A 72,089-nucleotide genomic window follows, 5' to 3' on the forward strand; every position below is an offset into this window, starting at 1 on the left:
AAGTTTCTAAGGACAAGTTTTAGGAATTTGAGTAAGGAAAGCTTTTAAAGAAAAGAATAATAATCACCACATAGGTTATGCAGAGGAATGGTGGTTGAACAGGTTAATAATTTTAATTTTACAATGTACCAAAAATAAAAATCTGTTTCCATATTCACGTATTTGAAACTTCACAAGGAATTACTTAGTTCATTTATATAACAAAGACACAGTTTATGAGGAAATCATAGTTAAAAGTTTGAAGAACCAATAGTGCTTAGCAGAAGGGGTCCAGCTCTTTCCTTGTGTTCCATAATATTATGTTGCTGAGTGTCTGGAGTCAATTACAAATCATCTCTGTGGAACTGCCCTGAGTTCAGAAAGACTCAGAACTAAGTGTGGGAGAAACTAGTCTTGTTTTTTGAGAGTATCGCATATTGACTTTATTCACCTGGGTTAAACATAAAACTTAAAAATGAATATGCATTCTGATGCTGACTTAAAAGGAAAGACATTAAGTCTTCATGTGAGACTTGTTCCCACTGCAGTCAGAGACAGACGCTTCCCCCAGAGTTGATTACCTGGAGTTAATTTAGATTCACAGACATTGGTTGATTCCAATTGTAGAAAATGAGTTTTTGAAACTAAGAAGTATATTTACCGACCTACTATTTTTTTTACCTTATATCTTTGGTAATAATGTATTCATAGCTATGTGAGTATTCAGTGAGAGTTAATTTTTAGCATTTGGACCTCCTGTTATAATTCAGAGTATTATAATGATATAATTAACTTCTTTAAGGTATTAGAGTTAATTGCAAAAATTAAATATAAAATATAATCAAAAACACTAAGGCTGGTCTCAAACTTCTAGCCTCATGTGGGCCTCTTACCTTGACCTCCCAAAGTGTTAAAATTACAGGCATCAGCCACTATGCCTGACTAGGTTTCTAAAGTTTTTAGATGGAAACTCTGTCTCCTCTACTTGGAAGACTCCTTCCTCTAGCAGAAATCTGGTATATAAACAAACACTGAAAACATGGGGAAATCGTTCTCTGCTTTCCAACTGTGTCAAAGCTACATGGGAAATAACTGTCAATGAAGGAGAAATATTTCTGCTTTTGAAACAGAATGATTTCATGGTTTTTTTTTTTTTTTTTTTTTTTTGGGTGAGCGTTTTACCATTAACATATTTCAAAATGCAGAAGATAAAAATAATTTTTAATTTTTCTAATTTCTGATGGCACATTACATCCTTGAGAAATTGAGAAAAGATGAACCCAGCTGTGTAGGTGGGGTGAAAAGCAGGGCCAAGGAGAGGTGTCATGTAAGTTTTGTGTAACTCGCAGGAGGTAGAGAAAAAAGAGCATGCAAAATTAAGTAAATATTTCAAAATTAGGTTGACTTTTCCATTATGTACTTGATGGATTGTTCATATTTACCTCATTTTTGGCCCCTTATCCTCTTCCATTCTTGTAGTTCTTATTTCTCAAGTTTGAAGAATAGTCTTTCCTACCCTCAGTCAGGTGTTCAGATGGATAATAAAGCCGGGTTTCAATGGGAAATTATGAAATAGAGTAACAGGGAGCCATTAGAGTCACAGTAACAGCTGCTGCTGAAAAATTAGTGGAGAAACCTGGTAGGGCCCCCAATTGAATAAACTATTCAGTGATAACATTTCCAAAAATAGTCTTAGGAAAATGAAAATTAAACAGTTGGAGAAAGCTCCACAAAAGAATGGACAAATGCTAGGTTTTACTCAATTTTTTAACACTATGGCATTATACTGAATTTAGTATGTACTAAGCATCCAATAAATAATTGCTTAAGAAATCCATACTTTTTCTGTGATTGTGTAACTCTACATATTGAAAATTTCATATTCAATATAAGATAAACACTTCATAAATATTTCTGAATTAATTCTGTGACTTGAACAGGAATACCCAGTTTCCTCTTTTTTTGTCTAAAGTTAATGATCACAGGAGCTTTTAATTTTGTTCATGATCTATGTTAAAGAGATTAGCCTTGAGATTGACTAAATGTTACCTCACAGGTTTTATTTTGTTTGTTTTTTAACCTCGTCTCAGTAATCTTTGCAAGATAGCCATTGTGAAATTTGATTTCATGGTTCATCTGAGAATCCTAATAAAGTATATTTTGCTGTGATGATGATGGTGTCACAGGGTTAGAAAATACCTTCTCCCAATATTTTTAGTTGTTTGCTACTAATGCATGTTTGATAGGATACATTGTAAATTCAGTTTCAGAAGTAGTGTATAATTGTTGAACTAGTTACTATTATCAGTGTTAATCTTGGAACTGAATATTAAATTGTTGCTAAAATTATTACGAGTTTACCTTCTGCCTTTGACCTAGTCTTTTACACTTGATATATATGGGGTGACATTAAATCATTACTATATAGAGATTAGGAAAAGATTATCATGGGGTGCAGAACTCTGTGCTTTGGACTATCATGTATTCTCTTTGCTTATTATATTTATGTCCCCATCCCAGAAAACATTGAAGAAACCTGGAAAATAGGGTTCATGAATACTCTGCTAAAAATGACTTCACTTACGGTAATTTTTTTCTTTAGGGAATGGGTATGTCTTTTTACAAATATTTGTAAATTTTCTTTCAGTTAGTATTTTGAGAAAGACTTTGGTTTTTATTTTAGCATAAGTCAGCCAAATAATATTAATATGTTTAATTTAATTAATCATTAACATGTTTACTTAAATCTGTACAAAGCAGGAGAGAAAATTCTTGCTAAGATTATATCTCTAAACATAAAAATTATATATTGTGATAAGAATGAAAGAAATGGTATTGTCTGAAGGAAATATGGGGATTATTAAATCACTTTATTATACTTGGCATATCTGAAGAAACCCAGTTTCATACATTTTGTTTAAAGTTATAGGTATATAATTATTATGTTTTACATTTTGATATATATTTAGTATCTCTACTGTTTTAATGTTTTTCTCTTTCAAGTGGTTTTTTTAAACATTTTGATCTCAAGAACTCTTTACACTCTGAGTTATTGAGAATCCCAATAAGCTTTATTATATAAGTAATATTTATCAATATTAACTAATGATAATTCCATTACAAATTAACATAAATGATATATTTTTATCAAAAGAAAATATATTTTTAAAATAAAAAAAAAATAGTTGTGATAGTGGCATTGTTTTCCATTATTACACTTTTTAATGCAGGCATCCCCAAACGTTTTACACAGGGGGCCAGTTCACTGTCCCTCAGACCATTGGAGGGCCGCCACATACTGTGCTCCTCTCACTGACCACCAACCAAAGAGGTGCCCCTTCCTGAAGTGCAGCGGGGGGCCGAATGAATGGCCTCAAGGGGCCGCATGCGGCCCGCGAGCCGTAGTTTGGGGACGCCTGGTTTAATGTGTCTTTTTGAAGATAGATGGATTCTCATATTTAGTCTATTGTGATATCATGTATCATGTAGCTTCTGGAAACTCAATTGTATACTCATGGGTGAATTAGATTTTTGTAGAAAGTCAGAAAGAGTCATAATATTATGCACACTCCCTGAATCTGTCTCGGAGACCCATAAGCATTGCAAGATCACACTTTGAGATATGCTGCTTTTATCTACCTCAATCTTAAATTGCTAGATTTTATACTATTTTTATGACCACATCAGAATTTGAACTCAAATCCACCATGCTGAAAATGCCATGCTCCTTCACTCAAAACGTGCTGGTATCTGGAAGCCTCATTGATAATAGTGATAACAGGAAGCTTTAGGGAGAAAGCAGCAACAGACAGTAAATGATCAGAGAAAAGAGAGCAGCGCATGGGATGTGAGGAAGAGGCTGCCTACTCTGACACCCAGAAAAGATAACAGATTTCTCAAACTAGATACCCGAGGCAGTTCTGCTCAAAGTCTAAAGTTTGCTAAATGACCTCAGCCTCTCATTTTTTATATTAATTGCTACCGTCTTGTCTTATTCACTGGACAACAGAGGAAAAGGTTTATGAACAAGGGCCAGCCCTACAGTGACTGCTGTTATGTTCCCTGAATAGCTCATATATTTTTATATTTCAGAGGGACTAATGTTTATTTCCTCAATGTAAGCACATTCTGCAACTGTAAGAATTTGACTTTTGCTTTCTCAAATGCAAAATAGCATTATGACATTGTATATCTAAAATAGAATTGACTTCATGCATTGGTTTATATACACATGTATTATTTATATATATATATATATATATATATATATATATATATATATTCACAATTAGAAAGAAAATATTGAAAGAATTATTTTGATGATTATGCTAGTGATCGATCAACTTCCAGTTCCTCAAGTGATAACTGTTTTTATTATTGTCATGACTAAGACAAAATTACAATTACTCAAGTGATTCTTGGAGAGAGGCTAATTTTTAAATATATGTCAGGAAAGCCAATATTATGGTTCTTGATAAAAATGGTATAGAAAAAAACTAATACTCTGCAGTTACATGTTCAAATTATATAGCATTAAGTAGGAGACAAACGTGAGCGTTAAAGACAATAAGATCTTAGAGAGTTTATCTAATTCTTTAGTGGCTCCTTTTCTTCAACTGCAAAATGAGAAAGCTAATCAACAAACTACAGAGTTACTATGAGACTAGGAGGGCATATATCCCATAACACCACTTAATAATGTCTAGAATGTTGCAGATTATTATTTAATAGAGAGGTAGTCAGCATCTATTTCATGAGAGAAGCTGTGAGAGATGAGGAAACAAACATTAAATTAAACTTAATTTAATAAAATTAAATGAAAGTAAAATTAGCTGTAGAAGTTAATTTTAAAACGACACATTTGCTAAATTGAAAGGATCTTTCAACGCAATTATCATTAACTTGGAATGAATATTTTATTCAAGAATATTTTCTATCCAAGATTGTTTTCAATATGTATTGATAATAATATAGCTAAAATTTATTGAATACTTAATGATGTGCTTACTGTATTTTAATTTCCTTATAATTATTTAAGGTTTACAACTACACCTTTAAGGAGTCATTATAGTTATTTTACAGATGAGGAAAATGAGGTATAGGGAGTAAGTAAACAAACCAAAGTTATGCCTATAGTTGATAAAATGAAGAATTACGAATCAAACCCAGATAGTCTAGATTCAGGCTCTGTAATTTTAAATTATTGTGCCAATTTTAAAATTTAATTTTCAATTTTCAGTAAAATTAGCTCTTTTGCTTGTTTAGCTCTTTGAGTTTTAACAAATGTATAGATTCATATAACCACCACCACAATCAAGATATGGAAACACAATCCCTCAAAACCATGCTATTCCTTTGTGGCAAACATTTCTCCACTCTTAGTCTGTTGTGATCTTTGATCCTTATGATCCTTAGATAAAGATCCACTGATCCTTGTATTTCCTTATAGTTTGCCCTTATCAAATAAATAGAATCATGCTGCATATGGTCTTTTGAGTCTGGCTTCCTTCACTTAGTGTATGCTTTTGAAGGTAATCTATATTGTTGAGAGAGAAAAATTTAAAACTTTTTTTTTTTTTTTTTTTTTTTTTTTTTTGAGATTGGATCTCACTGTGTCACCCAAGCTGGAGTGCAGCAGTGTGATGTAAGCTCACTGCAACCTCTGCCTCTTAGGCTCAGGTGATTCTCCTGCCTCAGCCTCCTAAGTAGCTGGGACCACAGGCATGCATCACCATGCGTGGCTAATTCTTTTGTATTTTTGATAGAAACAGGGTTTCAACATGTTGCTCAAGCTGGTCTCAAATTTCTGAGCTCAATCTGTCCTCCTGTATTGGCCTTCCAAAGTGTTGGGATTACAGACGTGAGCCACTGGGCCCAGCCTTAAATAATTTTTAAAGCTATATAGTGTTCCATTATACAATGTATCACAGTTTGTCCATAATAGTCAGTTGAAGGATATTTGAGTTGTTTCCACTTTGGTATGGATATGAATAAATCTGCTCAAACATTCTTATATAGCAAGCTTGTTTACCCTGTAGCTCATGGCAGTCCAGGACTGCTTTGAATATGGCTCAACACAAATTTGTGTTATAGGCCTGATACAGGCTTTTGTGTGAACAAGTTTGTATTTCTGTTTATTAAATACCTAGAACTGGATTTGTTGGGTCATATTATAAGTGTATATTTAATTTTCTAGAGCCTGGCAGTTTCCCAAGAAGTCTGTATGATTTTGCATTTATAGCACCAGTAGACAAATGCTCCACTTTGTTCTGCATCCATACCAGTGCTTAGGATTTTCAGGCTTTTTAAAATTGATTTTCTTTGTAAAACGTGACTGGGATATATTTCTATTGTTTCATTTCTGGATTCTCTCCTCTTCTTTTAATCTATCAGTCTACTATTTCATCAATACTGTACTGTATTAATTACTGCAGCTTTTTGGTAAGTCTTGAAATCAGGTTTTATGAGTTCTCCAACTGTGTTCTCCACTTTCAAAATAAAGTCGTTGAAGTTTTTAAATACATTTGATGGTTTTCTGTGTTTTTCTTCACTCAATTAACAAGTGGACGTGTTCAAGGATAATCGTGAATCATCATTTCTCCTTTCAATTCCATCAGTTTCTGCCTCATGTATTTTGAGGGTCCTTTAATGGGTATTCATTTTTCATTATTGTCCTTTTGATAATTTATTTTAATCATTATGTAAATATGTCTTTATCCTTGTTTTTTTTTCTGTTAATTATTATTTGCATGTTATGTGTTTTATCCCTTTACTTTTCAGTAGTCTATATCGTTATATTTAAGATGGATTTCTTACAGATAGCATATACATCATGCATTTGAGTAGATAACAGATTCTTTTAGAAAATATTTCTCTTTCAACTGATGTGTTTATATTTGATATAATTTTTGATATGGTTGGATTTAGTTCTATAGTTGTATCATTGTATTCTGTTTAACCTCTTCTTATATCTCTATTTCTTGCCTGTGTTGGATTGTATGAATATTTTTTGGTATTTCATTTTTATTTTTCCATTACAGTTTTGGCTATTTTTTCACCTTATTTTAAAAATGACTTTTCTAGAGATTACAGTATGTATTTCTAACTTTTCACCACTTACATAGACTTAATAGTTGACCCCCTTATGTATTAAATAGATATTTTTCAACCACATAGATTCCTTTACCCTTAATGCTTTATACTATAATTGTCATGTGTATTTGTGTGTGTGTATGTGTATATATATATATATGTATATATATATATATGTGTGTGCATATATATATATATATATGTGTGTATTAACCTTTCCAGACATCTTAACACATTTTGCTTCAAAGTTATAAATATTTTAATAATTTTAGAGCAGATTATAGTACATTATATTTACTCAGTTGATCTTTCTTGATTTCTGAAGTTCCAGATTTCTCTGTGGTATCATTTCCTTTTGGCTTGAGGAAATTCCTTCAGAATTTCTTTTTAGAACATATCTGCTGGTGATGAATTGTTCTAATTTTCCTTCTTGTGATAATGTCTTTATTTTTTCCTCTATATTTTGCATTTCTAAAGTATATTTCCATTGTGTATCAAATTCTAGGCTGTCAAGTCTCGTGTGTGTGTGTGTGTGTGTGTGTGTGTGTGTGAGAGAGAGAGAGAGAGAGAGAGAGAGTGAGAGAGAGAGAGAGAGAGAGAGAGGGTTTTGCCATGTTTCCTGGGCTGGTCTCGAATTCCTGAGCTCAAGCAATTCATCCACCTCAGCCTCTCAAAGTTCTGGGATTACAGATATGAGCTACTATGACTGGCCTATTCTTTTTCTTTATCTTTGTTTTTCAGCAGTTTTATATTATTTGGCTGAATGTTTTATTTGAGTTTATCCTTTTTGAGTGTTGTCAAGCTTATTGGATTTGTAAATACATACCTATCAGCAAATTTAGGGAGTTTTCAGTCATTATTTCATCAAACACATTTCTATGCCAGTATTTCCCCTCTTTCTTTGGCTACAATGACACAAATGTTGTTTGATATTGTTCTATGGCTCCTTAGATATGCTCCTTTTAATTTAAATAATATTTTTTGTCTCTTATTTTATTTTTTATTTTTTATTTTTTTATTGCATTTTAGGTTTTGGGGTACATGTGAAGAACATGCAAGATTGTTTTATAGGTACACACATGGCAGTGTGGTTTTCTGCCTTCTGTCCCCTCGCCTGTATCTGTCATTTCTCCCCATGCTATCTCTTCCCACCTCCCCACCCCTCGTCCCTCCCCCATTTCACCCCAACGGACCCCAGTGTGTAGTGCTCCCCTCCCTGTGTCCATGTGTTCTCATTGATCAACACCCGCCTATCAGTGAGGACATGTGGTGTTTGATTTTCTGCTCTTGTGTCAGTTTGCTGAGAATGATTGCAACCACATACCTAACAGAGTTACTATCCAAAATTTATAAAGAACTCTTACAATGTAAAGCAGAAAGACAACCTGATAATAGACAAAGACCTGAACAAACATTTCTACAAGAAAGACATAAAAATGGCCAACAGTTATATTAAAAAGTGCCCAACATCACTAATCATATTTAGGCTAAGTCTAGAAATCTAATGTGCAGCATGAGGAATAGAGTGAAAAATTTGTATTGTGTTAGGAATTAAAAAAATAAGTAGATTTTAGCTGTCCTTGCACAAAAACTATGTGAGATAATGCATATGTTAATTTATTTTAGTAATAATTTTACTATCTATATGTATCTCATAACATTGTGTTGTAAACCTCTATTATACACAGGACATTTATTATTATTATTTTTTAGGCTGAATCTCACTCTCACCCAGGCTGGAGTGCAGTGGTATGATTTCAGCTCACTGTAACCTCTACCTCCCAGGTTCAAGCAATTCTCCTGCCTCAGCCTCCCAGGAAGCTGGGATTACAGCTGCACGGCACCACACCTGGCTAGTTTTTTGGTTTTTTGTTTTTTTAGTAGAAACGGAGTTTCACCATGTTGGCCAGGCTGGTCTTGAATTCCTAACCTCAAGTGATCTGCCCACCTCGGCCTCCCAAAGTGCTGGGATTATAGGCAGGAGCTCCTCACCCAGCTTCAGTAAATTTATTTTTTAAAAAGAAAGTAATGTGTAATACAAAGAAGTAAAAAAAATATACCAATTTAAAGAGAGTCTTGAAAAGTGGGGAGAAGATTTTAGATTCACAACCTTGACAAAGCGAAGCTCCTAAAGGTTTGTGGAAATATAAGTGACAGTCTGGTCTCAGAGAAAGTGCAGTAAGTCTATTATAAAGATCCCTGGATATTGCTTAGGTACTGCCTTAAGTTATATTTTGACGTTAGGCAAAATGTTTAATGATTTCCTTTTTTTTTTTGTTTTGACAGGCTATGTTATTTGAAAATATAGGTCTTATGAGGTATGAAGAATTACTTGTCATGTTAATGAATCTGGACATTACAAAACCAATTTCAGATGAAAACATTACAGTGACTGACACAACCTTTAGTGGCATTCCAGTGCGTTTGTATTTACCAAAAAGGAAGTCAGAAAGGCAGAGACCGGCTGTAATTTTTCTTCATGGTGGTGCCTTTGTCCTGGGAAGTTGCAGTAAGTGCACTTTTTGTGTGTATGTTGCAAATTACATGTTTATATTAAAATATATTGCATGTATACATGTAAAATTGGTAGAACATTTGCTGATATGATGTTAATTTTGTGAGTATGTATATGTATTTTAGCAAATAAATGATAGATTGTATCAATCATAGTTCATACATATTTCTTCATACACCACGTGGCAAATAACATAAAAACGATGAGATTTTTGCTTTAAAGATTTATCATTAAATGAATGATGCCTCCTTTGAAGCATGCAACACAGTGGACCTAGAAGGAGAGTTCTGATAGAAAACTAGTGGGTCAGCAGAGCATGCCAAGTTTCTTCTCCCATTGTCACCAATCAGATGTCTTCTCTTTATTTTTGGTGAGGAATGATTTAGTATGTGGAGGATTAGGATGGTTTTCTTACTCTGACAGGTCCTTCCAAATGGTGACAAAAATGGAGATCATAAGGATTCTACCAATTAAGTACAATCTATACTTCTACCATATTTCATGAGTATCGGTGGTTTTTCTTTGCTCTTTATTTACAGGGTACACGTTTATGTTTATTTCTTTCATTTCAGAGAATTCGCCTTATGATTTGCTGAACAGAGAGACGGCAAACAAACTTGATGCTGTTGTTGTGGGAGTGGAGTAAGATTTTTTAAAAAGTACTATGATTTTTGCACTCACGACATAGGACTGATTTCCAATACCAATCACCCAAGCCTCAAAAGTGGCTTGAATTGTAGGGGGTTTTGTTTATATTAATAACTTTTATTCATATTACAATATCCACGCCTACTCCAAAGGACCCGATTCTCCTTTAGTCTCTTCCTTTGTAGAGAACACTGAGAGGCACTGCAGGGTGAACATCCTGGGCAACACAGCTGTGAGAATCTCTGGGAACATAAAGGTCCTAGAAGGACCTAGCTTAATCCCAATATAATAAACATAGAAAGAGGGCACTAATTACCCTTACACATTTGGGATGCTGGGTTTTCTTTCAGCTGATAATAAAATGATGAACTTTAGAGATTATGTTGTGTTGGAAGAACATCAGGTGACAAATGTTGGGACCGTATGATAATTTCAAGTCATTCTCAAAATCAGAGATCTTAATAGTTCACAATTTTTTGCCAAAATTTCTAACAACATGTGAGAAAGACTAATGATTGTCCAAAATGTCTAACACTTTCTGATGTATTCAAGTGTACTCTGTACTTCCAAAACCATCATCCTCAGGATGAAGAACTTTTTCCATCTCTCCTGCCGATTTCAGAGGGCAAAAATGCACTTAGAGAATTTTAGCCTTCTTATGAAAAGAGAACATAGTGTAATTTCTTGTGAGAAATTAATAGGATCAAATAGAACATACAAGGTGAACCAATGCCATCCTATTTATTACTGCTGCTTTAGAGCAACCAGAAAAATCCCTTATGCTTTCAGAGATATTTCTAACTTATACTAAATAGGTTATTCTTCCCTTTACTCTATAGGTTTAACCTAGTATGTCACTTAATCATTTTAAGTATACTTTTAAAATGATGCTATATAGAGTATCTGGTTAAATAATTTTATCAATTACTTATGATATTTGTTGTTCTTTTCTCTGAAGCATGTTTAAAGTAACAATCACATTTTTGATATGTTATCTTGTTTAGATTATACTGTATTTTAGATACTTTAGATACAAATTATAGTATGACAAAACTGCTAGGACCATCTTGGTAAAATTTATTGTTTAGTGTTGACATATGCATAATTTACTAATTCTAATTATGGATATTAAGATTACTACTATAGATAGAAATAAAATTGTACCATTCAATAGCTCCTATATTAGAAGGAGGTATGTTCCTATATTAAAAGGTAAGGTATATAATTTGTATGTGACTTTATATATATATATTGCTCAAGACATATATATATATATATATATATATATACACACACACACACACACATATATATCTTGATGAGCCTACATATCTTTAACAAGCCTATATATATATGATTGCATATATCTTTATATCATATATATATATTTAATGAGCCTATATATAAATATTGAGCCTGCATATTATATAAATATATAGGCTTATTAAAAGATGCTGCAACAATTTGCCTTACAAATAAATTACAATGATTAAGGAAGATTCTTTGCTGTACTTAAATATTATTTACATTTAAAAGCTTTTATTTTTAATCAAGTTTTCAGGTAGTGCTCATGATGTGAAATGAGACATGCTACCTCGTAGGATTTTAACCTAAATAAGTTTCCAATGCAAGATATCTACAAATAATTTAGTTTCAGATTTTCTCTTGTTAATATTTTTTGTGCCTTCCCAACAATAGTTCTGAAAATTGTTGACCCAGAAGGCATAGGCAACAAAAACAAAAGTAGCCAAATGGTGATTACACTAAACTAAAAGCTTCTGGAAAGCAAAAATAGTTAACACTCCATAGAGACAATCTATAGATTGAGAGAAAACATTTGCAAACCATACATCTGATTAGGGTCTAACATAAAAAGTATTTATATTTTGAGCTCAAACAACTTAATAGCAAGAAAACAAAAAGCTCAGTTAAAAAATGGGCAAGAAATTTGATAGACATTTTTCGAAAGAAGACATACAAATGGGCAACATATATATGAATAAATACTCAACATTGCTAATCATGAGGGAAGCGTGAATTAAAACCACAGTGAGATATCATCTCACACCTGTCAAAATAAATAAATTGCTAATCATGAGTGAAGTGCAAATTAAAACCACAGTGAGATATCATCTCACATTTATTGTAAAAAAGATGAAAGGTAGCAAGTGTTGGCACTGAAGTTGAGAAAAGGAAACCCTTGTATAGTATTGGTGGAAATGAAAATTAGTACAGCCATTATGGAAAAGTCTATGGAGTTTCCTCAAAAAATTAAAATTAGAATTACTACATGATCCAGCAATCCTACTTCTGGGTATTTGCCCCAAAAATTTGAAATCAGTTTGTCTAAGGGATGTCCTCACTCCCATGTTCATTGCAGCACTATTCCCAATAGCCAAGATATGAAGTCAACCTAAGTGTCCATCACCAGATGAATGGATAAAGAAAAGGTGGTACATATACCCAATGGAATACTACACAGCCTCAATAAAGAGGAAATTCTGTCATTTGTGGCTACATGGATGGAGTTGGAGAATATTTTCCTAAATGAGATAAGCCAGGCACAGAAATACAAATACCACAGATTCTCACCGATATGTGGAAACTAAAATCATTGAATTCACAGAAGCAGAGAGTAGAATGGGGGTTACAGAGGCCAGTGGTTAGGACCAATGAGGAGATGATGGTAAAGAGTACAAAATATGTTTTTTTAAAAAAAGAGGAATTCTTTTTTAGTTCTATTGCACAATACAGTGAATATACTTAATAATACTGAAAAAAATTGCAAAGAGAATAAATATCAAATGTTCTTATCATAAAACATATTAAGTATTTGAGGTAATGGATATATTACCTAGATCAATTTAATTATTTCATATTATGTTCATAAATCCTAACATCACTTTGTACCCCATAAATTTATAAAATTATAATTTATTAAAATGTATATAATACTTTATAAATAAAAATTTTTACAAATTCTAATTGTCAGTTTAAAGTAAAAATTTGTTCTTGAATCACCAACTACATTGAGATTCTAATAAATACTACAGGATACCTCCCTCTGATTGCTCTTCTGTTGAAAATTTTATGAGACTGAAGACACATCCTTCTCCCTCTTATCTCCCTATAAAGCCAACATTTTGTAACTTTTATACCAGCATCTACTTTTTATTTGAAAACAAAAGTTAGTAGTAAGTCAGGTTTAATTGGTGAAATTAAAGTCAAAGTAGGGCCAATATGTTAAATAGATCTGTTGCTTAAATTGATAGATATTTGGATAATTATAACCTAAGTTTAATCATAAATGCTTTGTTTTTGTTTTGTTTTTTTGTTTGTTTGTTTGTTTTGTTTTTGTTTTTTGTTTTTTTTCCTGAAGCTTTAGACTATCTCCTCAATATCATTTCCCTGTTGCCTTTGAAGACTCTCTTTCTGTGGTCAAGTTCTTTCTACAGGACGAAGTTCTTGAACGATATAGGGTGGATTCCACCCGAATCTGTATATCAGGTGATAGTAGCGGGGGTGCATTGGCAGCATCAGTGACTCAACAGGTATGTTCTATGTGTTATGCATGTTTACAACATGCATACATACTGTAATTTGGATACAAGAGAATCATTTTATTTCAGTTACAATATATGTATTGGTCTTATATTTTCAACTTTGAAACAGCAAAAATGAACAAACCTACAAATAACCTCCTCGTCCCTTTTTGTGTAATTATACCTTAGATAGATATGGCTTTAAAGGCATTGAGGGGACATTGCACATAATGTTAAATAAGCTCTTATTTGCCCCATTAATTTTAAGAAAACTACAACAATGTCCAGGAACTACCATTTAATATGACAGAGGCTTATGATTCTCCTTAGGTAAACTGTAAAGTCTACTGAGCATTTGGGGTCATTGTAATCCATGTTTTAAACTCTGTAGAGTGTCATCAGATAACATATCAGCCCTGTGTTATGCTTGTGCAGAAGAAGTACTACTGTGACAGAGAAAATTTACCTTATGTTAAAACCCTTGTCATATGCAACTAAATAACTGCCCAAATAAATATTGAAAAATGATTTTAGTCTAATATATAATTCCCACTGCCAAAAAATTTATTTAACGGAACAAAATTTACCTAAGCACAGGAATATCCTTTTCAATTATAGAACAGCCTCTGCTTATAAAATGGATGTAGTCTCAAAAGTTAGTTTGTAAGTTCTTATTGTGCCTTTAAGTAAAAATAAAATAAAATAAAACCACCATGAATAAAGGAGACTTCTCAGCACATCCCATGTAGCATGAAAAAGAGGAAATCAACTTAAATCCAGTTCCTCTCTTCATGATCTCAGAGCCCCTCTGGGTCCTTAGCTTTGAGGATCCATCTATCTTCAGGCAAATGAAGGAAGCAGAGTTGTGGTCATGGATTAAAACCTTCCCTGTCTGCAGCAGCAAACTGATGAGCAAAGAGAGAGAGAGTCTGGGGCAGTGCTCTCAACACAGGGGAGAGGGCAGATAATGTCTAGGAGAGCTTCGAAACAAGCGGAGCAGTGTGGAGGGTGGAGCAAGGGATTAAATGCTTATGTGCAGTTACTCCTAGGCCACGTGTTTGTATGCAAAGCTTTGAATATAATAATTTTTAAGTTTTTAAAAAGATTTTTGAAGATTATTTCAATAATATCGATACTGTGTGTTGTCTATTTCTAAACTGGTCATTTCACATTTTAAGGTAACAGTCCCTTACTTTATTAAATTATAAAATTCTGATTAAACTAATAAATTCTTAATACATTAATTCATACAAAGCTCATAAAGTACTAAAAAGCTTTTTAGAAATTACTATTTGAATATTCTTTTTTATGTGGAATGATGATCATCACACAAATAGTGGCTATGAGAAGAATAAAATAAAAGGTTTTATTAACAAGCCTCCAAAGTAGAAAGTGATTTTTCTAAAACAAACGAACAAAAAAAAGAGATATAGACAGCAGCTCAAAAGATGTGTACTCTCTGGTTTTTGATAAGCTCAAAACTTCTTACTGCCAATATCTGTTCTGAATTGCAGTGCAGAGAAATTCTTGGGACATACCACTTCTTCCATAGTTAGTCTTACTGCCTAAGGTAGATTTTCAAAGTAGAAAAACTTGGTGTTTAAGATTTGAGAGACATATTGTTTGTTAAATAAGTTTTGCCAGTTTGCTTAGACAGGAAAAATATAGATAGATGTATTCATTCCATTTCCACATGCAGTACATAATCATATTTACAATGATCTTTTTATTTTACAGTGGTAAAGGGATATTATTTCCACTATAGTTTTGATGTACATTTCTTTCACTACCAGTAAAATAGAATACTTTTTACTGGTAAAATTGAAAATGTGAATAATTTTATTTCCTCCTCAATAAGCTCTCTATTCATAGTCTTTGATAATTTGTTTCACGATATTTTTCTTTGAAGAGTAGAATTATTTGTTAACTAAAGATGACCTTTGTAATTTATTTTCATGAGTCTGTTTGTATTCTTTGCATGGAAAATAGGCTTGTTCATTTTTTAAATTTTTTTCTTTTTTTACACTTAGAAAATTTTTAAGCTTGTATAATATTGGAAAAACTTGGTTCTCATTATTTTTCTTTATTGTTTTTCCCATTGCCTTTGAGCTTAGAAAATCTTTCTGGCTTAGAAACTTGATAAAATTGTTTCATATAAAGTATATATTTATTTTCTATATGTCTACATATAATCTATTCTATCTCTAAAATAATTAATAGACTAAAATAAATAATATATAATGCCTCTGTGTTATGTGTTACCAACATTGCGGCCTTTGATAGGCTTTCATATCCTATGGAGCTAATGTTTTCAATTATTATTCCTATTTTAATTTAACATTTATTATTTCTTTTCACCTTCCATACAACATCCGACTTTACCTGTGTCTCTTCAAACAAAAATGGAGTCAAGCTAATAGTTTGCCTGCTAGGATATGAATGTTTTCAGAAAAGATAATCGTTTTCCATTGCCTATAGTGATAATACTAAATATAGTTAATGTTTATTGAACACTTACTGCATTCCTGGAACTCGTCCTCACTAGTTTTATCTCATTTTCACCATATAAAAATCATATACAGTATTGACTAATAAAATCATTAATTTTGAGATCAGAAAACTGAAGCTTTGCTGTTGATAAAGACATACCTGAAACTGGGAAGAAAAAGAGGTTTAATTGGACTTACAATTCCACTTGGCTGGGGAGAACTCAGAATCACATCAGGAGGTTAAAGGCACTTCTTACATGGCAGTGGCAAGAGAATATGAGGAAGAAGCAAAAGAGTAACCCCTGATAAACCTATCAGATTTTGTGAGATTTATTCATTATCACAAGAATACAATGGAAAACAACAGCCCCCATTATTTTAATTACCTCTTCCTGGGCTCCTCCCACAACACAGTGAGAATTCTGGGAGATACAATTCAAGTTGAGATTTGGGTAGGGACACAACCAAACCATATCAGTGGGCATTCTTGTCATGTTCCAGATCTTACAGAAAAGCTTTCTTTCAGTTTTTTTCACCATTCAACATGATACTACCTGTGGGTCTGTCATATATGGCTTTTATTATGTTGAGGTATGTTCCTTCTGTTCCCAGTTTTTGTAGAGTTTTTATCATGAAGAGATGCTGAATTTTATCAAATGCTTTTTCAGCATCAGTTGAAATAATCATATGGTCTTCATCTTTCATTCTGTTGTTATTATGTGCCACATTGATTAATGTATGTCAACCTGTCCTTACATTCCTGGAATAAATCCCACTTGGTCATAATGAAGGATCTTTCTAATGGATTGTTGAATTTAGTTTGCTAGTATTTTTTTTTTGAGGATTTTTGCACCAATATTTATCAGAGATATTTCCCTGTAGTTAAAAAAAAATGCCTCTGGTTTTGGCATCAGAGTAATACCAGCCTCATAGGATGAGTTTGGAAGTATTCCATTCTTCTTTAATTTTTGGAATAGTTTGACTGGTTGATGTTAGTCTTTCTTTGAATATATGGTAGAATTTCACAGTGAAGCCATCAGGTCCAGGGCTTTTCTTTGCTTGGAGAAAGTTTATTATGGCTTCAATGCCATTACTTGTTTTTGGTCTGCTGAAGTTTTGGACTTCTTGGTTCAACCTTAGTAGGTTGTATGTATCTAGGAATTTTTCCATTTTTTTCTAGATTTTTCAATTTATTGGCATATAATTGCTCATAGTAGTCACAAATGATCCTTTGAGTTTCTGCAGTATCTGTTGTATTGTCTCCTTTTCATTTAAAAAAATTTATTTGGGTATTTTATGTTTTTTTCTTAGGCTAAAGGTTTGTCAATTTTGTTTAACTTTTTTTTTTTAAAGAACAGCTTTTTGTTTCATTGATCTTTTGTATCATGTCCTTCATTTATTTCTGCTCCAGTTTTCTTCCTTTTCCTCTTCCTCCTTCTTCTTTTTCTTCCTCTTCCTCCTCTGCCTCCTCCTCCTCTACTTCTTCTTCTGCTTCTCCTTCTGCTTCTGCTTCTTCTTCAACAGCTTTTCACTCTGTCACCCAAGCTGGATTCCAAGAGTGAGATCTTGGCTCACTGCAACCTCTGGCTCCTGGGTTCAAGCAATCCTTCTGCCTCAGCTTCCTTCATAGCTAGGACTACAGGCATGTGCCACCATGCCTGTCTAATTCTTGACTTTTTAGTAGAGACAGTGTTTCACTATATTGGCCAGGCTGATTTCAAACTCCTGTCCTCAAGTTATCTGCCTGCCTCAGCCTCCCAAAGTGCTGAGTGCTGAGATTATAGGCATGAACCATGACACCCAGCTCTTATTTTTCTTTTACTAATTTTGAGTTTGACTTTTTCTTATTTTTTACATCTTCAAGAAGCATCATTAGATTGTTTATTTAAAATTTTTCCTCTTTTTTGATGTGGCACTTATGACTCTAAAATTCCATCTTAGTACTGCTTTTGCTGTATCCTGTAGGTTCTTATGTTGTTTCCATTGTCATTTGTTTTAAGAAAAGTTTCTATTTTCTTCTTAATTTCTTCATTGACCCACTGGTAATTCAGGAGCATATTGTTTAATTTTCATGTATCTGTAAGTTTTCAAAATTCCTCTTGTCATTAATTTCTAGTTTCATTCCATTGTGGTCAGAGAAGATGCTTGATATTATTTCAATTTATTTGAATGTTTTGACTAGTTTTGTGACTTAACATATAGTCTACCATTGAGAACGATCCATGACTGAGGAAAAAAATATGTATTCTGTAGCTCTTGGATAACATGTTCTGTATATATCTGTTACATCCATTTTTCTGTAGTGCAGATTAAGTCTGATGTTTCTTTGCTGATTTTCTGTCTGAAAGATCTGTCCAGTGCTGAAAGTGGAGGTGTTGAATTATCCAGATATTATTGTGTTAAGGCCTATCTCTCTCTTTAGCTCTAATAATATTTTCTTTATATATCTGTGTGCTCAAGTTTTGGGTGCATAACTTCATCTCTTCCTATAATTTTTGTCTTGAAATCTATTTTGTCTGATGTAAGTGTAGTGTATCCTGCTGATTTTTGTTTCCATTGGAATAGAATACCTTTTGCCATCACTTTATTTTCAGTGCATGTGAGTCTTTATAAAGTGTGTTTCTTATAAGTAACAGATTGATAGGTCTTGGTTTTTTATTCATTCAGCCAATCTAAGTCTTTTGATTGGAGAGTTTAGTCCATTTACATTCAATACTATTATTGATAAAGGCTTACTCGTACATTTTGTTATTTGTCTTTCTGGATGTTTTGTGGTCTTCTCTTTCTTCTTTCTTTCCTTCTTGTCTTGCCCTAGTGAAGGTGATTTTATCTGGTGATATGATTTAGCATCTTAATTTTTACTTTTTGTGTATCTGTTGTATGTTTTTTGCTTTGAAGTTACTATGAGGCTTGCAAATACTATCTCTAATGCATTATTTTAACCTGATAACAACTTAACACTATTTGTATAAACAAATAAGCAAGCAAAAAGAAAACTTTACCCCCCAACTTCATTCCCTGGTATTTTAACTTTTTGTTCTAATTATATCTTATTGTAATGACTATATCTTAAAAAGTTGTTGTAGTTATTATTTTTGATTGGTTCATCATTTAGTCTTTCTTCTTAGTATAAGAGTAGTTTATACCCCACAGTTACAGTGTTATAAAATTCTGTGTTTTTCCATGTTCTTAGTATTACCAGGGAGATTTGTACCTGCAGGTGATTACTTATTGCTCATTAACATCCTTTCTTTTTGATTGAATTATTCCCTTTAGCATTTCTTGGGGTACCTGTCTCATATTGATGAAATCCTCAGCTTCTTCTGGGAAAGTCTTTATTTCTTCTTCATGTTTGAAGGATATTTTCACTGGATATACTATACTATGGTAGAAGTTATTTTCCTTCAGCATTTTAAATATGTCATGCCATCTCTCTTAGCCTGTAAGATTTCCACTGAAAAGTCTGCTGCCAGCTGTATTGAAGCTCCACTGTATATTATTTGTTTTTTTTTTCTCTTGCTGCTTTTAGGACTCTTGCTTACCCTTGACCTTTGGGAGTTTGATTATTAAATTCCTTGAGGTGGTTTTTGGGTTAAGTCTGCTTGGTGTTCTATAACTTTCTTATAGTTGGATATTGATATCTTTTTGTTGGTTTGGTAAGTTCTCTTTTATTATCCCTTTTAACAAACTTTCTACCTCTATCTTTTTCTCTACCTCCTCATTAAGGCCAATAACTCTTACATTTGTTCTTTTGGGACAATTTTATGGGTCCTGTAGGCATGCTTTATTGTTTTTTATTCTTTTTTCTTTTGTTTTCTCTGACTGTGTATTTTTAAATAGCCCTTTTCATCTTCACTAATTCTTTCTCCTCCTTAATTAATTCTGCTGTTAAAGGACTCTGATGCATTCTTTGGTTTGCCAGTTGCATTTTTCAGCTCCAGAATTTCTGCTCGATTCTTTTAAATCATTTCAATCTCTTTGTTACATTTATCTGATACAATTCTGAAATCCTTCTCTGTGTTATGTTGAATTTCCTTGAGTTTTTTCAACACAGGTATTTTGAATTCTCTGTCTGAATTCTCTGTCTCACATATCTCTGCTTCTCCAGGATTGGCGCATGGTACATTGGTTCATTTAGTGAGGTTTTGTTTCCTTGAATGGTGTTGGTGCTAGATGTTCTTCAGTATCAAGGCATTGAAGAGTTAGGTATTTATTGTAGTTTTCAATGTCTGGGATTATTTGTAGCCATCTTTCTTGGAAGGCTTTCCAGATATTTGAAAGGACTTGGGTGCTGTGATCTAATCTGTATCTACTTTAGGGAGCATCCTAAGTCCAGTAATGCTATTGTTCTTGCAGACTCATAGAGGTACTGCCTTGATGGTCTTGGACAAGATCTGGTAAAATTCTCTGGATTACCAGGCAGTGACTCTTCTTCCCTTTCCTACCCTTACTTTCTCCCAAACAAATAAGAGTCCCTGTCTATTCTGAATCACCTAAAACTGGGGCTGGAGTGACATAAGCATCCTGGTGGCCACCACTACTGGAACTGCTCTTGGTTAGACCTGAAGCTAAAACAGTGCTGGGTCTCACTCACCTTCAGGGCAGTGAGATCCTCCAGCCCCAGTAGGTCCAGAGGTGCTATCTGGGTGTCAGGGACAAGAACCAAAAACCTTAGAAGTCTAACTGATGTTCTATTGTATTGAAGCTGAACTGGCACTTAAACTATAAGACACAGTTCTTCCCACTCTTCCCTCTCCATTCCAAAGGCAGGGGAGCCTCAATCTGCAGCCACTGCTTCCAGGTCATGAGAAGTCATGCCAGACTACCAACCAATGTTCTCTTAAGGCACAGGGGCCCTTAAGTCAGCTTGTGATTAATGCTGCCTGGCCTGGGACTCACCCTCTAGGACAGCAGGTTTCCCAAAAGCCCACTTGGCATTCTGCTTCCCTGTGGCCATGCTGGTACCTACAGTGCAAGAACAAGTCCCCTTTACTTTTCTCTTTTCTTTTCTCAAGCAGAAGGGTTTTTGCCTTGTAGCCACCACAGTTGGAAATGTGCTGAGGGTCACCCGAAGCAAGTCTCAAAGGCTTACCTTCGTGTAGTACCTGGGTATCCATGCTGGTTATTCGGGGCCCAAGTGCTCTTCAGTTAACACGTGATGAATACTACCAGGACTGGGTCCTTTTCTTGAAGGCAGCATGTTACCTTTTGGCCTGGAGTGTAATTAGACATGTCATCTAGGAACTAGGGGCTGGATTAGGGCCCTCATGACTCTGTCCAGTGAGCTGGTATCCAAATGCAAACAGAGTTCTCCCTACTCTTCTTTCTCCTCTCCTCGAGCAGAAGGAAGGGGTCTCTTTTGGATCCCAAGCTGTGCAGCCGGGGATTAGGGGAGGGGTGGTGCCAACATTTCCTTGGCTGCCCCATCTTATGTCTCAGTATGTCATGTGCAACCCTAATCCATTGCCTCTAGGCCTAGTTCAGTACTAGGCCTTGCCTAAGTGTTACTGTCCTTATGGCCTAAACTGCCTTTCAAATTTACTTGGACACATAAAGCACCGTAGCCCTTGGTGCAAACACTCAGGTTCTGACTGCTGAAATCCAAGATTTGATATGAAGTTAAAACAAGGTACTGTGATTGTACACCTGATTTTTTATTCTTAGGGAGGTGCTTTTTTGCATGTTCAATTTGGTGTTCCTATGGAGAGGACGATTGGTGGAGGCTTCTATTTGGCCATCTTGAATAAAACAGTTTAATGTTCCTGAGATGAAGTATAAATATTTTTAAAATAGTCATTGAGCCCAGTGTTGGTTTTATAACTTTATCTTATTATTACTCATGTTATTGAAGTGAAGACTTGAACTTCTATAGTTTAAAAATCTTTGACTAATTCAAATTCTATTATATACTTTCAGCTAAAGAATGACCCAGTATTCAAAAATAAAATTAAAGCACAAGCTTTAATTTACCCCTTTTTACAAATAATTGATTCCTTCATGCCATCTCACCGAGAAAATGAACATGGCCCATTTCTAACAAGGGATATTGCAATTAAACTTGGAGCCTTGTATGTGACCAAAGATGAAGCATTTTCTCAGGCAATAAGAAAAAACAAACATATGCCTCAAGAATCAAGACATCTATTCAAGTTTGTTAACTGGAGTACCTTTCTTCCTGATAAGTATAAAAAGAACCATATTTATAAGGAACCAATTCTTGGAAGATTTAACTTATCATATCCAGCACTTTTGGATAGTAGGTTATCACCCTTGTTAGTCAATGATTCCCAGTTACAAAAGTTGCCATTAACTTATATCCTCACCTGTCAACATGATATTCTAAGAGATGATGGACTTATATATGTCACACGACTTCAAAATGTTGGCGTTAACGTTGTTCATGTTCACATAGAGAATGGATTCCATGGAGCTCTAACAGTCATGACATCACCATTTAATTTACTCATAGGCATTAGAATAAAAGATAAGTATATTACTTGGCTAGAAGAAAATCTATAAATACATAAATTATACATGTCAGCACATAATCATTTAGTTAGTATTATAATCCAAAGATTATGTTTTAAAGTCTTGTGAGTTTTATGGACAGAACAATGGCATGAGTTTGGGATAAATCAAAGTTTAAATCAGAGTAACTTCAAATCTAAGTTTAAATTGTGTACCTTTGAACAAATTATTTAGTTTTTCTACTCTTTAACCTTGCTAAAGTGAAGACATTATTGTACTATTCCCATTTTATATAATTTGCTTGTTAAACACTAAATATCCACTAATATCAGTAAAGTATAAAACTGAATATGGTTATAGGCAAAGTAGGCATACCAGTTTCTGGGCAGTGATAGAAATGGTAACGGCAAGTGAGGAGAAAATTTAAGGGAGGAAAATCGCAATGACCTTTGTATGAAGGTATTGCTACATTATATTGCAGCCATTTTTTTCTATAAGGTATGGCCCATACATTACTTACATCTGCCCAATGTAAATTCTGTTAGTTTTTCCCCATTCACTTAATAAAAACAAAGTCTGATTTCAAATGTATTGCTAGGATTCTTTGCCTATAGAAGAAGAAAAAAATTAATTTCTGGACTCTAAATTATTTCTATAGCCTGAACTGTTCACCCTTACTCAGACTTTTAGCAAAATCTCTGCAAACTTTTAGCAAATTTTACTACATTGATTGCTATGTGCTGATTATTAATCCAAGGAGCTTCCTAACAAACTATACGTGTCAGCCAAAATTATTTATTCTATTATTGTGAATTCCAGGTTGAATCATATATCCTCATGAAGGATATGTAAGTAGCAAGATAATCTCTGGAACTCTTTCTTGTGACGATGAGTTCAATGTTCATGTCAGCCTATTCCAACCTCATAACTAAAATGCATTCCCATTACAAGGCATTAGAAGTAACGTCTAATTTTTGAGGTCCTTGTGATGCTGCTGTTTGCTTGATGGTATTTTTTCTGTTCTGGGTCTTTTATAAATGCTCAGTAAATATGGTAATGTGTAAATTTAGTTGTTTCTGTGGATTTGATTGATAACTAAATACCAAAATTTTTTCTTTTGGTCTGCAGCTTATTTACCTGCTGTTTGGTCATCTCAACAATAATCTGTTCACTACTTTTTAGCAAATTTTACCGTATACATCTCTTCACTAAAATTGAAATAACTGAATTATATTTCACAAGTTTGAGAATGTGTTAATGCATATGTTTTATTTGCTGTTAGTTGTTCCATGAGGTCATAGTTAAAGCTATGACCTCCTGTGCAATTACTGTCTGGTTGTTCCACTGATAAATCACAAGGGACATTGATAAACTCACTTTAAACCAAAATTGACAAAATTTTGTTTGACTGACTTAACTATTAATCATTTAGGTCATGTGAGTAGGTATTATGTGTTCAAGGTTTTTTTTTTTTTGCAAACATTGTGCACCAGGAAAAGTCTGTAGGCTAATTGCAGCATTCATGCATGTATTTGTTCATTGATTCATTCACAAACTTCATTGAGTATTTTCTGTAATGGTCAAATTTCAAATAAATCATGAGCATGGAGAAAAGATTAGAAAATGGTCATTATTTTGGTTCACAAGGTAAATATTTTGAAGTAAGTTATTTAAACATTAAACATACTTATAGAGCACTGAACATATAAAAGTAAAGAAGAATTAAATACAAATTATATAAATTCAGTCACCATCCAGATTTTCAGTCTTTCAGTTAATATACATCATTGAACATCAATTTTAGGATAATATGTAATATGTTTCTCGAGAGACTTGTGTAATATTTAAGCAAATTGCTAGTGACAGAGTAATGTTGTGTCTGATATGTTTTGGATGTAGGTACAGAATTACCCGTTAATTTAAAACATAAAGGAAATAATTATTTCCTGAGATATAAAAAGGTCAAAAAAACCCCTCTTACTTGAAAAAATAAAATTAATAGAATACTTAGCATTAAAGTAACTGGAAGTTGATTGATGGTCTATTACAAAGGTATCAGAAGCTGATGAGTCTGTAGCTCATTTTATCTCATATTTCAAATCAATTCATGCAAATGCTCATGAAAGTATTTTGCATACAGTAAAAAGTTAAAAGGCTGTGCAACTTATTTCATTAATTCAGCATAATTTCTATACTAAGTTTTAATAAAAATAACTTGATTATATAAAGAAAATATTGTGTATATACACAGCAGAATGAAAACATTTAAAAGTATGAAATTTTGCCATTTGCTTGCAATGTGGATGATCCTAGAGGCCACTATGAAATAAATCAGGCACAAAAAGGTAAAGATTACCTTCCTGTTCTTACTCATATATGGGTGCTAAAAATTTTTGACCTTATAGAAGAGACGAGTAGACCTGTGGTTATTAAAGGATGGGAAGGTAAGACAAAGAAGAGGGTAGAGAGAGGTTGGTTAATGGATACAGAGCAACAAGTAGATGAGAAGAATACTGTTCTAGTGTTCTGCAGTGCAGTAGGATGAATATGGTTAATGATAATTTAGTGTTTTTAAAAAGCTAGAAGACAGGATTTTGAATGTTCACAACACAAAGAAGTGATAAATGTCTGAAATGATGATATGCTAAATACCTTGATTGGATCATCATACACCGTGTACATGTATATAAATATCATTCTCTATCCCATAAATATGGGCCATTATTATGTGTCAACTAAAAACAAAATGGAAAAGAGAAAACAAAGCAGAAGATAAAAAGAAACTCCATCATAAATATAGATTAAAAATTCTGTATGATGCTCTATCAAAGAGAAACCAAAATAAAAGTACACTGTGACCAAACAGGGCTTGTTCCAGTAATGCTAAGGTTTATCAATCAGGAAATATATCCAACAATTAAAAATCAATAGTGGAAAACAATATCGTAAAATCAACACATAATGAATAGATACTTGATAAAATTTACATTAATTTAAATAAAATTCTAAGTAAAATATAAATAACTTTAAAATAAAAAGTTTAATTACAAATATCTAACAGTAAGTATATACAAAATAATGAAACAGATAAAGGCAGAGCAAGATGGTGGAACTAAAGCCTCTCTCTGAAAGAACACAAATTGAACAACTATTCACATTTTAAAAAGCACGTTTTAAAAAATCCAAAAATCAAGCAAGCAGTCACAGTACCTGGTTTCAACTTCATATCACTGAAAGAGTCACCAAAGTGGGGAGCACAGAGATTCTTGAATCACCAACAACACTCTTCCCCCAGAGACAGAATTGGTGTTCTTGGGAGAAGGGGGTGTGCAGTAATTGTGGGGTTTTTGCATTGGAACTTAGCTGCCCTGTAATGGCAAAAAGCATCATAGGGCAGAATTCAGCTGACACCCATGGAGGAAACATTTAGATGAGGCCTAGACAGAAAGAAATTGCCAATCTCAGTGGTCAGAATTTGAATTTGGGCAGGGCTTGCTGATATGGAGGCCTCTGATGAATGGAGGAACACCAGGGTCCTTAGTCTAGCGCTGATAGGGTTAATGACACAGACACACATGGAGTAGTTTTAAGGAGTGAAAAGTTTAATAGTAAAGAAAGAAGAAAGAAAGAAAACAACTCCTCCATACAGAGACAGCAGTAGGGGGGCTTGGAACAAAGTGAGACCCCAAAAGAGGTTGGTTTTATTGGGAGGCTGGAGGAAGTGGTGTTTGGTTTGCATAGGGCCCAGGAGATTGATTTGACCTGGCGGTCATTTACGTAGCCTGTGAAAAACCTAGTCCTTTCACCTTAGATTTTAATATGCAAATGCAGGTTGCCATGATGTTCTGAGCACGTGATATTATCAAGGTGGTTATGACACTTGGCACACATGGTGATAAGGAGAAGAGGTGGGAATAGCCATACTGGCCATGTTGGATGGACCTAGTTTTTACTTGTCTGTATTTGCATATCAAAGCTTGCCAGCCTGGCTCTATAAGCTTCCTTTCTGTTAGAAAAGAAATGGTTCAGAGGTTGTTTCTGTTAAAAGAAAAATTTCCACTGGGAACTTTTACCCTATCTACCTGCCAAAAATTATTTCTTAATAACCCCTGTATTATTGTCACCATGCGCTATACTGTTCTGGGATCCTAAATAAACTTGAAAGGCAGTCTAGGTAACAAGGACTGCAATTCCTGGGCAAGTCCTGGTGCTATGCTGGACTTGCAGCCAGTGGACTTGAGGTGCAAATGACCCAGAGAGACACCAGCTAGGGTGGCCAAAAGGGTGCTGGAAACATTCCTCTCTCAACCGTAGGCAGCGCAGCTTGCAGCTCCAGGAGATACTACTTCCTTGTACTTGAGAGGAGAAGAGAGAGGAACGAGGACGTTGTCTTGCAACTTGAATACCAACTCAGCCACAGTAGAATAAAGCACTAGGCAGAGTACTGAGGCATTCATTCCAGGCCCTAGCTTCACTCTGGGCAAGAAGGAAACCCATTGCCTTGAAGGGAAGAACCAGTCCTGACAGAATTCATCACCCTCTGACTAAAAAGTTCTTAGGTCCTGAATAATCAGCAGTGGTAGTCAGGCAGTACTTGCAGTGGACCTTAGGTGAGACTCAGAGATGTTTTGTGGCTTCAAGTGTGACCCAGCACTTTCCCAGCTGTGGTGGTGACAGAGAGGGATTCTTTCTTCTTGAGAAAGCATGAAGGAAGAATTTCAGCCCATTAGATTAATTAATTCCTTATTAAAGTAGTTCAGATTTTCCCATTTAGGGCCAGTGGACCACTTTTCAGTCCTCTTGACATGAATCGAAATCTTTGAGCACTTGCTTGCTGTCTGGTATGTTGGTATTTTCCAGGCTCACATTATTTATTCCCTGCACAGGCCTGTGATTAGCTATTTATTCCCAAATATCAAGTTTCCATTTAATATCTGGCTTAATTTGATGAAAATGATATTTCAATACTATTATCTGAGCACAAGGTCTTTAAAGTGAACACAAATAGGAATTTTATAAAAATACTTAAAGAAATTCTTGACTTTTCTCTGATATTTTTTAGCTGAAATTCAGGAACAGGGTTTTTACCTGATCTCTTTTATATCACATCTCTTTTTTTTTTCACACTAAGAATTCAAGAATATAGGCTATTAACAGACATATAATGAGAAAATTAAAAGAGCTACAATTTTAAATACTTTCAAATTTGCTTTTTCTCACCCTAAAAATTAAGCAGTCTCAGAACAGCATTATGAATACTATCACCACTAATTTTGATTACTGAAAATAGCTGTTTGTCTTTTTACTCTTTTCTTTTTCCACTACTTAATCTAGTTGCACTTCATCTACACTGCCAGATCAAAATGCCCCCACATGCTGTTCTCTCTCCTTTAACAATGATTCTTCTTCATAAATGCATTAAATAATAATACATTTAATGATGCCAATCAATACCTATGTTGCTATATCTCTATTAATTTTGATTGTATGACAATCATTCTCTACTAGGTTCCTTTTGAAACGAGAAAGCTTCCCTTGCCCCCTCACAGGGTGTGCAATGGGGGTATGGCTTGCTTCTTCAGTGCCTCACTGCTCATATATGTAGGGGAGCATACAGACTGGCAGGCTGTGGGGCTCTAACTCCATGGGAGTGTCTCTCTCAGGCTGTTAGATTGCAGCAGGCACAAGTCCAACATTTGTACTTGATGTTCTCTGCCACCCTAGGTTAAATTATTCATGTGGGTTAGTTCTAAAGATTTACCACTGAAACACATGAACGAAGTTACTACATGTATTCATCAGGGTTCTCCGAAGGAACAGAACCAACAGGAGACAGACAGATAGATAGATAGATAGATAGATAGATATGTCCACACACAGAAATAGATATCTATTATATATTTATATATCTATATATACATCTATATTATGATTATATATCTATTATCTATTATAATATTATATATAGATACACACATATTTGTATATGTGTGTGTATCTATCCATGTATTAGTTTATATATATAGAAAATTACTAGTTATAACTATAAAGTTGTGTATATAGAAAGTTCCTTTATATATAGTTTCTATATAGAAAGTTTCTACATATAAAGAATTCTATATGTAAAATTTCTATATATACAGTTTCTATATATATAAAAGTTTTCTATATATTCTATATATAAAGTGTCTATGTATATAAAATATATATAGATATTTTACATAATCTATATATAGAAAGTTTAGGTGTGTGTGTATATATATACATATATTGTATAAATTGGCCCATGCGATTATTTAGGCAAAGAAGCCCCACAATATGTGGTGTCTGACGGGAGTCTCAGAATCTAAAGGCCTAGGAACTAGGAGCTTGGATGTCCAAGGGCAGGAGAAGATGGATGTTTGTTAAGTAAAGAATTTAAGTTAGGTTTGATGTAGTCAGGTGCAGCACAATGAGGACATTTAGACCGGAATGTCAAAAAGATAAAGTTTATTTACTTGCAGATTCCAGAAAGAGGAGGGTAAAATGCCTTGCAGAGCCCACGGCAAGAGGGAGGCAGTCAAAGACACTGTCTCTCAACCAGCAGGTAGAAAGCAAGCGAGAGATGGAGGGACCTGTGGGTAGAACCCTTTATTGGGGTTCAGGATGACCTAGGTGGGTTTCCCACAACAGAGTTGGATTGGTTAATTGAAAGGAAGCATGAGTTTAAGTGTGAGAACTTGGGTTACATGACCGTGTTTACCAGACTTAAAGCAGAAGTAAGGCAGCAAATGGGGCTTTATCTATCTAGAAACAGAAACAGAAACTGGGTGGAGACTGTCTCAAAATATGTAGGTCATTTGTGACAAGCCGGGAACAGAGCAAGAAGGTGCTGCTGAGGCAGCATGAACGTGAATTAGAGTTACAACAATGTCCCAGCCCAGGAAGAGAGGGAATTTACTTTTCCTCTACATTTTTGGGATTGGATTCTGCCAGCCCACACTGGGGAGGGTGATTTTCTTCACTCGCTCTACCAGTTCAAATGCTAATCTTTTCCAGTAACACTCTCAAAGACATACCCAGAAATATTTTTTTACCGGGTATTTGAGCATTCCTAGCCCAACTGAATTGACACATAAAGTTCATCATCATACTATGTAATCCTTTGTAAAACAGATAATTCAACTGAGCTTCCTGGCTTAGTCTATGGAAAAATTCTAGTTTGATGCTTGACAGAAATTGAACAAGTACTCTCATCCCCTGTCTTTCAATCTAAAACTTGTTTCACCACAAGAAAAGTTTGTTAACATTGTTAATAATCCATGATAATGGCATGAGCCTGAATTTTGACTTAATATCGGCAAACTTAAAAAAAAACCTACTTTTAAAAAATGTTGCAACCACCACCCAATCACAAAAATTTACTTCATGACTTATTTAGTGCTTTCATTTAGGTTCTGATTTATGTCTCAATAATAATTGTTTTGGACTGATGATGGTTTCACAGGGTGAAGAAACACTGTAAGAGTTTTAAATTGAAGCTAATAATGCATGCACACCCTGATGAGTTATGACATCTGTTCCAGTCTGTGTGCTTGCAAAACAAGTTACTACAGACACTGTAACATTTGAATTGAAAATTAGCTTCATGTTAAGATGATCACATCACCTGAGAGAGTTCCCAAGTCTACATTTGCTCTTCTAGTTATTGTTCAGTGTTTATGACAAATTTTAATCTCAGTACTGTGAAGTCGCTGGAAAAGGGGGTATTATGGGGCTCAAAGCTCTCTGTTTGGGCTTGCTTTGTGTTCTTTTTGCCTCTCATTTTTACACACCCATGCCAGACAACATTGAAGAAAGCTGGAAAATAATGGCCTTGGACGTCATTGCGAAAACTTGTACATTTATGGTAAGATTAACATTTTTTTTCTATTGGATATTGGGATAACTTATTGACTACAAATGAATGCTATGAACTCTTTTATTAATAGTATCGCCCTTTTGAAAGAATCATTGCTTGTTTATTTGTTAGAGTAAATTAATTAAATAAAATCAAGTAAATAAATATTCCTACATTTGTGTGAAACAGTGAGACAGAATTCTCACTTCTAAGAGTTTATGTCTAAATATGACATATATGAATTAAATTTATTGTGACATATAAAACAAATGGTATTGACAAAGGAAAAGGCTTTGAGATTTGAGAACTTGATTAAATTTGAACTTTCAGGGACAACTTATTCCCATAATTACCTTTCAGTTGTTCAGATGCACATTATTGATATTTGTAACTGTTTGATATCAATTTAAGTGTTTTACTATTTAATGGCTTTCATTGTCCATATTCAATTCTTATTACTGGTTTTCAGGGATTTTCTGGCTTGGCACAGACAGAATTAATTATAAATTCAAGCAAAAAAGTAGCTCCTTTAAAAGGGAAAGATAGGGTTAAAAACTACTATTTTTGAGTTATTAAATTATATAGACTTTGTATAGTATTATACTTCCATGGATTCCCCACTATCCTGCAATTATTTTTATCAGGTTTTTTAGAGGGTAGGGGAAGAGATTGAGAAGCACACATGCAGGTAAAAAGTGACAACTCCATAATTTGAACTCTAAACTGTCTCATTTAGTAACCCATACTTTTTCTGCCAAGCCAGATAGCTTCCAGAAAAGGTAACAATAAGAGGCTAAAAGGAGAAGGCAACAGAAGAAGGAGAGCAATCCATGGTCTAAGAAGAAGAGGCTGTCTTGTGATGCTTTGTACAGCAGACAATACGTATGCTTTGTGAAACCACAGTTGGCTATTTCTGATGTCTGCAAATATTTTCCCCTCTAATCACTTCCTGAGGCTTACCTTCTCCATAACTTTTCTCTAATGCTTTTACTCCTCGAGTAACCACAAATGGGTAAGCAAGTGTCAGTTCGACAGAGAAACTACTATGTTACCTTCCTTGATTATCTAATTTGTATCTCAGAACATTAACTTGTTTAAACCCTTCTACAGCTCACTGAAAGATTTATTATTATTATTACTATCATATATACAGGGAAATTAAGTTACAGAGAGCAATTTTTTCAATGTCAAACAGCTAGTAAGCAGTAGCACAAGATGCTGGTTTAAATGGATGCAAACTTTGTTTTGACATTTACTGGCTACAACTTTGAGTTTCAGCATACTTCCTCATCATTAAATTATAGGGGTTAGCACGGTGGCTCACTGTTGTACTTTGGGAGGCCATGGTGGGTGGATCACCTGTCAGGAGTTCAAGACCAGCATGACAAAAATGGGGAAACCTGGTCTCTACTAAAAATACAAAAATTAGCTGGGTGTGGTAATGCATGCCTGTAACACCAGCTACTAGGGAGGCTGAGACAGGAGAGTCGCTTGAACCCAGGAGGCAGAGGTTGCAGTGAGCCTAGATTGTGCCACTGCATTCCAGCCTGGGCAAGAGTACCAGCCACTGCAAAAACACACAAAAACATAAAGATCAATGACACCATGAAGAAACTGCCTGGACTAATGTACAAAATGACCACTAGCATCATGATGACAGGATCATATTCATGCACAACAATATTAACCTTAAATATAAATGGGTTAACTGTCCCAATTAAAAGACACAGACTGGCAAATTGGATAAATAATCAAGACTGATCAGTGTGCAGTATTCAGGAGACCCATCTCATGTGCAGAGACACATAGGCTCCAAATAAAGGGATGGAGGAAGATTTACCTAGCAAATGGAAAGAAAAAAATGCCCATTGATGATAGACTGGGTAAAGAAAATGTGGCACATATACACTGTGACAGTAAACCAAACACTACATGTTCTCACTCATAAGTGGGAGTTGAACAATGAGCATACATAGACACAGGAAGGGGAATATCACACACCAGGGCCTGTTGGGAGGTGGGGGGAAATGGGAAGGAGAGCAATAGGACAAATACCTAATGCAGGCAGAGCTTAAAACCTAGATGAAGAGTTGATAGGTGCAGGAAACCATCATGGCACACATATATCTATGTAAAAAACCTGCACATTCTGCATACATATCTCAGAACTTGAAGTAAAAGAAAAAGAGAAAAGGAAACTAAAAGAAAAATTGTTGTGTATATAAAAAAAGAAAACATCAAGTATTTAGTATTTTAGATTGAGTGCTATCATATTCAAAAATCCATTAATTTGCTAACAGTTTTTTTTATGCCTACTGTAATCATTTGTGATTTATAATTTTTTTTTTCAGAAAAAGAAAACAATTTTCAGGCATGCTGTCACATTTTCTTTGTTCATTCCTTTTCATTCTTTTTTCTCTAATGTTATCTTCATGCCTTATTTCAGTAGGTTGATCTTCAATCTCTGATATCCTTTCTTTCACTCAATTGATTTAGCTATTGATACTTGTGTATGTCTCATGAAGTTCTCATGCTCTGTTTTTCAGCTCCATCAGGTCATTTATGTTCTTCTCTAAACTGGTTATATTAGTTAGTAGTTCCTGCAACCTTTTATCAAGGTTCTTAGCTTCCTTGCATTGGGTTAGAACATGTTCTTTTAACTCAGAGGAGCTTGTTATTAGCCACCGTCTGAATCCTACTTCTGTCATTTGGTCAATCTCATTCTCCATCCAGTTTTGTGCCCTTGTTAGAGAGAAGTTGCAATCATTTGAAGGAAAAGGGTCATTCTGGTTTTTAGGATTTTCGGTGTTTTCGTGCTGGATTTTCTTCATCTTCATGTATTCATCTACCTTTGATCTTTGAGGCTGATGACCTTTGGATGGGTTTTTGTGTGGGGGTCCATTTTGTTGATGTTGATGTTTTTGCTTTCTGTTTGTTAGTTTTTCTTCTAACAGTCAGGCCCCTCTTCTGTAGGTCTGGTGCAGTTTGCTGGAGGTCCTCTGCAGACCCCGTTTGCCTGGGTATCACCAGTGAAGGCTGCAGAACAGCAAACATTGCTGCCTCTTCCTTGCTCTGGAAGCTTCATCCCAGTGGGGCACTGGCCTGATGCCAGCCAGAGCTCTCCTGTATGAGGTGTTTGTCGACCCCTACTGGGAGGTGTCTCCCTGTCAGGAGGCACAGGGGTCAGGGACCCACTTGAAAGGCAGTCTGTCCCTTAGCAGAGCTTGATTGCTGTGTTGGGAGAATCCTCCTTCTAAGGATCAGCTGCTCTCTTCAGAGGCTGCAGGCAGGAAAGTTTCAGTCTGCAGAAGCTGCGCCCACAGCTTCCCCTCCCCCCAGGTGCTCTGTCTCAGGGAGATGGGAGTTTTATCTGTAAGCCTCTGACTGGGGCTGCTGACTTTCTTGCAGAGATGCCCTGCCAAGTGAGGAGGAATCTAGAGAGGCAGTCTGACCGCAGTCACTTTGCTGCAGTGTGCTGAATTCCGCCCAGTACAAACCTCCTGTTCTCCCCAGCGCTGTAAAGGGAAAACTGCCTACTCAAGCCGCCCCTCCCCCCACCAAGCGAGATTGTCACAGGTTGACTTCAGTCTGCTGTGGTGGCTGTGAGGATTTCAACCCAGTGGATCTTAGCTTGCCGGGGTCTGCAGGAGTGGGACCTTCTGATAGAGACCATTTGGCTCCCTGGCTTCAGCCCCCTTTCTAGGTCAGTGAAGGATTCTGTCTCACTGGGATTCCAGGTGCCACTGGGGTATGAAAAAAACTCCTGCAGCTAGCTCAGTGTCTGCCCAAACAGCCATCCAGTTTTGTGCCCGAAACCCAGGGCCCTGGTGATGTAGGCACACGAGAGAATCTTCCTAATCTGCAGATTGCAACAACTGTGGGAAAAGCATAGTATCTGGGCTGGGTAGCACAGTACCTCAAGTATTCCCTTGGCAGGGGTAGGGAGGTCCCTGGGCTCCTTATGCTTCCGGTGAAGCAATACCCCATCCTGCTTCTGCTCACCCTGTGTGGGCTACACCCACTGCCTAACCAGTCCCAATGAGATGAACTGAGTACCTCAGTTGGAAATGCAGAAATCACCCACTTTCTGTGTTGCCCTCTCTGGGAGCTGCAGACCAGAGCTATTCTGTTTGGCCATCTTGCCAGATATTTGAGATTTTCAAGGGCAAGAAGGTTATGCAATAAAATCTTTACAGTATTATTTCAAAATAATATTTATGAACAGTCTATTTCTTTTTGTTTACTTTGCTTATTTTTTCTGCCTTTTTAAACTTTCTTTTTATGTACATTTGGTGTTATTTAAATATCCAAATATTTAACTTAGTTTGTTTTGTTCTTACAGGCTATTTGTTTTGAAAATATGGGTATTATGAGATATGAAGAGTTTATATCCATGATATTCAGGCTGGATTACACCCAACCACTTTCAGATGAATACATCACAGTGACTGATACAACATTTGCTGACATTCCAGTACGATTGTACTTGCCAAAAAGAAAGACAGAAACCCGAAGACGAGCTGTAATATATTTTCATGGTGGTGGTTTTTGTTTTGGAAGTTGCAGTAAGTTCATTGTATAAGGAAAAAGTATAGCTAGCTCTATATTTTTGATATGAGAACTATTTTATATAAATATACACGCTTATGGTGATATATACATCTATATATGTATACTTGTCTGGATATGGATAAGTATAGATATAAATGTTAGATATCTAATAAAGAGACAGGCATAGACATATGTTTGGCAAATAGTATTATGGGTATTTTAAATTCAGCTTTTTTTGTTTTGTTTTTTCTTATCCTTAGCTTTCATATTGAATGAACATATAGCAAATGAAAATAGGATATGAAGTCAATTACTAAAACTTTTTTCCTTGGGATCTGAATTCAGGAGCAGAAATATTGAGGAGGTGTAGAAGTTTTAATTAACAAGTCAAAGGCATTTGCTATTGGTTGCTACAAGATCAAGTTTGCAGTTACTGAGAACATAATACAAACAGTGATAAGGCTTAGAGCACACTTGCTAGTATTAACTCTAAAAGAAAAACACAAAATAGTACTACTCAATAATGAACTCCTCCCATAAAGTCTAGGTTCCTACTTGTCTTTTTAGGCATTTTTGATACAGTGATTATTCAATAAACGTTTTTGTGAAGAAAAAAATAAAACACACACAGAGTGAATGAGAGGGACATCTGATGATCTCTCATGAGATTATTATCCAAAGTGTTCTAATCATTTTCTTTCATGTATTTTTTACCTCCTTAATGTTTTCAATAAATTAGATTTCATCTATAATTTAATTTATACCATGCATCAAAATGGTCAGAATAACCTGCTTTCTTGATAGGATAAATAGCAAGTTAGCCTCATTTCTCTCCAAAGAAATGCATTCATTCCACTGAAGTTTTTATAAGGTCTATGAAATATCAAGTGTTCATATATATATATTACCTAGGACTTGAGTAAACACAAAATAAATGCCCACAGATGGAAAAATATCATGGATTGAAAAATATTAAGAAATATTACTGATTATTAGGTTTATATCTTTTATTACTGACATAGGCAATGATTGTGATCAGTAATTCCTAAAAATGTTAGAATTATTATTCAGGATATGACATTTCAACATTCTGCTTAGCTAAATTCTGGATATCTTTTTTCAATGTTTTGGTTTTGTATTTACACATTATTTGTTTTCAGATCTCCCAAACATGTGTAAATGAACTGGAAAAGACTTAAATACTTTCTGGTTTTTGACCAAGAAAAAAATAGACATTGTAACTATTTTCTAGTATTTGCAAATTTTAATTTTCTTTCTTTTTCCTCCTAGGCTTCCTCTTTTTTCTTATCTGAAACAAACCAAAGTTGCTTTGAGAATCAAGAAATATAGGAAAATGTTACTCTTGTAGACTTTTTACATACTTCTGCGAATTTTGTTTTTCAACATTTATCCTTATATCTTTTTGTTTCTGTCTGCATTCTACAGACACTGTAACAATAAAAAGGCATAGAATAGAGAAAAACATGACCAGATAGATAATATCAGCAAATATTCTATGAGTGGAGACAGTTCAAAATAAAAATGGGAAACAAAAAAAAAAACCAATATTGCTTTAATTCTAAGACAAATTTAAAAGTATTGGGAGATGAAAATGAAGACATATATTTGAAATATATCATTGAGTGGCTTTAAAGTTTATGAAATGAAACTGGAAATAAGACCTCAAGGTCTCTGGATGAGATGGACTCCCTGTGGCTGATAAAGAAACCCAAATTAAGATACTGGGAACTCAGCGTTCATAATGAGTGAGAAAAGGGTGGTCACACACCCCTTTGTTCCCAGTGAGGACAGCTCCAAATATCCTGTTTGCCCACCTGAGCTAGGATGTTTCCAAGCTGAAACACCTTGGCTAGACAACTCCTCCCACTAGCTGCTTGAAAGGGGTATCGAACAGACTTCTGGTTTGGGGCTTGGAAACTACCCAGTCAGGACTCGGCTGTTTTCAACTATTTGAATAAGTTTGAATTCTTTATTTGCATTTATTGACCTGATTCTGATTGAGGGGTATCAGCTGATTCTCCATATTTAAGCCACAGACCCTTTCTTTGGTCTTTGGAGCACACTTTCATTTCACACAGAAGGCTCTGTCTCGCTATCTGCAGATTTTGTTTTTTAAATAGAAAATAAAGCTCACCCATTTTCTTTGGAAGATCTCATGTCTTTGGTTAACAAGCTGAAGTTCACAAAGTTCTTAGATTTGTACATTTTGTACATTTGTATATTTTGGTCTTCATCTATGCATGGCCTTTTCTTGAAAATTAACTTAATCTTTAATAAAACATTATTTTTTAAAAAAATTTAAAAGACTAGGTGACTTTCTTTTTAAAAAGAAAGTCTTTCTTTCTTTTTCTATTAAATTTAAAAGACTAGGTGACTACTTTCCTGTTTTCTAGATTATGTATACACCCAGTGGTTAAATAGTTTTTACTTTGCAGTTTTGTTAATGTGTGAGAGAAGCTTCTTAAAAGTCTGGAATTTGATTACAACTCTAGAATTTTCTGGATTTCTAGGATTTCTTGGTAAATAAAGCAGCAGCAGATGCCACAGAATTTGCCAAGTTGCTTGGCCAGTATATGTAGGGGACCTGGGGAAAGATGTGTGTATATGTGTGTTTTATGTGTACTGTGGAAAGTCAATGGCTTGTATGTCAAGCATGTCAAAACTCATATGTATATCTAGTCTTCACACTGACCTGACAGAGGCTCTCTCATATCTGGTTACTATTCCTTAGATTCTTTCTTAATGCCAATGTTATTGGACTATTTTATTATATGTCATCTTCAAAGAAGACAGAGGTTTTTGAAGAATCATGTTTAGAGAGTCAATATGTACTATTTCTTTTTCCTCCAACTTCTGAGCCAATTAAAAAGTTACGTGTAGAGTTCACATAAATCCAAGTCAAAACATTACCATTATTTTGGATGAAGACTTTAGTGAATGTATGCTTAGGTATTGTTGGTTTGTTATCCTTGAGTTAGCGAGATTAATCCAGCCATAGTGGCTGGCCCTACTGACCAATCATGTACCTCCTCCCTATGAAACTTGCTGCCTGGAGAAGTGAAGTGGAGTAAAATGCACCAGGATATAGAGAGTTCTGGAAGGGTCATTGTGTACAGACAGCAGATGTCAAGAGGAAATTACAATAGATTGAGCCTATTCTAGTTTATCCTCCTCAAAATAACCAATTAGCAAAGTCATCTTTTCCCCCTGCAGAGAGTGGCTGAAAAAACTAGGAAAGGAAGGGTGTGCCATCTAGATTCAGGTCCATCTGCTTGGAAATGAGGGGTAGAAATAAAAGCTCCTATGTGATATTCACAAACCACAATTATTTCCACATTCATAGCTGTAACTCTTTCTATTGCCTTTTAATTACAGGAAACACATTGATATGTATTTCTTCATTTCAGAACAGAAGGCTTTTGACTTCCTGAATAGATGGACTGCAAAAACACTTGATGCTGTCGTTGTAGGCGTGGAGTAAGACAATGATTTTCTTTGGCTACTATGATTTTTGCCTTTACCATGTAGAGGTTTGATTTACACATCAAGTGAGCTATGCTTAAAATAAATATTTTTAATTAATATATTTTACTTGTCACCACTGCAACATAGACTGCTCCTCAAAGAGGTTCAGTGTCCCATTATTTTTCTGTGATTGTGAGAATATCTGAAGTATACCCCAGGATAAGTAGTTTGGGAAAAACTTGCTCTAGACACATAAGAGTCGGGTCCTGTAAGGCTCCAACAGTGTTCCAAGAAACATAGCTGGACAGAAGGAAGCAAATTAACTATTACACATTTAGGATACTGGATTGTATTTGAGCAGGCAAGAAAAGTCTAATTTCATAGTCTTTGAAGTAATCTAAATACTATTTTATATCTGGTTCGATATAATAAAAAAAAGTTTGTGCCTGGCTTATACATTCTATCAAATCCTTACAATTTGTGTTGTTCTTTGCCCAAAAAGTATAAATCCACTGCATTCTAAGTAAAGATACAAACATCTTTTTGGTACACATCTATGTCTAAGCTACACATTACTTAGAATTTTCTAGATAGCTTATAATAAAATTCTAAGAACCTTATCACCAGTATTTCATATTGGCTATAGAAATATACACGTTTTAGCATTCTGAAGATCAAAAAGAAAAATCTCTATGAATAGGCTGCTAAAGGTATTTTCCTGTTTTACTGGTCCACACATATTGGGGAAAGTATCTATTTGTGCCCATTAAAAGAATGGGGTGATAATTTGCCTTACAAATGATTTTACCAAAAATAAGCAAGCTCTCTGGAATATTTAAATTTTATTTATAATTCCAAATTGTTATCTAGTAATAACTAGTGGGTATTATCCATGATGAAGTATATGTAGTGTCAGCTTGTAGAATTTTTACCTAAAATGACCATGATAAAATAGGCCACTGCCTACAATATGCTCTCAGATCTGCAGTCTATTGTGCTTTTTAAACAAGTGTTTTAAGAAAAATGTTTGGATTACCAATCACATTGAGAATATGATGTAAGCTATAGAGCATCTCCATTCCAAAATACACTTGGACTAAAAATTTTGCTTACAGTTCCTAGGAAGTTCATAACACTCCCCTGACTCCTCACAAATAATGCCATCCATGGACTTTTAGGTGCAAGATTGATAACCTTTACATTGTATTAAAAGAATTTTCATTTTAATCAAGAACTAGTAGAAAACTTAGGCTTGATTTTTAGACAACTGAAAAATAAACGCTGGCATTAAATTGCATCTATTTGGTATTTGAGAATTAGTTGGACAACCGTAAATGCTTTATTATTCTTTCTTTAAAGCTATAGGCTAGCTCCTCAACACCACTTTCCTGCTCAGTTTGAAGATGGCCTCGCTGCAGTCAAATTTTTCCTCCTGGAAAAAGTTCTTACAAAATATGGAGTGGATCCCACTCGAATCTGCATTTCAGGAGACAGTTCTGGGGGAAATTTAGCAACAGCAGTCACTCAACAGGTACATTATATTTGTCTTTATGATAGGAAGTAGAAGTCGAGGCTTACTTTTTTTCTATAGATAATTGAGATGTGTGTTAGAATAAAGCAAGGAATTCCTTCCATATTGGGATTTCTCCATGGTAGTTTATAGTTTGTCCAGATACTCGTTGACTAGTTGTGTATTGCTGGAATTTGGTGTGGGGTTGGTAGGGGTGGTTAATACAAAGGAAAATTAGTGGGGATAGCAATCACAGTTGCCATGAAGTTCAGTGCTCTGGGTTGAAAATAACAGATAAATGTTAAGTTTGGTGAACAACACTTATCATTAGCAATGTAGAAACTCCTCAAATAACAAGTTAATATTTTGTGTACATCCATCCTTCCATGGATGACAGGTTATGGAAAAGTTGGTGTGGGCATGCAGGACTTTGAATAATACACACTCAAACTAGGGAGCTAGATGGTAGGCTATCTTGTGAATCAGTAACTGGATTGAGAAGGGTAGTAGATGATGAGAGGCAAAGTGCAAAGGCTGCAATATGTTCCGTTGGCAGGGGAAGCTGTCATTCTCTAGGAAAGTGCCATGCCCTTTGAATGGTCATAGGGAACTCAGGAAATGGGAGAGGATTCAGTAATGCCTCAGACTGTCTGAAGTTGACTTTATGGCAAGCACAGGTGTCCATGGCAGATTACTGCTTTGAATGGGCTTTGAAGTAGTTGAATCATAGAATAACACAGGGCATGAAGTTGTGGATCATCCCTTTTCTGACTTAGCTACCAAATTCCTTTCAGCCACCACTCCCAACTCATGCTGTTCAGGAGGGTGGTTTGTGAATGAAAAACTGATGTAGGAGTGTAAATGGTGCTGGTCCATATGTTACTCCGAGCATTTTAGCATGGCATAGAAGCTTTTTATGAACTGGGTCCCAAATTTTGCTCTCAAATGTATAGATCTAGGAGACCAATCATCATCATGGTATAAATAACTTTGAAAAACAGTTAGAGATTCAAATTGGGTGATAATAAACTAGAGGCAGAACAAATAATTTATATGAGACAATTTTACTGTAAAAACCATAAGTTTAGGATTAATGGTGTTTAATTATAAGAGGAAATTTTAAATGCATACTATCCATTGTGTTTTCATGGAAATAATGTTCATTATTGAAAAAGATTAAGAATAAGTATAGGCTTTGTTGAAGATCTTCCACAACCTTTAATTTACTTAGCTATCCAAAGGTCTTTATTATATTGGAAATGTAATAAAAATTTAAATGGAAATTTTAAATATGGTTAGCCAGTGTCTAAACCCTTAGGACATTACCATGAGCTAGATATGTTCTCTCAACTTTTCTGACCTTTGACGTTTTCATTCTTGTTCTTCACAAAGTAATAACAATCTGTGATAAATGTCACTTTTTTTGCACTCAAGTTCGTATTAGTTATCCACAAAATCAGACATACATATCCATTCATTAATGTCCATTTTACAGAATGGTCTATTCTAGGCTTGTTTGGGTTTAGCATTATGTTTATGCGCACTTTTGAAGTGTGCTTAGCTGGCTGTCTTCGAGACCAAAATGGTCTCAAAGGAAAGAACTAAGCAATAGATCGTTCAATAATTCAGCGTTACTGTTGGGACCTACTTGTTTTATACCTGTTACCGTTTATTGCATCCTAGTATTCCTGGTTCCAGAGATAGTGTCCTGTTAAAATAATACAAATCAGATATTATGGTTTATAATATTATGGTTTCCATATTATTAAAATATTCATTTTTTTATTATTTTCCCATACTATATTAAAGACTTTATTATCTTAGGCCTGGTAAAAGATACAATGACAACTTAGGTATCATATCAGTGCTTGTGAAATTCAAAACCAAGGAGAAAGATTAATCATGTACATTTTTGTATAATAAAGGAAAAGTGATGATTGGCCTGAAAGAGGTAATAGAAATTTGGGAATTGAAAGAGGAGTTTTCTTTTTGATCAGGTATTTTCATGCATAATCACACATATATGCTTGTGAGTATATATAAAATGTGCAGAAAATATCTGAAACACACCAGATAAATAAGATAGTTTTTAAGACTATGGCAAAATTGCCAACTTCGGAGAATCTGACTCAGGTGCTTTTTCAATATATTAAAGAGAACTGACTTTAGCATGGGTTTTGAAGAATATTAGAGAGAAAGAAAAAAAAAGCCTTGAATGGCAAAGTAACAAATGACATAATGGGGAACATAGAGGTAGGAAATACTGACACATTTGTTGAAGTGATTTATTTCATATGGCATTTCAGAAAGGAAAGTTAGGGTCAGGCAAGAGTACTGATGGACCATTTTTGACCCATCCCTGTGTATGTATTCTCTGTTTTGTTTTCTTTTTTTCCTAGATTATCCGCATTGAGAGTAGCATGACTGATGGTGGGCTATTGATAGCAATGTTTGATAAGTAAATTATCTACCTGAGAGCACTGCGAGAGAGATTTGGGATCTAGGAAAGTTTCTGTAAGATAACTTTGTTTTGGCTCATTTTCATTTTACGCTTATTAAACCTCTAGCATCTTGGAAGTACATTATGGAGATGGTAGGATACCATTTCCCTTTCTGAGGTACCTCTTGGATTTCAGTTGAGTTTTTCCTTTCCGTTCAGCCAACCACTGTGGTGATTGGTTGGCTTAGAGTTACATCCTGTGGTCCTGGACTTTTCACTTGGAGCAGCAGCCGCTATTTTCATTTGTCCAGATGCCAGACTCTAGTCAAGGCAAAAGCTTCTAGGAAGTTAATTCAAGGTTCTCTCCTGCAGTCTGCAGGGTCATAGGTGAGGCCTCAAGTCCCTTTTATTCTTTGGAAAAGAAAAGGCACTCCTTTATCAAGTACTTTACATTTCTTTCCTTGCATATCAAACTTGTGCATATCAATTTTTTTTTTTTTTTTTTTTGAGACGGAGTTTCGCTCTTGTTACCCAGGCTGGAGTGCAATGGCGCGATCTCGGCTCACTGCAACCTCCGCCTCCTGGGTTCAAGCAATTCTCCTGCCTCAGCCTCCTGAGTAGCTGGGATTACAGGCACGCGCCACCATGCCCAGCTAATTTTTTGTATTTTTAGTAGAAACGGGGTTTCACCGTGTTGACCAGGATGGTCTCGATCTCTCGACCTCATGATCCACCCGCCTCGGCCTCCCAAAGTGCTGGGATTACAGGCTTGAGCCACCACGCCCAGCCAATTTTTTCATAATTTTCTTCCTTTGTTTTTCCAACATTGCACAGCATCATTCTCATAAGATACTTGTTGATTGGCTTTTTTTTTCCCTCTGACTTGGTCCATGTGCTTTTGCATTGGTATAATGTTTCTTAAAAATTATGGTGTGATGTTGATAATGTCTACCTCATTGCCAAAGAATATATTCTAAAATATTTTAAGGTATTTTTTAGTCTCTAAAATGGACTAGTATAATTTAATAGTTATATTTATTTCTTCCACTCACTTTGGCTACTTTTTCAAGAAGGATTTTTACAAACTTATATGTACTGTCAATTTCCCCTAGAAATATTTTTGGAATTGGATCATTTTCATTTATGATTTTTAGCAAAAAATCCTATGTATCTCTCCCTCCTGGTGTATTCTTTTTCTCTTTCCCTCTCTTATTCTTCCTCCTTTTTTCCTCACACACAAAGTCCGTATTTTTTAAAACTTTAATTTTAAACTGGTTTGAACTTTTTTCGTGCCATGTAAATATAAATGTTGTAAAAATAACTATGATATATAACATCAGTTTATGTAGATTTGTTTATCTCATGATTGCTAAATAATTAAAATTAAATTTTATTCTCCTGGTATTTTGGAAATTTTTGCATTACAGAATATTACTATATATTTTCAGATGCAGAATGATGCTGGAATAAAGCATAAAATCAAGATGCAAGCCTTACTTTACCCTGGCTTACAGATAACAGATAGTTATTCACCATCTCACCGAGAAAATGAGCATGGTATAGTTTTGACAAGGGATGTAGCCATAAAACTTGTGAGCTTATATTTCACCAAGGATGAAGCACTTCCACAGGCAATGAGAAGAAACGAACACATGCCTCTGGAGTCAAGACATCTGTTTAAGTTTGTTAATTGGAGTGTTCTTCTTCCTGAGAAGTATAGAAAAGACTATGTTTATACTGAACCAGTTCTTGGAGGACTCAGTTATTCATTGCCAGCACTTACAGACGCCAGAGCATTACCCTTGTTGGCCAATGATTCCCAGTTACAGAATTTGCCACTAACCTATATTCTTACTTGTCAACATGATCTCTTAAGAGATGATGGACTTATGTATGTTACAAGACTTCGAAATGCTGGAGTCCAAGTTGCTCATGACCATATTGAGGATGGAATTCATGGAGCTTTATCATACATGACTTCACCATTTTATTTACATCTAGGTCTTAGGATAAGAGATATGTATGTAAGTTGGCTGGATAAGAATTTATAAGTATATAATAAATATGTATAGCCCTTATATAGTGGGTTGTAATTTGTGGTATTTTGTAGTTGGGGGGAAAGAACAACGTCATTTAAGTTGTCTAAATCTATATTTGAATCATTTGTAGCAGTTAATGTGTGTCCTTGAACAGTTATAACATTTCTTGACTTGCAGATCCTCCATATGTAAAATGTATGTAAGCGTGCTTATTCTCTCCTTATGTATAATTTATTATAATTATGTTACTCCTAATAATAACCAATGCCTACTAAAATTGGAAAATAAGAATGGTTATTGGCAAGTTTGGAAAGACAGTTTCCAGACAGGCACAGAAATTGTTGCAGTGAGTAGGAAGAGGAAAAGGGTACAAAATTGCTGCTAAAAATGTATGGAAACCAATGGACGAAATAAACCATAAGGGCCCTATATTAGTTTCCTGTGCCTATTGCAGCAAATTACTACAAATTCAGTTGCTTAAAATAACAGATATTAATTTTTTTACAAAATTACTACAAATTCAGTTGCTTAAAATAACAGGTATTAATTTTTTTTACAGTTCTAATTGTACTATGAAATTAGTATTAACTAGGTCCAAACCAAGTCATAGACAAGAGACATGCCTCCCTTGGAGACTCTAGATGGCGCTCTTTTCCTCTTTTAACCTCTGGTGGCTGCCAGCATTTTTTGACCATTGCCAGATCACTACAATCTTGAAGGCCAGCATCTACCAATCTTTCTGTTTCATCTTCACATTGCCTTCTTCTCTGCTTGTGTTAAATCTCCCTATGGGCTTCTCTAAGAAAAACACATGTTTTTACATTTAGGAGGGTCCACCTGAATAGCCTAGGATAGTCTCCGAATCTCAAGACCCTCAATTTAATTGCATTTGCAGATTTCCACACCCTTTTCTATATAAAGTAACCTTTAGAGATTAGGATGTAGTTTTTTGGGAGGTCATTTTTAAAAACATTTTCAGTCAAATTTTATTTTTAAAGGAGGCAGCACATCAATATTAAAACTCAAGAATCTGATCTAAATATGCATTCAATAATGACGAACATTTGAGTATGGACTAGAAAAGCTTCTCTAAAAACTTTCAAATGTAACATCTCAAATTACCTAAAGAATCACTCACTTCTGCAGGTCTTTTTTGAGTGGAATCATAAACAAAAAACTGAAGATACATTGCTATGAAAACAGATTTATGGTATGATGTTATAAATTTTGAGTATTAAGCATAATCAGTTGAATCCAATTAAGAAATTGAAAATTTAGCAAAAAAAAATGTGTATATGTATGAGTATGTGCATGTGTGTGTGAAAAATCTACCATCCAATTGACCCAAAACAACTTATTCAGTTGGGACCAGACATTATTTTCAATTCTCCACTATTCACAAGGCAATTAAAAATTACAGTTTCAACAGTCCACAAACAAAATAAGTTTTTTTAATGTAAAGAGAAATTAATTATGTTCAAAGAGCCATTTTTCTTTCACTCAATTTCAGTACCACAAAGCTAAAAATGCTTCCATGACTACAGCAAGTGTCACTGAAATCTATTATTTTTCTCCTCTGAGAAATGGAGATTTGATACTATGTGATATATACTAAGAAAATTGTAGTTTTCATAATTCTAATTTAATCTCCTTTAAACTCGATATATTTTTAAATTTGTGATTTGTTTTCCATGATACTGAATCTGGTTCCAGTTCTTTTCATTATTTAATATACTGGCTACCCATTCTAATTAGGAAAACAAGTCCTAGAAATCTCTTCATTTTGACAGCATGTTCTGATTTGTAAGCAAATCATTAAAAATGCAGCTCTCTAATAGAAAGCACATTTTGTTGATTGTCCTATTGTCTGAACCTTTTTCGTAAGGATTTCTGACTAAAAACCCTTTCAACTTTGTAAGTACTACACTAGTGTGTAGCGTCCCTGCTATGCACTTTAAAGCCTCTAAACAGGGAGGATAGCTCAAAGCTAGGTAATAACTAAATTTGTTTTAATTTTTGAAAAATCTTATATCATGCAGAGCAGAAAAATACTTTTCTTTTGCTATACAAGTATGTAGTAGAAAGGTATGCTAAGGTAGGCCAGTCAATCCTTGTTTATTTATTTTGTAAATTTGGTCCCAGAATATTTATGGAAGGAACCACAGCTAGATTAGTTTCCATTGCAGTCCCTTACCTCATTAACTACTTTTGTGGCTTTATCCAGGCACTGTTACCATTTGCATGCTAAAGGGTTCATTTCACTGGGTCATACTTTCAAAGTTTGTTCCCTTTTGTGTGGTGGCATATGAGCATTGTGATCAAGCCATTACATTTGGAAACAATCTAACAAAAGTCATCTGTTATAATGTGTTTTATTTTATCTTTTAATTGACAATAATTATACATATTCATTGGATATATATAGTGATGTTTCAATACATATAATGTATAATGATTATATCAGAGTATTGGCATATCATCTCAAACATTTATCATTTCTTTGTCTTGGGGATGCTCAATATCCTCTTTTCAGCTGTTTGAATTTATGTAATATATTATTGTTAACTATAGTCATTCTATAGTGGTATAGAAACTACCTCGCTGTAATGTATCTTTTAACAAATCTAATTTATTTCTTGGTGATATAGGGGAAGACTTGATTACGCCCCATGCAATGACATTCCAGTGTTTTCAGTCTCTTTGTAGCTATGTTACCAGACATCGATTTGTATTTACATCTCATCTTTCTTTCTAAGAGAAATAGTGATCCAGAAACTGAGAGTCAAGATTAACATTCTCTAGCTACCAAGACAAGGGTTTACATTATAGTTTGTGTCTTAGTCCAAGTCTTGATGATACAGCTTATGTGGAAACACGTAAGGTGTAGTTTCTGATATGCATGTCTAACATGTAAGGGAGTAACTATTTCCTAAGTACGACAAACAGCACTGCATCCTAAAGGAAATGTCTAGGTTTTTCTGCTGAAATATCCATTCGAGCATTGTGTTTGTTTGCTAGAGCTGCCATAATAAAGTATTACAAAATGAGTACCTGAAATAAACAAAAGAAATTTATTGCCTTGTGGTTCAGACGGCTAGAAGTCGGATATCAAGGTGTCAGCACACCATGGTTCCTCTGAAGACACCAAGGATGGATCTGTTTTGGGACTCCTGGCCTGTAGCAGCATAATTCCAGTCTTCACATGGTATTCTCCCTTTGTATGTGTTTTCCTCAATTTCCCCTTTTTATAAAGATAGCAGTCATATTAGATTAGGGCCTGCCCTAATGACTTCATTTTAACCTGTGTCTTTGTAAAGACCCTATCTGTAAATAAAATCACAGGTAAAGTAGGGGGTTAGAATGTGGTGTGTGTGTGTGTGTGTGTGTGTGTGTGTGTGTGTGTATGTTGTTTTATATATATGTTGTTATATGTTACCTGTTGTTGCATGGTGGAACACAAAAGAACACCTAGCAAGTATCATATGTTCCAATTTCTTAAAAGTGAAAGATTGTCTTGTACGATTAATGGTGTTCTGAAAGGAAGAGTCAATCAATTTTCCTTCTGTGTATTTCTCTCTGGGAACAGGATACCAGCAAAAACAGCAGCAAGCTGAATCCACCATACATCATATCAGAGCCTGCCATGTGCTCAGAAGTACCTTCATGGGTCATATCAATGGTAGAACATACCACTTCTCCTTTCACGTATGATCCTATTGTACACTCACCATCTATGAAGAAAAGCACTTGCCCTTGAGATGCAGCAGCTCCTTTTAAATCTAGCTCTGATTAATCCAGAAAAATTGTTCCATTTGGATTATGTGAACTAGTACTTTTAATTTGTTCACATAGCTCTCTAGAGTCTTTTCAAAAAGTCTCTCACTGATAGAACTTACTGGAACAATTTCTCCTAGCATGTGCCTCGGTGAGACTTAAATGACACTAATGACACAATGGACAGTTCACAGAAGTCTGCTGCAAGCCTCATTGTGGACAGAAATATCCACATTTGTGGAAGATTATCTGGATACACCTTTGTTTGACTCCATCCCCAGCAGGAGGTCCTCTCTCCTTTTTATTTTTATTTTTAAAATCACATCTGTTGTATTCCCAGAAGTAACACAGCAGAAGCAAATATACATATATACCAAAGTGATGGAATATAAAATCCTGTATATATGTTTTTGGATACATACATATATAAATGTATGTTAGAATAGACATAATAATGGACAAAAATAAATGGCTATTAGAGTGTTTCCCTAAAATTAAATATGGCTTATAGTCTTCCACTTAAGTAAATCAAAAGCTGATAATTTTTGAAGATGAGTAAGACAAATAACACTACACACCCCTCCTCAGACTCATAGAATAAAAAAGATACAATATTGGCAATGAACAAGAAGATAGAAGGTATTAAAATAATTATGTGACTGCTATGTGCCATTGAGGGCAACATGTTTAAAACCTGGAGGGCATGGGTAAGATATAAATGGGGGAAAAACACACTCTCTATAGTTTAATTTGAAGTCAGGTAACCTGATGCCTCCAGCTTTGTTCTTCTTTGCCTAGGATTGCCTTGGCTATTCAAGCTCTTTTTTGGTTCCATTTGACTTTCAAAATAGTTTTTTTTTTCTAGTTCTGTGAAGAATGTTACTGGTAGTTTGATAGGAATAGCATTGAATCTGTACATTGCTTTAGGCAGTATGGCCGTTTTAATGATATTGATTCTTCCTGCACATGAGCATGGGATGTTTTTCTGTTTGTTTGTGTCATCTCTGATTTCTTTGAGCAGTGTTTTATAATTTTTATTGTAGTGATCTTTCACCTCCCGATTTAGCTATCTTCCAAGATTTTTTTTATTCTTTTTGTGGCAATTGTGAATGGGATTGCATTCCTGCTTTGGCTCTTGGCTTGGCTATCATTGGTGTATAAGAATGCTAGTGATTTTTGTACATTGATTTTGTATCTTATAACTTTGCTGAAGTTGTTTATCAACTGAAGGAGTTTTGGGGCCAAGATTTTGGGGTTTTCTAGATATGGAATTATGTTACGTGCAAACAGGAATAATTTGACTTCCTGTCTTCCTATTTGGATGCACTTTCTTTCTTTCTTTTGCCTGATTGCTCTCGCCAGGACTTCCAAGACTCTGTTGAATAAGAGTGGCGAGAGAGGGCATCTTTGTCTTCTGCCAGTTTTCAAGGGGAATGCTTCCAGCTTTTGCCCACTCAGTATGATGTTGGCTGTGGGTTTGTCATATATAGCTCAAACAGCATGGTGCTAGTACAAAAACAGACACATAGACCAAAAACAGAATAGAGAGCCCGGAAATAAAGCCACACACTTGCGACCACCTGATCTTCAACAAAGCTGACAAAAGCAAGCAATGGAGAAATGACTCCTTATTTAATAAAATGGTGCTGAAATAACCAGCTAACCATATCCAGAAGATTGAAACGGAACCCCTTTCTTACACCATATATAAAATTCAACTCAAGATTCATTAAAGACTTAAATGTAAAACAGAATACTATAAAAACCCTTGAAGGCAACCAAGGCAATACCATTCTGGACATAGGAACAGGCAAAGATTTTACAATGAAAGTGCCAACAGCAAACACAACAAAAGCAAAATTTGACAAATGGCATCTAATTAAACTTAAGAGTTTCTGCACAGCAAAAGAAACTATCGACAGAGTAAACAGACAATATACAGAATGGGAGAAAATATTTGCAAACTATGCATCTGAAAAACGTCTAATATCCAGCATCTATAAGAAACTTAAATTTACAAGAGGAAAACAAGCAACCCCATTAAAAAGTAGGCAAAGGATATGAACAGATACCATTTTCAAAAGAAGACATGCATGTGGCCAACAAGCCTAAGAAAAAGGCTTAATATCACTGATTGTTAGAGAAATGCAAATCAAAACCACAATGAAATATCATGTGAACCACCCAGAATGGCTATTAAAAAGTCATCATCATCATCATCATCATCATCATCATCATCATCATAACAGATGCTGGCGAGGTTGCAGAGAAAAGGGACTGCTTCTACATTGCTGCTGGTAGTGTAAATTAGTTCAACCATTGTGGAAAGCAGTGTGAAGATTCCTTAAAGAGCTAAAAACAGAACTACCATTTGACCCAGCAATCCCACAACTGGGTATGTATGCAGAGGAATATAAATCATTCTAACATAAAGACACATGCATGTGAATGTTCATTGCAGCACTGTTGGCAATATCAAAGTCATGGTATCAACCATGACTTTCCATCAATAACAGAATGGATACAGAAAATATGGTACATATATGCCATGGAATACTATGCAGCCTTAAAAAAGAATGAACTCATGTCTTTTGCAGGAACATGGATAGAGCTGGAGGCCATCATCCTTAGCTAACCAATGGAGAAACAGAAAAACAAATGCTGTGTGTTCTCACTTTTAAGTGAGAACTTATAAGTGCTAAGTGATGAGAGCTAAATGATGATAACTCATGGACACAAAGAAGAAAATAATTCAAGTTTATCTTGAATGTGCCAATAACCAAAATTTATACATTTCCAAAATATATAAAAATAAATAATAAAATCAGAAAAAACGCTAACAATATTTTTATTGCACAGTAAATTTAGATGCAATATTTATTATTAGAGTCCAGTTATTCAATTGCAGAATCAATTATTAAACTGTAGATATTAATTAGGAAAGTTTATGTAATTATTTTTCCTTATAGAAACATTGCTTCTAAGATATCACTCCCTGGTTTATTAGGTCAAAAAAACAATACCAGAAACAATTTTATCCATAATATAGTAGGCTACTTATAATTACAGAATAATTTATATTGATAGCTCATAGGTATACAGTTTTGGCTAAATATCATATAAGTAGTATCATATAAATGATTAATAAATGAAAAGTATAATTCCTTCTGCAAGTATATGGTATCTATAGACCTGTTAACATTTTTTTCTAAAAATTTTATTTGAAATAAATATATTTAAGCATAGGATATTTAAGGAATAAAACAAATCTGGGCATCATACCTGTTGAGTCACCGCTGCAGCTAAATTTCCACCAGCACTGTCTCCAGAAATGCCAATTCTTTTAGGATCTATATCATATTTTTCAAGAATCTCTTAGCATAACAACCATCTTAGTGCATTACGTACATCTTGAAACTGATTTGGAAAGTGATATTTAGGTGCTAGTCTGTAGCTGTGGGCAGAGAACAATTTTTAAGTCAACTGTTTATTTTAAAAAATATATGATATTCTGCTTACTCTAACCCTAAAATCAAAAGTAAAATTTTTTCTGTAGCAAACCTGATATTTTGGATCATGATAAATCCAAAAACAGATTTCAACCTTATGATGATGCTCTATATGAAAACTTTTGCAAATGACATTTACACAAGTAAATTCTTTAAAACAAAACTTGGATTAGGCTTAAGGAGAACACACGCATACACACACACACACACACACACACACACACACACACACAAGCAGGTGTTACGTTTCCCTGCTTGGGAATAAATTTCATCCAGAAAGATTTTTTTTCTGGGATCATTATACTTTGGTGGTAACCAATAAATGGCAAGAAAATCTTCAGAATTGTGATATTCTACCTTAATCTAATGTTCAGTAGGCTAATGCTTACTTGATCTAATGTTTAGTTCAGTACAATGTTTTTTTCACATGGCTTCTTCATTTTCCCCTCATTCTTATTTGGTCAATTTTCCAGGAATTATTGATCTAGAATACTTCTCAAGAATAGATTTTGCCTATGTTCCCATGTGCAATTGCTTTTAGTGAAGGATTTTACTATGACATACCTTGTAGTACTTTAAGTTTGCTTTAAATAAATCCATAACTTTGGGTCAATTTTTAAAGAAGAATTTGCCAAAGTAGTTCAATTCCCAAAGTGTAGTGTATTTTTAAATGGTACCTGAACATTTCCCTATCCATATTAAAAATATTCTTAACCCTGACCTTTACTTCATTCCATATACAAAAACTATTAATATCTCAAAATGAATCATGGATCTATATTTAAGAAAACCCACAAAACTTTAAAACTTCTGGGGGAAAACATAAGAAAAATCTTTGTAATCTTTCATTAGGCCAAAATTTCTTAGGCAAGACATGGGACAGAAAAATCACTAGGAATAAAAGAAAAACAGATAAATTGGACTTTATCAAAATTCAAATTTAGTTTCTATTACAAGAAGAGATACAAAAAAGGAAATAACATTTAAAGAGGGGGTTTAATTCTTTATTAGAGAGGTTTCATAATACCTTCACAGTTAAAGAAATTTCATTTATTCAACAAACATTTATTTAACAAACATTTATTTAAATGCTCTGGATTTGGGACTAGGGCATATAGCCATGAAGCAGGATCTTGATGTTGTCTCTGTCAAGAGAGAGGAAGAAAGAGAGTTATTAAAACATGATAAGATCTTTGATAGAAATATATGTATGAGTGTATGAACGCATGGATTAGAGTTTAGTCTGTTTTACTGCTCTCTTGAGTAGGCTATATTTACTAGTTCACATCCTAAATCCCATGGCATTTATGTTTTCTAAGCCACAAAGATTGGCATATTGAGAGAATTACAAAGAAAGGCGAGGACATCTGCTGTTTGCTTATCCTTGTACAAACATTCAAAGTCTTGGCAATCAGAGGTAGCAGTATGACATATCTAAATTTTTTGCGCTCCCTACTTAGAGCTTTGGAGGCCAATCCATTATGAAAGCAGCCAATTTGAACACTTCTTAGTCCACAATTTTCTCCTTTTTCCCGTAGCACAGCTGGTGGCCCCAGTGCCATGTTGCAATATTAAGAATTGTCTTATTTTGCCTTATTTGGAATGGCTGTATGTGCACGTCACATGATTTATGTCAGTGTTAGCCTTGTGTCTTTCTACAGCAATAAAGATTGCTTTAGTTAAATCGCCTTTGGTCTATCAATAACTAATGAGAATTCATTTGATAAACAGATTGCTTGATGTCCCGCTATTTTTTCTAGATGAGGTGAGATTAAGGGGAGTAAATGAAACCACTTTAATAATGGTTTTCTTTCTTTTATGAGATCTTTTTCAACATCCACAGTGATATTTCCAGTTCATAAACAAATTTTTGAGTTATTTGGAGAGATAGGTATTAACTAAAAAGCTTTGATGAATTTGGTAATAATGATAGACTCTCAAATTACAACCACTTTCTAAGTACTTGAGAAAAGCCTTAATTTGCTATTGGAAATGTATTTAAATCTTAAAATTTAGTTGGATCAAAAAATAAGATCCTCAGGTTTACTTATTATTTAAATCCTGAAAGTATTTCTGCAAACAGTTTGAAAACCTATTCACAAATGTAAAATTGAAAGCGATATCATTTTCTGCCTTAGTAAAGTTTGTTATAATATGAGTGAAACCAAATGTCTGAAAAAAGTCAAGAATGTGGTACAGCAAGAAGTTCCAACGTCAGTATTTTTACATTGGTGTTGCATATGGTGCTCTGATATGCTGTTATTTTACATAGTACATATTATCCACAAGGAAAAGTGTGATTCATGTGGACAAAGGGAAAAAAAAAAACCACAGAAAACTTTTGTTTATTTGTGTAAAAGTTGCACTCCTTTAATTTGTAAAATTCCACTTAGAATTCATGATTTACATGTTATTTATTTTCTCCATTTTTAATAGATTAATAATCTGTAAGAAGTCAGGGAAAGGATTTTGACTCATTGGCCATTGGGCTTTAATATACTACACTTTTGTACTGTACGATCTTGGCCTTTTCTATGCTATCAAAAATTGCTACATTTCAACATATTTCAGGTCAGCACTTTCAGCAGCATTTTTAAAAATAGGGGACAGATTAAGTCTGATGTACGTCAGCAAGAATCATGATTGCGTCCCTTTCTCACTGTAATGATAATATTATGCAGTGATAACAACAGTAACCATATTACCATTTATTGTGGATCTCCTAGATGCCAAGAGCTATGCTAATTCTTTGCATTCATTATGACCTTAACCCAAGCAGCAATCCTATTAGATATGAATTAACATGTTTTTATTATAAATCAGTGAATCAAGAACAGTCTAACAAATTTCCCTTTGATCACACAGCTAGTAATAATGTTAAGTTGAAATCCTCATCTTGAAATGGTAAACACAATATATTCTTATTATGAAGCATTGTTTAAATAATAAATACCTTTATTAAATGAGCTTTTATGGAAAGGGGTTTATTTTGCTTTTTGTACCTTGTTCTTTCTCAGAGGTCCATTTTCTTGATTTCAAGCACAAAGTAAACTTTTGATTATACTGAACTTGGACTGGTCTCAAAGTAACAAACGCAAAAGCTTTTCCTGCTAGAACTTCAGCTGAAGTCTGTTGATCTTAGCATTCTTTCTTCATATAGTTTTTTATTTTACTTTGGGATTCAGTAAATAAATATGAAGAGTAGTTACACAGAATTCACTAGGGCATCCACTCAGATGGTGAAAATCATTAATCAACAACCTGTTCAAAATTGTAATATTTTGAAGAGAAATCTATCTGTGATATATGTCTGCTATATAGAATACATAGATTGATTACATAATAGGTAGGAAGATAGATAGATAGATATTAAATAGATGTACACACACAGACACAAGATTGGGGAGAATTCTGAGAAATCTTCCCTTATGATGTGAGCCAGGGAGGGAAATGGCAGCTGCTGCAGAATGGTGGGAGAAGTCCATTGGGATTCTTGTCCTCTATTGCTCTTGAGAAATAAAACCCTAACATTCAAGAGTGGACACCAAAAAAGCTGCCCTAGGGCATTGTTGAAAATACATTGCAGTTGGCAGAAGGGATTAGAAAACAGCAACAGCCATGAGAACAAAAAACTTCTATGCCATGAGGAGGAGCAGCATTTGAAAATGAGAATATTACAGTTAAGAAAATCACCTTAAGCTGGGTACTGTGGCTCATGCCTATAATCCCAGCACTTTGGGAGGCCCAGGTGGGCAGACCACTTGAGGTAAGGAGTTTGAGACCAGCCTGACCAACGTGGGAAACCCCGTCTCTACTAAAATTACAAAAATTAGCTGGGCGTGATGGTGCGGGCCTGTAATCCCAGCTACTAGGGAGGTTGAGGCAGGAGAACTGCTTGAACCCTGGAGGTGGAGGTTGCAATGAGCCGAGATGATGCCATTGCACTCCAGCCTGGGTGACAAGCGCAAAACTCCATCTCAAAAACAAACAAACAAAAAACCCTTAAAAGTTAAGCTGGATATTCACATATCTGTTTTATGACTGATATTTAGTATTTATGGGGTACATGTGATATACTGCAGCATGTGAGAAAGGTTTGCTTTTGGATATGATTGAAATTATAGGTTGCAATGTGATCATTTACTGAAAACTAGATGTCCTTGTAGTACAAGGAGTCTAAATGACTACAAACAAGTGGTTTAAACAAGCCCCAGTGATCACTGATTTATCAGGAAAGAATCTTTGGTTGGATTAATGTCAGGGTTAGCAGGATTACTTAAAAGTCCTGGTTCTTTGAGAGGATAGTGTCAGAAAAATTACAGTGAAACAAGCATTGAATTTTGATTCTGTCCTGGGCAAGTGCTGCTGCAAATTGAAATTGTTCCATTTGTATCATCCACTCTTCATGCAAAAATTTTCTTTGCAACACGGAAAAAGGTCATTATCCAAATTGTTTTTCTTGGTTTTCTAGAACACAGAACCATGTTAAAGAGTAAGACTAGACTGTGTGGTAGCTCAGGTAATCCCAGCACTTTGGGAGGCCAAGGCGGGAGAATTGCTTGAGCCCAGGAATTCAAGACCAACCTGAGCAACATAGCAACACCTCATCGCTAAGTATAATTTATTTTAAAAACTTACCTGGAAATGATGGCACACACCTGTGGTCCTAGCTACTCAGGAGGTTGAGATGAGAGGATCCCTGGAGCCTGGGTGGTAGAGGCTACAAAGAGGTTTGATTCCACCATTGCACTCCAGTATCCTAGCCTGGGCAACAGAGAAACACCCCTTTTCAAAAAAGAAAAAAAGAAAGAAAAAGAAAAGAAAACTGAGTCTTACATTAAAGACAGCAGAATAGCAGAATAACCTTAAGGACACATCAAGACTCCTTCATTTCTTATCAAGTACCATGATATTCAGCAACATATCAGTTGAGGTTATACATTAACCAAGATGGAATATGAAGGGGCAAAAAGTTACATAGATTAAAAGTTATATTTACAGATTCTACTTTAGCGCCTTTTGAATTACAAAGCCCTTCATATTTCTCATCTACCAATCACCCTTTCTAAGACATGACTCAAAGTTTCTTTTGCAAGTTTTTTCATTATTCACTACAAACTATTCCAATCAGTACTAAGATATTCAATTTGCCCATGATTACTTGGCTTTTATTAAAGATGAAATAAATTATTCAAAATATATCAGAACTTTTTAATGAATCAGTATGTTATTCTCTCCACCGGGGGGATGTGCTTCTACTACATTTTCCAGAATATCTGAAAATTAATGTGCTTTTCTCCAAGTCGGTGGGCCACAGTCCTCTCTGCCCAGTGATGATCTGAAGATAATGCTGAGGTTTGGACAGAACTTTGCAGAAGTGAGTATTTTCTTTTATACAATGCTCACTGGAATTTGTGCTGTTATTGGTCACATGGTACAATATGACAATCTGTTTTGCTAATAAGAACTCTCCAGGATGGAAAGTGAGATAATAGTTTGGGGTAGGGGTTTTCTAATGTCTGTTTAATTTCGGGCATTGATATAAACCATATGCTGTCTTGTTGAAGAAACAGAGTTACAAAATGGGAAGAAATTCTTTTGCTTTCGAATATTGAGAGTCCTCATAGCATATTGTATCTATACACTCCTCTCAGATAATGTTGAGGAACCATGGAAAATAATGCTGCTAATCACCGTTATGGAAAGTCATCATATTCAATAAGTGAAAATTTTTATTGATCAAGAAAGGTAAGTTTTTTAGGATTCTAGTTATTTTTCTTTTTTAAAAATAAGTTTTGTAAGTATTTGGTTTCCTCTTGTCAAATTTTACTGGCTTCTTCATTGTATTCCTGTGTGATTCTAAAGCATACCACTAACAAGATGAACAACAAGGTGATATTTGGCTTATATTTATAATAAAAATGACCTATTATAATAGGAGTAAAGTCATAAAATAAACATTAATTTAAAAACCTTCTACTTAGGTGTGATTTTTAAATTTCACTCAAAACTCAGAAGTCATATGTTTGAGCTACTCTGTGACATTTAAGCATTAATAGTAGATTTGGGGTATATACTATTGATGTGTAAGTTCTTACAGAACCATAGTATAGCTTCACTGACTGAAAAACACTTAAAAATTATGAGAGATGTGGTTAGTTGCTTTGGAAGAATACCTCTCCCTACTATGAGTATTTCATTGAGAACCTGACCCAGTCTATCTCCTCGAATCTCCTTGCTACAAAATTAACTCTCTCTCTCTCAGTCTCTCTCTCTCTATGTGCGTTGCATATGTGTGTATACATAGTTATATATACATATGTGTGTGTTTATGTGTATATGCATGTATACAACGACCCATCCTGCTCCCATTTCTAACTTTATCTAACACCTTTACATACAAATTGTCTTCATTCTTTTACTTATATACATGTGTGTGTGAGTGTGTATATAGAGAGGAAATTTTTAACTGTAACAAGTAGGAATTGTTTGATGGTAGAGATTAGAAACTGCTGAATCTTCACTGGAAGCAGCCTTTGATCTTAACATCCACAATTCCAAGAATGGAGAGCTTATTACTTTCTTATGCAGCCCACTCCATGTTTCCAAGATAATTGGAAGCAAATTTTGTTTTTTAAATAGTAAAATATTCATATAGATGAAAATCAAAACAATACAAAAAAAGGTATACAATGACACATCCTGCTCCCATTTCTAACTTTATTCATCCTATTTCCAACCCAGTCGTCTATAGATCATCAGTCTTATTAGTTTCTTGTGACCCATCCTGGGTATTCTGCATAGAGTAATACTAGTAATAACAAATACAAATAATAGAAAAATGTATTCTTATCCTTCTTCCTTTCTTACATAATAAACACCATCACACATATGCTATTGTGTCTTTACATTTTCATTTACTTATACATCCTACAGCTGTTTGCACACCTTTACATACAAATTGTCTTCATACTTTTACATAGCTGCATAGGACTCAATATCTGTATAAATCATAGTTTATTTAATCAACTCTATTCAGATGAAATTTTGTTCTTCCTAATGTTTTGTTATCACAAACAATAAGATGGTATTTGATATAGTTTGGCTGTTTTCCCACCCAAATGCATTTTGAATTGTAGCTCCCACAATTCCCACATGTTGTGGGAGGAACCCAGTGGGAGGTAATTGAATCATGGAGATCTTTGCTGTTCTCAGATAGTGAATAAGTCTCATAAGATCTGATTATTTTATAAAGGGAGTTCCCCTGCACAGGCTCTGTCTTGCCTCTCGCCATGTAAGACATCCCTTACTCTTCTGCCTTGATTGTGAGGCCTCCCCAGTCACATGGAATTATGAGTCAGTTAAAACTTTTTCCTTTATAAATTACCAGGTCTTGGGTATGTCTTTATTAGGAATACAACATAAAGTTACAATTGAAAAAATATGTGTGTATCATTTTATATAATACAATGAATAACAAAAGTTTATCAATGTGATATATTAATTGATCATAAAATGTTGGAGGCCATGTTTCTGGCCTCCTTTTTTGTAAATTTATTTAATCATTCAAATTTATATATTTTTTAGCTTCACTTTCAATTGACGAAAGTGAAGTCCAAATTGGTTTGGCAAATGCGAGATTGTGATTAAATTTTGATGGCTTTTAATTTTGAGAAGGCTCCTTTTTCTGACACAACTATTAGTAGAACTGGGAAGAATATTTTATGGACTGTGACAACGTTGGAATACATTTAGAATATAAATTTCAGTACATCTGGAGTTGATGGTTCCTTTGAAGGAATTCCTTAAAAGGATTTAACTCTTGATAATGGGTTTTATAACAGTTTGAATTAATTTTAAAGGTACATTTATACCATGAAATGTTAATGTTTTCTCTGACATTACCTATAACTTGTGGAGGCTGTACAAGAGACTGAATTTTCTATATGCCTACTGTTTTTCTGCATAATTGTTCTAGTCATAAAATAATAATTAAAAGGAGAATATTATTCTAATAATAATCTGTTATTAGAACATGTAAGAATGAATGAGATAGGAATGTCAATTTCCAACTAACAATTTTAAATATTACTGTCTTTCACTTTTTTCAGCTCTTGCTTCTTGAACGAAGAAGTTCTGTTGCCATATGTACACATGCTTAGAATTGTTATGTCACCTTGGAGAACTGAACTTTTTGTTATTACAAAATGTCTCTATTCCAGTTAATATTTTTTTCTAGAAGGTTATATGAATATATGTCTCTTTTTTGACATCATTATATTAAGATTTCTTTTTGACCATTGTTTTAATAATATTTGGAGAATAGAGAGGATGTTAAAACAGTGCTCATTTTACCATCTTGTTTTATAGGCATTTCTTTTTGAAATATGTACTTGAAAAATGAATCTTATTTTTCCTGAAATCCCAATAACTATATCTTCCATGAAAAACCATTGAAGTACGTCATCTACTTTATTGAGTTGTTGGTCTATTCCTTCTTTGCATCAGTTTGTTACACATTTTATATGCTAATGTTTTCTTATTTATATGTATTACAAATATCATTATCCACATTGTAGCTTGTTTTTTTTTTTTTTTTTTTTTTGAGATGATGGCATCTCACTCTGTTGCCCAGGCTGGAGTACAGTGGCACAATCTTGGCTCCCTGAAGCCTTCACCTCCCAGGGTCAAGTGATTCTCCTGCCTCAGCCTCCCAAGCAGCTGGGATTACAGATGCCTGCCACCACATCCGGCTAATTTTTGTATTTTTAGTAGAGCCGAGGTTTCAACATGTAGGCCAGGCTGGTCTCAAACTTCTGACCTTAAGTGATCTGCCTGCCTTGGCCTCCCAAAGTGCTGGGGTTACAGGCATGAGCCACCACCCCTGATCATAGCTTGTCTTTTCAATCACTTTATTGGACAGTTTGATTAACATAAATTCTTAATCTTAACTAAACTCGATTTTTCAATATTGTGAATATTTCTGTCTCGGAAAAGATAACCTAAATTTTATAAGGGCAGAAATAGCAGCTATTTTGTTTTCTATACTCTCAACACTTTAAGATTATATTTGGCTGGGCACTGTGGTTCACATCTGTAATCCCAATACATTGGGAGCCCAAGGCAAGCAGATCACTTGACGTGAGGAGTTCAAAATCAGCCTGGCTAACATGGTGAAACCCCGACTCTACTAAAAATAGAAAAATTAGCCAGGCATGGTGGCGCAGGCCTGCAATCCCAGATACTTATGAGACTGAGGCAGTAGATTCGCTTGAACCTGGGAGGTGGAGGTTGCAGTGAGCCAAGATTGTGCCACTGCCCTCCCGCCTGGGTGACAGAGTGAGACTGTATCAAATATACATATATAATTTGTTTGGTTTTCCATGATAAGCTATTTTAAAACAAAGATTCTGAATTCTGTATGTTTTCTATGGATAGTTTTGTTAGAGTTAATTTTTTTTCTAAGTTATTACTCAACACATGCTTGTCTATTGTGCAAATAACAGTATGATCATTGACAAACTTTGCCCTCATTTCCTATTACTCATTAAACCTTGAAGTTGCACTCAGCACAACTGTATCTGAATAACAGATAAAATTTTGAACTTACTATGCCAACCCTTAAACTAAGTGAGCAACTCTAGATTCAAAACAGCAAGGTAAATCTTTTGCCTGGAGCTGAAGCACATCACTCACTCATTAATGTAGTTTATTCAGGCATATTACGTAAGTTTACTTTCTGTGTTTCTGAAGACGAAGAAGCAGACAGTACACCATGGGAAGAAAATCGCTGTACCTTCTGATCGTGGGGATCTTCATAGCATATTATATTTATATACCTCTCCCAGACAACACTGAGGAGCCATGGAGAATGATGTGGTTGACGACACAGTTGAACACTGCAGAAAAATTAGTAAGTTTGGAATTTTATGAATTTAGCTGTGCATACACCACCGCTTGACCTGGAGAAGTAAAGTTTTCAAGATTCTATTCTCTTGATTTATTGACTTATTAATCTTTTAAAATAACTGCTGTGGCCTTTGACAATGTATTACTTAGAAATGTTATTTGTTTATTTTCTGTCTTATATATTGGAATCATGTTAAAAAAAATCAAGTACAGCAAGCAGGGAGCCATTTGAGTAGGTTTCACTAAAAATACTTTGTTTAGGTAGCTTGAATGTTGTGATAGTGGCTCTCCTTTGAAATTCTTCTCTTAGGTATGGTTTGTTACTTAAATTTTATATTCAAATTAGAGCTTATCTGATTATGTAGCCCTGTGTTCATTACGGATTTTTATTTTATGCACTCATCTTTGGATTCAGAGTATAGACTAAGGACACGTAAATAAGTTCTCAAGAAAATATTCCATAGGCAGGCTGGTTGACACATGCCTAGGGTTAACTATGAGAGGCATGATATACAGAAATGAAAGGGGGAGGGAGACCTGGGTGTCCTGGCAACTAGCTGCTTCCAGTACAGCTCAGATGCTGGCATTTAAAAAGGTGGATCCTGAAAAATATTTTTCTATTATTTCTTTGGTTATTTTCTTATCTTCATTTAAAAAAAATTTCTTTTCAGAACATAAACAAATGGATGCTGTAACTCCTGGACTAATCTTTTATTTGGCATTTATTTAACAATTCAACTCTGTCAAATCTTATTAGGCAAACAAAGAATCTGTGCCCACACAGTTGACATTCTAGTAGTGGAGAAAAAAATAAATTAGAATCAAATAAGTAAATGATTTCAGTTCATGAGAAATACATGAGAAAAGAGAGTAATTTGGGCAGAAGGCAAGAGTGAGCTACTGCATGTGTGGTGAGAAAAAGCCATTCTGAAGAGGCAACATTTACTTAGGGACCAGAAGAATGAAAAGAAACTAATGATTCTGAGTGCTAAAAAACACACTATCCAGCAAAGATAGCAACAAGTACAAAAATCCCAGCTACAAAATATTGATAAGTCCAAGAAATCATATGAAACATTTGGGTTTACTGGGGAAATTGTCGCAATTAGTTTCGAGAGGTTAGAAGTCATATCATACAGTGCTTTGTGGACAATGGTAGTGAGTTTTGATTCATTCTGTATGTTATGCAGAGCTATTAAAGAGCTTTAAGGAAGAGACACATATTTTTCTCGTATTTACTGTCTATACCACAATATGTGAGAGGTCTTTGATTTTTTTTCTTGGGGTCTTTCTATTACATTTTTATTTATTTATTTAAGCAATCATATATATACATATGTATATATATATCATATATACATATATACATATGTATATATATCATATATACATATGTATATATATGATATATATTATATATATGAATATGTATATATGTATATATGATATATATACATATGTATATATGATATATATATATTTTATATTTATTTATACATTTATACATTTATACATTATACATTTATACATTTATACATTTATTTATATAAATAAAATGTATATATATGATACATATATACATTTTATTTAATCATATATATACATATATACATATATATACATATATATGTGTATATATATGTGTGTGTGTGTGTGTGTGTGTGTGTTCTTCTCTGGTAGACTTTTAATTCATCTATTCATTAATTTACTTACATTCTGTCCACAATTTACGCATGTAACATATTTTCAGAGCTCTCAACAGACATACCTTTTAAAAGTTGTTTTAATGCCTTTCTCCTTCCTGAATTACCTGCTTCATTGTTTGTTTACTTTTTTGGTGGTCAATTATTTGCCCTATTTGTCTGCTTTTTCCTGTTTAGCAGGCTGGCTTCTCTGAAATCTTTGGCAGTCTCTGAGTGTTCATACCCTTTATTAATAGATCATGTTATGAACATTACATCAAGAATTAAACAACTGGATTGAGAATCCTTCTAAATATCAATTACTAGCTTTGTAGGCATGGATGACCTACTAACCCTTCCCAGACTCACTTTCCTCATATCTGACGTGGATATATAATGCTATCTACAGTCTATGTCAGCTCGTTGTTAATATTAATGAGATGACTGCACATAGAGTGCTCGGAACGCTGACTCATTCAACAGTGAAAGGACGGACTGCAGGAAGGCAAGCTACTGTCTTTTTTTCTCCTACTCCTTCCTTCCCTCCCACCTCTGCCTCCCGGCTCCCATGTGCAACCAGTTCTATAGCCACACCTCACTGCACCAGTAAGAGCCTCCCTCTCTAAACTAAACAAGTTCCTCCACCTGGGAGGGTTTTTCTTTTCCTTATTTGGTCAGCAAAACACTTAGGAAAAGGTATTTCTTTCAAGCCTCAGATAAAATTGCTTTTCCTGTTTGAAAACAGCTTTCCAGTTGCTGCTCCCAGGTAGCTTCTGTAAACACCTGCTGTTTACTCCCAAAGTACCTTGTACAGAGCTCTGTAATAGTGTTTACATTTTTTTTAAAAAAACAGTTCACTTATCTGCTTTTCACACTTAACTGAGATTCTTGAGAGGCGCATTTGTTTGGTTCATCTCTGAAACCCTAAAGCTTGGTAGAAAACCTGACACATTTTAGTGAAATAAGAACTAAATTAGTCGCAGGAGTCAAGATAAAACTGCCTCTTTGCCCTCTGAAGATTGCTGAAAGTCAACTGACGGGTCTGGTTAATAGGAGAAAAGGCATGTACATTTTTTAGCATGCATAATAGACTTACAAAATATAAAATCTCAAAGAAATGGCCAGATGGTTGACACTTTTTTTGACTATCTTGAGATTGCAGAAAGAATGGTGGCTTGGCCAGAAAACATTATGTGGCAAGACAGGTTATGGGAAGAAAAGTGGAGACATGGCTCGCAAAACTGGTCTTGCATAGATGGAACCTCACAGATAGCAGCCCTCAGAGAGAAGAGATGGTAAACATTTCTGTCAGACATTTAAAGGTGTCAGCTTCTCAGTTGATTTTTCCTTGATCTGGACAAATGAAGGCTCTCAGAGAAAGCCTGCATCAATGCAGATTTTCTCTACAGAAGCAAATCACCTCCACAAAAAAAAAAAAAAAAAAAACTTTTCAGCTATTCTTGTATTTCTAGCCCTTCTGAAAAGCTGTCTTGCAACATGTCAAGGAGATATATTTTGGGATGAAAATATTTTTGTTTCCTTCACAGTACACTCCTCTTTTTAAAGAACCGCTTTAGGCATAACCTTTGCATCTCTGGTTTCTTTTAAAGGGACCAAGCAGGATCCATGCATGAAAATTTATTTCATTCCAGTTGAGCTTATTAAGCGTTAAAGTGTACCTATGAGTCCAGAGATCTCTTTGACATATGATACTTGCATTTTAAAATGTGTGTGAATTTCATTTTTAGGCTGCATTTGTGGAGCTGCTGGGACTTCACCATATTATGGATTCCCTTATGTTTGCCTTGAGCATTTACGAAGTCCCACCAACCTCAGATGAAAATGTCACTGTGACTGAGACGAAATTCAACAACATTCTTGTTCGGGTATATGTGCCAAAGAGGAAGTCTGAAGCACTAAGAAGAGGGTTGTTTTACATCCACGGTGGTGGCTGGTGTTTGGGAAGTGCTGGTAAGTGAATGCTTTGAGAAATCTCTGTCACTGAGGTAGTTCGCAAACATTTTACTAAGTCTTCAGTAGGTAATATGCCCTTTGGCATGGACATTACCACCTCTTTTATCTTCTCATGCTTTGTTCTTCTGGCAAAGTTTTACTTTTCCTTGAAGCTTTATATCACTCTTTTCTGCATATGCATTTCCTCATCAATTCAGGTAAATGTGAGAAGACACTTTTTTTTTCTATTTATCGCAATCACTCTAAGAAAGCCTTGTTATTTCTATCATTCTCTACTTGCTATTACAGAACCATTTAATGTTTTATCCATTTATTCACATATTTACTACATGCCTGGTAATATTTTAAGATCTTTGGATATATTTTTGAACAGACAACATTTCCTCACGCCTGTAATCCCAGCACTTTGGGAAGCCAAGTGCTTTGGGTGGATCACTTGAGGTCAGGAGTTCGGGACCAGCCTGGCCAACATGGTGAGATCACGTCTCTACTAGAAAAATACAAAAATTTAGCTGGGCGTGGTTGAGGGTTGCCTGTAATCCCAGCTAATGGGTAGGTTGAGGCAGGAGAATCGCTTGAATCCAGAGGGTGGAGGTTGCAGTGAGCTAAGATTATGCTGTTGCGCTTCAGCCTGGGCAACAGAGCAAAACTCTGTCTCAAAAAATATATATATTATTGTCTTCTTGGAGCTTACATTCTAATAGAGACAATCTTTAATCCATTGATAAGTAAATAATACAGTGTGTTTTAAAGTGATAAATGTAGGAAATAATTGGCCAGAATGTTAGAAGAAAAACCTTAGACAAATTAAATTTAACAGAGTTTAATTGGGCAAAGAACTACTTGTGGATCAGGCACCCACCCTAACCAGAATAGATTCAGAAAGTCTCCAGCACTGCCTCATGGTCGAGAAGAGTTATGGATGTAAAATGGAAAGTGACATTCAGAAAACAGAAGTGAGGCACAGAAATAGCCAGACTGGTAACAGCTCAGCGTTTGCCTTATTTGAAACTGGTTCAACAAGTTGGTTACCTTTGGCTGAAACTCAGTAACTGGGAGAAGAGTAGGTTACACATCCAACTGAGTTACAACTCACTATGTATCGAGAAAGCTTTAAAATATGGAAAGAGGCAGCTTTAGGCTAAACTTAATTTAGCAAAAATAATGAAGGTTGCATATTTCTTGATGTATAGAATTACAGTAGAAAGAGAAATATATTTAGAAGTGGAAGCACTGGAATAAAAGTTCTGATTGTGTAAGAAAATCACTTCACCCAGCTGAGTCCTAGGGCTCTTAATATTCATTTGTTTACCTCCAATGAATACAGTATAGATTAGCAGCAAGAATGAAGATAGGGCTGGGTCTATTAAGTTAAGAGCTCTGAACTCTAGAGAGGAAGAATAAATTAATCTTGAAAAGAAAATGTTACAGGCTCAAAATTAAGCAAATTTGTCCATTGATGTGGGAAGTTAAAGGAGAAAAAGAGAAAAAAGAGAGAGAGAGATCTGAGTGAGTGTCTCGTTTCTGACAGGATGACTGGGAGGCTGAGGACAGACCTCTGGAGAACGCAGACAAAATTGTTGGGCAAAGGAATAAGCAGACAGCAAAGCACTGAGGTAGTTAAAAAGTCAGAAAATGAAAAGAAAGCCAAAGAAGGTGAGAACCTCAGGAAAGAGGAAATAATGAAAGTACTGGATGATGTAGAGATGCCCAGAAAGTAGGATGGAATTATGTCTCTTTGATGCTGGACTTTTTTTTGTTGTTGTTTTTGAGACAGAGTCTTGCTTTTTTACCAAGCTGGAGTGCAGCGGTTCAATCTTGGCTCACTGCAACTTCTGCCTCCTGGGTTCAAGTGATTCTCCCGCCTCAGCCTCCTGAGTAGCTGGGACTACAGGCATGTCACGCCCGGCTAATTTTTATATTTTTAGTAGATATGAGGTTTCACCATGTTGGCCAGGATGGCCTCAATCTCTTGACCCTGTGATCCACCCTCCTCGGCTTCCCAAAGTGCTGGGATTACAGGCGTGAGTCACTGTGCCCAGCCGAATGTTGAACTTCTTATGTTAATGTTGAGGAGAGACTTGCCGACATGATGTGATATACACAGAGAAACAAATTACAGCAAGCAAAAGTGAGAGGCAAGAAAATAAAATGGCAAGAATAATTGCTGGCCTTAAAGGGACTTAGTTGTGAAATAAATAAGATAATAATAGATTGAGAGTTGAGTAAGAGCATTTTCTTCTATTGTCGTGTGAGAGAAATATAAACAAGTTGGTAGACTGAAATAAAGGAAGGCAATAAATAGAACTATGTTAATGAAGAAATGGGCTGGGAGTGTTGACTGGTAGCCACACATCCCAGAGGAAATAAAAGGGAAGAAGATTTAGAGCACTGATAAAATAATTGGATATAAATTAAAAGGTTGGAAATGGATAAAAGGAGCATTAAGTCTTCCTCCTAGATGAGAGAAGAAGAGGCAAAGACATGCCTCAGCTAGGTGCATTCTTAAAACAGCAGTACAGGCGTAGCAGTAAATTCCAATGTTTGTGTAGTTCGATTCCAGTTATATTCAGGTGTTTTTTCTATCATCCCATGCTTAGGTGGTCCTTCCACGTTGCTACGTTTCTGTCTCTATCTCCTTGGCTCACATATCTGACAAGATACTGGTCAAGTCAGTGACTTGTCTTTTATCTTTGTATGCCCATCATTTAAAACAGAGCCAAATCAACACCTTCTTCCAGTAAGAGAGTCGGGTTAATCTAGAGAATGAGGTTGACATAGAAGGACCAATGGCAAAATGTGCAGGACAAAAAAATAAAAGGGAGGAAGAGCATTAGGAGTTTCTCTAGGAAACTTGAATTCCACTGAATTGTGGATGGATGACATCTTATAGATAAATACAGTGTTAAATTTGTCTCTTGCGTTTTAAGGTAAAATAGAACTGCCAGAATGGGAAAGAAGTACAGCAGCATTTTGCGATGGAAACAGCCTTCTCTTCATTTATCGGTTTTACTAATATCTTACTTTTTTCCTTTTATTTCAGCTTCACGTTATTATGACTTGCTGTCAAGATGGACGGCAGACAGACTTGATGCTGTTGTCATATCAACCAAGTAAGATCCGTGCTGTTTTATTTTCTGGCCAGATGCCTAACATGCCAGGATTCTGTCAGACTCTTTTTTTTTTTTTTTTTTTTGAGACGTAGTCTGTCACCCAGGCTGGAGTGCAGTGGCAGGATCTTGGCTTACTGCACCCTCCACCTCCTGGGTTCAAGCGATTCTCATGCCTCAGTTTCCCAAGTAGCTGGGATTATGGGCGCAAACCACCATGCCTGGCTAATTTTTGTGCTTTTAGTAGAGACAGAGTTTCACCATATTGGCCAGGCTGGTCTCGAACTCCTGACCTCAAGTGATCTGCCTGCCTCGGCCTCCCAAAGTGTTGAGATTACAGGCTTGAGCCATACACCCAGCCAATTCTCTCAGCTTTCTTGGCTCATGCATGATTATGCCAAAAATAAATGTTTCTCAGATGACAATAGTAGGCAATTGCAAGTGAGCGCTAGGTCTAACCTGATTAGAGTTGAGAAAAAACAGTCTGTATATGTGTGTACAAGTGTTATTTAGGCAAAAAGAAACAGCATAAAGATTTTTTTTCACATCAATTTTAACTATGTCATTTATGGACATAATTACCTGGATGGTAATTCTTTTCAACCCTTAATTCACAGTCTTTAGAAATGAGTCAGAGGATCGTCTATAAAAGTGCATCATAGGCCAGGCACGGTGGCTCAAGCCTGTAATCCCAGCACTTTGGGAGGCCGAGGCGGGTGGATCACAAGGTCAAGAGATCGAGACCATCCTGGTCAACATGGTGAAACCCCGTCTCTACTAAAAATACAAAAAAGTAGCTGGGCATGGTGGCACATGCCTGTAATCCAAGCTACTCAGGAGGCTGAGGCAGGAGAATTGCCTGAACCCAGGAGGCAGAGGTTGCGGTGAGCCGAGATCGCGCCATTGCACTCCAGCCTGGGTAACAAGAGCGAAACTCTGTCTCAAAAAAAAAAAAAAAAAGTGCATCATAAATAATTTCCATCTCAGATGGTCATTGTGAAGAGTAAGAATAATATCCTTGAAACAGACTTAGCCCAGTGTATAGCACTTGGTGAACCTAAAATATAGGCTGCATAATTCTAAATATTTAAAATATAGCCTATATTTTAAATATAGGCTATACTGGGCTAAGTATATTAAAATTTTATCAAATTAAACAAAATGGATGAGTTCATATAAAATTGTGTTAGATGAATAATCCATGTATAGAAACAACACCTAGGGACAGTAAAATTAGGAGTGGACTGCTGGGTAGACCCATGCCAGAGCAGTATATATTTAAATTTAAACTTCAGAAAGTAAGTGGAAAGTGAAAAAGTAACATACTCATCACCATTTGTCAAGTTATATCATTATTAAAAAATTGGGACATAATCATGCTCAATATTTGGTTTTATGTGATGACTCGTAAATGTAGTGGCTAGAATAATATTTTGTAAAATGCAATTAGAAAATTCAGGCTAAAGCTGTTTTGCATTCCAGCTTTGTTCTTAAAGAGAATTTTCTTAAACCTAGCAAGTCAAATTGCAGTGTAAAACCTACACCTGTGTTAGATTCATTGACATGACTAATAAATCACATATAGTTGAAAGATAAAATGCACTTTTAAATATTTATGCAAATATATGCCTTGCCTTCAAATAGTCTCATTTTATTTATATTAAAGATGAAGAACTCCAATATTAAAAGAGATAATTTTGGTGATACTTAAATTTAAATGGCCAATAAGTACATGAAAAGTTGCTTAATAGCATTAGTCATTAGGGAAATGCAAATCAAAACTACAATGAAATACCACTCCACAGTCACTAGGATGGGTATTATATATGGATTTAAAAACATAATAACAAGTGTTAGTGGGGACATGGAGTAAAGGGAATCTTCTATACTGCTCATGGGAATAAACACTTTAGCAGCTCCTTAAAAGGTCAAGCAGAGTTACCTTATTGACCCAGTATTTCTGTTTCTAGGTGTACACACAAGAGAAATGAAAACATTCCCATATAAAAATTTGTATGTTCATACAATTATTATTCATAAACAAAGTGGAAACAACTCAATGTTCATCAACTGATAAGTGGATGAATAAAATGTGGTATATCTATACAACTGAATAGTTAAAATTCAATTGAATATTTAAATAAAATGTGGCATATCTATACAAATATTCAATTGTATAAATATGCCACATTTTATCCATTTATCAGTTAATTATTTGTTTGTTAATAGGACTGCTACAGCATGGACAAATCTTGAAAATATTATGCTAGATGAAACAAGCCAGTCAAAAATGGCAAGTTTTGTGATTCCATTTATATAAAATGTCTAAGATAGGGCAAATGTATAGAGATAGAAGGGAGATTAATGGTTGCCTGTGGTTGGGTTTGGAGGATTGAGGGAAATGAGAATTCACTACTAATGGGTGTAGGATTTCTGTTTGGCATGATGAAAGAGTTCTAAAATTGGTTGTGGCAATGGTTGCACAACTCTGAATATATTGAAAATCACTGAATTGCATACTTTTAATGGGTTAATTTTATGGGTTATGAATATCTCAATAAAATGATAATATTAAAAATTAAGAACTTATCTTCATCAAAAGACACTGATAGAAGTCTTAAAGTTGGTGTGTGTGTATACATGTACATATGCAAATATGTATACTATAAAAAATTTTAAATATATATATATTTTTCAAATCAAAATATACAAACACCTACCAATTAATATACTAGACGTATAGGGGAAAGACTCAGAAAGACAATTTACTGAAAAGGATATCCAAACCATCAATAAATATATGAAAATGTACTATATACATCAGGAGAATACAAATTAAGACTCTTACAAGACACCTTTATATACTTGATATTATAGATAAAATATGAAAGACATAAAACACTAAGTGTTGATAAGGTTTTGAATCAATAGCACTTTCATAAGCTCTGGTTTGAAAATAACTTGGTAAACTACTTAATGAAACTCTTGAACATTATTAAGCAAAGCTAAGCATTTATGCATAGCTCTGGTACTATCAATATCAACAGAATACATGCATATGGTCACCAAAATCATGTACTAGAATATTCATAGCAACACTGTTTGTGCCCGAGACTGCAAGCAACCTGAATCCCCATAACATTTTTTAAGTTGGAAAAATATTTATTTTGTATTTATTTGTTTAACTATTTATAAGAACATTTAATATGTAATCTACTCTCTTAATTAATTTTACAATTTGCATTATTTTTTACTGTAGGTAAAATGTTATACAGCAGATCTGTAGAGGTTATTCAACTTGTTTGACTGAAACTTTATGCCAGCTCATCAGTAACTCCCCAATTCCTCCCCCCTATAGTCCTTGCAACCATCTTTTTACTCTGATGCTATGAATTTGGCTGTTTTAGACACCTTATATAAGTGGAAACGTACAGTATTTATCCTTCTATTACTGGCTTATTTCACTTAGCCCATCAGCATGTTAATGGGTAAA

At 34.8% G+C, this 72,089-nt stretch overlaps 3 protein-coding genes across 3 annotated transcripts in view; all 3 read left to right on the forward strand.

The window, feature by feature from the left end:
- The first annotated feature begins 9,388 nt into the window (after positions 1 to 9,388).
- LOC104650896 (arylacetamide deacetylase-like 2) lies at positions 9,389 to 24,339 on the forward strand. Its single transcript, XM_010335766.3, has 4 exons — positions 9,389 to 9,580; positions 10,159 to 10,228; positions 13,614 to 13,785; positions 22,182 to 24,339. Exons 1-4 carry the CDS (start codon positions 9,409 to 9,411, stop codon positions 22,782 to 22,784), a joined length of 1,017 nt encoding a protein of 338 aa, XP_010334068.3. The 5' UTR covers positions 9,389 to 9,408; the 3' UTR covers positions 22,785 to 24,339.
- Positions 24,340 to 30,369: 6,030 nt separating this feature from the next.
- LOC101052109 (arylacetamide deacetylase-like 2) lies at positions 30,370 to 45,075 on the forward strand. Its single transcript, XM_003925025.4, has 5 exons — positions 30,370 to 30,621; positions 34,955 to 35,177; positions 38,592 to 38,661; positions 40,009 to 40,180; positions 44,048 to 45,075. The coding sequence occupies exons 1-5, from the start codon at positions 30,484 to 30,486 to the stop codon at positions 44,648 to 44,650; spliced, it is 1,206 nt and encodes a 401-aa protein (XP_003925074.3). The 5' UTR covers positions 30,370 to 30,483; the 3' UTR covers positions 44,651 to 45,075.
- A 16,395-nt stretch (positions 45,076 to 61,470) lies between these two features.
- The window catches only part of AADAC (arylacetamide deacetylase), a 14,767-nt gene continuing 4,148 nt past the window's right edge, over positions 61,471 to 72,089 (forward strand). The window contains exons 1-3 of the mRNA XM_003925024.4: positions 61,471 to 61,834; positions 65,261 to 65,483; positions 68,530 to 68,599. Coding sequence (XP_003925073.3) covers positions 61,697 to 61,834; positions 65,261 to 65,483; positions 68,530 to 68,599 — 431 coding nt within the window. The 5' untranslated portion in view covers positions 61,471 to 61,696. The remainder of the gene's footprint in view (positions 61,835 to 65,260; positions 65,484 to 68,529; positions 68,600 to 72,089) is intronic.

Source organism: Saimiri boliviensis, chromosome 9 (genome assembly GCF_048565385.1).
Source record: "Saimiri boliviensis isolate mSaiBol1 chromosome 9, mSaiBol1.pri, whole genome shotgun sequence".
Classification (NCBI taxonomy): domain Eukaryota; kingdom Metazoa; phylum Chordata; class Mammalia; order Primates; family Cebidae; genus Saimiri; species Saimiri boliviensis.

Excerpts from the sequence above, each read along its gene's own strand:
- LOC104650896 (XM_010335766.3), top strand. The coding sequence starts at position 9,409 with ATGTTAATGAATCTGGACATTACAAAACCAATTTCAGATGAAAACATT. Across the intron at positions 9,581-10,158 it reads CTTTGTCCTGGGAAGTTGCA|AGAATTCGCCTTATGATTTG; the intron begins GTAAGTGCACTT and ends CTTTCATTTCAG. Across the intron at positions 10,229-13,613 it reads GCTGTTGTTGTGGGAGTGGA|CTTTAGACTATCTCCTCAAT; the intron begins GTAAGATTTTTT and ends TTTTTCCTGAAG.
- LOC101052109 (XM_003925025.4), top strand. The coding sequence starts at position 30,484 with ATGGGGCTCAAAGCTCTCTGTTTGGGCTTGCTTTGTGTTCTTTTTGCC. Across the intron at positions 38,662-40,008 it reads GCTGTCGTTGTAGGCGTGGA|CTATAGGCTAGCTCCTCAAC; the intron begins GTAAGACAATGA and ends CTTTCTTTAAAG. Across the intron at positions 40,181-44,047 it reads CAACAGCAGTCACTCAACAG|ATGCAGAATGATGCTGGAAT; the intron begins GTACATTATATT and ends ATATATTTTCAG.